Here is a 72,089-nt window from a genome sequence, read left to right as displayed (position 1 = left end):
GGTACTTAAGGTACAGCCAAGTACTTAAGATAGTCACACAGGTAAATACAGGAAAAGTTCCTGGTTGCGCAACGGAAGATCACAGTTGAAATAAAGGTGAATCATTACACTACATTATTTCCGATCAGTAGTACACTCTGATTAAAAAGACTTTGTGATTAACAGACTGCAGTGGCATGAGACAATATTGCCAGCACACAGCCATCAATCAGATAGTAATTTTAAATGGAGTACAATGGCGGCAAAGAGTATTTCTATGCAAAATCTGCCAATGGTTAGGAACAGTGCTAATGATTTTATGCACAAATTTGGGACCGCCAATGAGACTTGTATCCACTGTTACACTCCTGAGACCAAACAACATTAGGAACAAGGATAAAGAAATCTACAGTTCTTCAAAGATGGCAAAGATAATTCTTTCTTGGTGGAAACCCCAGGTCTCTGAGATTCCCAAGTGAAGCCCTGAAAGATTTCTCAGGCAAAGACAGAAACATAACTGGCTCTCACTGTATATATCGTTAACAGATCATCTGCAAGAACAATGTTCACTCATCACAATAAAGCTACAGCAAAAAATTCAGCAGTTACAATGATAAAAATCTATCAGTTGCATTTGAAAATTATTCAATGTATTCTGTACATGACAGCAAGTGGTATGTGAGCAGCATGAAAGATGTAGTTTTGTCAAGGGTGACTAAGAGACATAAATAAAAAGAAAGTGATATCTGAGATTATTACAGCTTAGGGGTATAGCAGGACATAGCAGGACTCTCCAGGAAGGATGGAGTTTCACTGTATGCCAATCTCATAACAACAGTGTTGGGTGGCCCAAGGAAAAAGATATTTCAAGTAATAGTGATATTTCAGGGGCAAATGTGGAATAACAGGGAGAGGCGGAGATGGCGCAAGTTACAAGAGAGAGTGGGGCAGACAACAATTTACAAGAGAGACAGAGAAAGATGCAAGTTATAAGAATGACAGAGCCTAAACTTGATTTAGTGGGAAGAAATCTTCAAACAAGGAATTGATTGCCTCTATATTGAAGCACTTTTACAGAAGCTGATAAACCGTACAGTTCGGTTACTTTGCTCCTGCAGGGGTAACTTTGCTACAACTTTTAAAAAAGTGTCAATCCCAGCTAGCACCTATTCTAATAAACATTTCAGAACATTTTTCACTCTGTCCAGCTGTTGACAGCTTCCATTAGCTCATATGTTTGAGTTATTCTGGATATTTTGATAATATACACTGTCATTTGTGAAAAGTGCAACACCGAGAAGGAATTAATCAAATAGCGCCACACTTGGTGGAAGTGGTGACGGGTGTGCAAGCAATACATGATACATTTTGCAGTGAGACAGGGTATACGAAGGCCGCGCAGTGACCTCTTGTGTTGGTCCAACAGGGTTGCTGTTGCACCTAGTGTAGTTGAAGCAGAGTTGTCACACAAGGTCTAAACAATACAGCAAGTGACAGTATGCCTCGTCGAAGTCAAAAGGAGCAGTATTGGCATGTGAGCGAGTTTGAATGGGGCAGAATGATCGGTCTCCGGGAAACAGAGTTGCATGCATGGAAGCAGTGGATAGGGGAAGGTCGTACGCAGCAACGAGCGGGAACTGGACCACGGAACATGACCACAGCAAGGGATGACCGTCATCTTGTCCACATGGCCATTACAGACCATACAGCATCAGCCACTGTGTTGGCTCGTTGGTTAGGAACAGTGCTAATGATTTTATGCACACATTTGGGACCATCAATGAGACTTGTATCCACTGTTACACTCCTGAGACCAAACAACATTAGGAACAAGGATAAAGAAATCTACAGTTCTTCAAAGATGGCAAAGATAATTCTTTTTTGGTGGAAACCCCAGGTCTCTGAGATTCCCAAGTGCAGCCCTGAAAGATTTCTCAGGCAAAGACAGGAACATAACTGGCTCTCACTGTATATATCATTAACAGATCATCAGCAAGAACAATGTTCACTCATCACAATAAAACTACAGCAAAAAATTTAGCAGTTACAATGATAAAAATCTATCAGTTCCATTTGAAAATTATTCAATGTATTCTGTACATGACAGCAAGTGGTATGATTCCCAAGTGCAGCCCTGAAAGATTTCTCAGGCAAAGACAGAAACATAACTGGCTCTCACTGTATATATCGTTAACAGATCATCTGCAAGAACAATGTTCACTCATCACAATAAAGCTACAGCAAAAAATTCAGCAGTTACAATGATAAAAATCTATCAGTTGCATTTGAAAATTATTCAATGTATTCTGTACATGACAGCAAGTGGTATGTGAGCAGCATGAGAGACGTAGTTTTGTCAAGGGTGACTGAGAGACATAAATAAAAAGAAAGTGATATCTGAGATTATTACAGCTTAGGGGTATAGCAGGACATAGCAGGACTCTCCAGGAAGGATGGAGTTTCACTGTATGCCAATCTCATAACAACAGTGTTGGGTGGCCCAAGGAAAAAGATATTTCAAGTAATAGTGATATTTCAGGGGCAAATGTGGAATAACAGGGAGAGGCGGAGATGGCGCAAGTTACAAGAGAGAGTGGGGCAGACAACAATTTACAAGAGAGACAGAGAAAGATGCAAGTTATAAGAATGACACAGCCTAGACTTGATTTAGTGGGATGAAATCTTCAAACAAGGAATTGATTGCCTCTATATTGAAGCACTTTTACAGAAGCTGATAAACCGTACAGTTCGGTTACTTTGCTCCTGCAGGAGTAACTTTGCTACAACTTTAAAAAAAGTGTCAATCCTAGCTAGCACCTATTCTAATAAACATTTCAGAACATTTTTCACTCTGTCCAGCAGTTGACAGCTTCCATTAGCTCATATGTTTGAGTTATTCTGGATATTTTGATAATATACACTGTCGTTTGTGAAAAGTGCAACACCGAGAAGGAATTAATCAAATAGCGCCACACTTGGTGGAAGTGGTGACGGGTGTGCAAGCAATACATGATACATTTTGCAGTGTGACGGGGTATACGAAGGCCGAGCAGTGACCTCTTGTGTCGGTCCAACAGGGTTGCTGTTGCACCTAGTGTAGTCAATGCAGAGTTGTCACACAAGGTCTAAACAATACAGCGAGTGTCAGTATGCCTCGTCGACGTCAAAGGGAGCAGTATTGGCATGTGAGCGAGTTTGAATGGGGCAGAATGATCGGTCTCCAGGAAACAGAGTTGGATGCATGGAAGCAGTGGATAGAGGAAGGTCGTACGCAGCAACGAGCGGGAACTGGACCACGGAACATGACCACAGCAAGGGATGACCGCCATCTTGTCCACATGGCCATTATGGACCATACAGCATCAGCCACTGTGTTGGCTCATTGCTGGAGCACTGCAACAGGTGTGAACTTGTCTGCATCGACGATTTGTCGCCGTCTGCTTCAGGTTGGACTGGTTGCACGCATGACATTATGTCATTATGTCAGCTTCCATTTATCAAACCACAAGATCCTCTGACTGCAATGGGCATGTGAACACCATCACTGGGGTGCTCAGTGGCAACATGTAATCTTTACGAGTGAGTCCCACTTCAATGCGTCCTACAGTGATGGCCGCATATGTGTCTGGCAGTACGGTATAGCGGGCATACACCAGATGTGATGGTTTGTGGCATCACTGGTTACAACAACCTATCCCGCCTCGTATGTATTGTGGGAACTTTGAACAGCAACCGGTACCTAATGGAAGTTGTGGAGCCTGAGGTACTCCCCCTGCTTCTGGCATTTCCACAGGTCACATTTCAACACGACAAAGCCCAGCCAAATATTGTGAGGAATGTACAGGCTTTCTTCAAAGAGCGACGGGTACCATTGCTTCCCTGGTCTGCACGTTCACCAGACATGTCACCCATCGAACATGTCTTGGATATGATTGGTAGGCACCTGGTGCGTTGTGGTCCTCCGGTAACTGGTGTCAGAGATTTGTGGGCTCGGATACAAACTGCATGGAGGGAAATCCCTCAGGAACATATTCGGAACCTTATCAATTTAATGCCACAATGAATAGCAGCTCTAGTTGCAGTGCATGGTGGCCACATGACATACTGAATAGTAGGGCTCAAAGGACATGTACAGATTTGAAAACATAATCATTTGTTGCTTGTCATTTACCTAACCTGTGGTATTAAATTAATTGAATTCATGCATTGCCTTCTTGGTGTTGCAATTTCCACAAACAGTAGTGTATATTTTCTGCTAACCATATCTGTACTACTGTATTTCTGAGATAATTTTGTCAAAAAAATAGTGGTATTCTGCTTGGATTAGATTAGATTAGTTTTTCGTCAAATTATTGAAGATGAGTGTTCCTGAGTAGTGGACCCCTTTTTGAACTAAAGTAAGTGCTTTTAAGTCTTTGTGCAGATCATTTTTGTTCCTGGTATTGCATGTATGAACTGAGCTGTTTGTTGGAAAAAGAGATATATTATTAAGGGCAAATTTCATTAAGGAGTAAATATACTGTGAGGCAGTGGTTAGTATACCCAGTTCTTTGAAGAGGTTTCTACATGACGTCCGTGAATTTACTCCACAAATAATACGTATTACACGCTTTTGGACTCTGAAAACTTTTGTTTGACTTGAAGAGTTACCCCAAAATATTATACTATATGACATTATCGAATGAAAGTAGGCAAAGTATGCAAGCTTTTTCATTTTTATGTCGCCTATGTCTGCTAACGCTCGAATTGCAAATACAGATTTGTTAAGGCATTTCTGCAGTTCTGTGGTGTGCTCCTCCCAACTGAATTTATTATCAAGTTGTAATCCCAGGAATTTAAGACTGTCAACCCATTCTATCTGCTCTTCTTCATACTTTATGCATATGCTGGGTGGAAACCTCTTACAGGTTCTGAATTCCACATAGTGAGTCTTTTCAAAGTTTAATGTCAATGAGTTGGCTTTAAACCAGTTATTAATATCCATGAAAATATCATTAGCAGATCTTTCTATAACTACACTCGACATACTATTTATTGCAATACTTGTGTCATCTGCAGCCGGCCGAAGTGGCCGTGCGATTAAAGGCGCTGCAGTCTGGAACCGCAAGACCGCTACGGTCGCAGGTTCGAATCCTGCCTCGGGCATGGATGTTTGTGATGTCCTTAGGTTAGTTAGGTTTAACTAGTTCTAAGTTCTAGGGGACTAATGACCTCAGCAGTTGAGTCCCATAGTGCTCAGAGCCATTTGAACCATTTTTTTTTTTGTCATCTGCAAACAAAACGAACTCTGCTTCTGGCAGTGTAACTGATGAGAGATCATTAATGTATACAAGAAAAAGCAATGGCCCTAAGATGGATCCTTGTGGGACACCACATGTAATTTCTTCCCATTCTGATGATGACTGATGACTTAATTCACTAGTCCCTTGTACTAACACCCTTTGTTTCCTGTTAGCTAGGTATGACTTGAACCATTTTACTACCAGAAAACTTCTTAAACAAAATTCAAATGACATTCATTTATGTGTGGAAATTAGTTATTGTCTAAATTATACCTAAAAAGTTGTAATCAACATAATGTATGATCTAAAGGAGCCATGAAGGTAATTTTCTGGAAAAAGGAGAGCAACTTTGCAAAAAATTTAAAAGAAATTAATAAATAAATAAAATAAAAAATGGTCAAGTAGTTGCATATTTTCATTGCTTTGTTTTAGACCTGATGAATCCTATTACTTGAAAACTAGTATTGCTAAGAGATGAATGTTGCTACTGTATGGTGAAAGTGTAAATGGAATCTAGGACATCACCAATATGCAGATTACAGCACTAAAAATCTGAAAGAATGCTTTGAATCCATAAGGATTGGAACCCTTTTTTTAAATGGCACAAAATTCTTCTAAACCAGTGCCAGGTACTAGCAAAAAACCAAAGAAATGAAAAATAATATTATGAAAAGGATAGTTGCTACTCACCATATAGCAGAGATGCTGAGTTGCATGTAGGCACAACAAAAAGCCTGTCTCAAAATAAGCTTTCCACCTACAGACACACGCACACGCGCACACACACACACACACACCCACACACACAAATGCAACACACACACATGATAACAGTCTCTGGCAGCCGAAGCCAGACTACGAGCAGCAGTGCATGATGGGAGAAGCAACAAGGTGAGGGTAAGGAGGAGACTGGGATGGGGAGAGGGAGGGATATCAGGGTAGGGGGTGGGGAACAGTAAAGTGCTGGTAGTGGGAGTGTACAGTGATGAGGTGAAGAAATGGTAGGTGCAATAGGGAGGTTAGATGGAGGCGGGGGAGGGAGGGGGGTAGCAGAAAAGTAGAGGAGTAAAAAGACCAAATGCATTGGTGGAACAAAGGGCTGTTTAGTTCTGGAAAGTGAACAGGGAAGAGGCTAGTTGAGTAAGAGCAATAAATAACAAAATTTGAGGCCATGAGGGTTTTGGGAACATCGGATATATATATATATATATATATATATATATATATATATATATATATATATATATATATATATATATATATATATATATACTTTACACGTGGCTAAGGCCTTATCGACCATACACCTGCTATACAAGCCTCTTCCAATTATTTCTATCCAGGGAAATTGTTGTCCAATCAGAGTTGATGCCCATCCTATCTGCATCTTCCCGGATATTCTCCATCCACCTAATTCGAGGTCTTCCTCTTCTTCTCTTTCCTTCTAATTTCTTAGTGGATGCTATTTTGGGTAGTCTGTTCTCCGGCATCCTTGCTACATGACCAGCCCAGTTCAGTCTTCTCTTCTTTAACATTTCCACAATGGTACTATGTTTGTACAGCTCCCGTAGTTCTTCATTTTTCCTTATCGTCACCTCCATGACATTTTCATCGAAGATTGGTCCAAATATTTTTCTTAGTATTTTTCTTTCAAATATCAACAGTTTTTCTTCATCTTTTTTCCTGAATGTAATAGCTTCACATTATATATATATATATATATATATATATATATATATATATATATATATATATATATATATATATATATACCAGGGAGAGTTCCTACCTGGGCAGAAAATCTGGAGTTGGTGGGAAGGGTCCAGAAGGCACAGGATGTGAAGCAGTTATTGAAATGAAGAGCATCATGTCAGGTGGCATGCTCAGCAACTGGGTGGTCCAGCTGTTTCTTGGTCACAGTTTGTCAGTTGCCATTCATGTGGACAGACAGCTTGTTGGTTGCCATGCCCACATTGAATGCAGCACAATGATTCCAGCTTAGCTTGTAGATCACATGACTGGTGTCACAGGCAGCGCTGCCTTTGATGGGATAAGTGACGTTTGTGGCCAGACTAGAGTACATGGTGGTGGGAGGTTCTATGGGACATCTAGGTCTATTGTAGGGATATGGGTCTCTCGTCATTGTGACCTGACATGAGAAATATCTTACCCATTATGCCCCCCCCCCCCCAAACACACACACACTGCAGTACCCTGCCACCCACCAAACTTACACAATATCCTCGTCCATCCCTACACAACCCCTGCTACCAACCCCACGCCTCACAGCTCATATCCCTGTCATAGACCTAGATGCAAGACCTGTCCCATACAACCTCCCACCTCCATCTACTCCAGTCAGGTCACAAACATCACCTGTTCCATCAAAGGCAGGGCTACCTGTAAAACCAGTCCTGTTATCTACAAGCTCAGCTGAAACCACTGCGCTGCATTCTATGTGGGCATGACAGCCAATAAGCTGTCTGTCCACATGAATGGCCACCGACAAACTGTGGCCAAGAAACAACTGGACCACCGTGTTGCTGAGCATGCTGCCCAACACAATGTTCTTCACTTCAATGACTGCTTCACAGCCTGTGTCATCTGGATCCTTCCCACCGACACCAGCTTTTCTGAAATGCGCAGGTGGGAACTGTCCCTGTAATATATCCTACATTCCCATAACCCTCCTGAACTCCGTTAGTCATTGTCCTTACCTGTCTAGCCCTTCCGCTGTTCCCACTCCAGCACCACACAGCCCTGTATTCCACCAATGCACCTAGTGTTTTTACTTCTCTCCCTTTCTGCTAACCCCCCCCCCCCCCCCACCCTCCATCTAACCTCTCAACTGCATCTACCCTCTCACCACTTAGACCCTGCACAATCCCACTAGCAGCACTTTACTGTTCCACAACCCCTACTCTGCTATCCCCTCCCTCCCCTCCCCAACCTCATTACCCCCACCCAGTTGTCTCTCCCATCATGCGCTGCTGCTTGTAGTCTGACTTTAACTGACAGAGACTGTGGTCATATGTGTGTGTGTGTGTGTGTGTGTGTGTGTGTGTGTGTGTGTGTGTGCGTGTGTGTGTGTCTGTTGTCTAGTTCTGACAAAAGCCTTGTTGGCTGAAAGTTTATTTTGTGACAGTCTTTCTGTTGTGTTGTTGTGCCTATCTGCGACTCAGTAACTCCACTATATGGTGGTAGCAAAGATCCTTTTCACCATATTGTTACATTTCATCCTGGATTTTTATCTGTAATAAATGAAAAATCTGGACAACCAGCAAGCATTTTTTGTGGTTATACTGGACGAAAATTTACATTAATTACCCTTGTGTTATTGAAACTTTTAAAGAAATTAGTGCAAGTGTAAATACCGTGACGCTATCACTTGATAACTGGAAAAGGCCTCCAAAAGGCCATTTTAACAAATGGAACGAGGCAGCTGAACTTACAAATCCTTCAAAATTTTTCAGCTAAAGAGGCATTTTCTCAGTGTCAGAGTTGGTTGATGGTTATAAATTGATGCAAAACATTTTCCTGGTCTATTCACTGCCAGTTTTACATACCAGAATATCTAATTAAACACTGGTCTTTTTCTTTGATAACGAAACAACACTAAATTATTCTCATGTTTCATCCTAAATTTAAAGAAAATATTTAAATTTTATTATTTTTCGCCCTTTAATATCAAAAAGTACATAAAAGTTGGTTTATTGGTGGTCCTATAAGGTGACACAACATATATGAGACGATAACATTGTCCTAAGCTGTTATCCTGTCTTAAAATAATGTTTATATTAAGTTGACCTTCTCCAGGGTCTACTTTTCTCCAATTTTCAGTACATTATAAAATTAAAGCAAATCTTAGAAGCCTTTTATGTTACTAAATGGTTTTTACATTGTTTTAGAGTAGACTAACTTCATTTCCAAAAGTCATTTTATGGAACAATTATGCATTACATGAATTTGTTTGAAAACCTGTCCGAAAGTGAAGCAAAGTAACTCCACTTTTTGTGATACCAGTGATCTACTTCCATGGTGGACTGAAAAAGTTAAATTATGAGGGGGAGTTGGAAAATAAGTTTCCGCTGTCGACTGTGGGCAGAGTTGGGTGAAAGGCAACACAGCAGGTGAACCCGCACGTGCAAGACACCGATACACGATTGGGTAGAGGTCGACCGGGATTTAGCAGATTGCGCTGTCGCAGTGACTGCACGAAGCGGAGGCCAGCCACTCAGTCTTTTCCCGGAGCTCTGGAGAGAAGGTGCGTTTTGGAGTCATGGTCAAAGGCGGAAGTGAGAGCTGTTACCCGCTGTGAATGGGCACGTGTAGTATCACGCACAGAAATCATGACCGCCTTGTTGAGATGTATGGGTGAGGTGTGGTGTTGAGGCAAATGGCGCAGAGATGGTGTCAGCAGTTCAGTGATTGGCGTCAGCAAGTGCAGACCTAGACTGACGCACACAGCCACTAGAGATGCACATGCCAGGAAGGTGCATGATTAAAGTGAACCGGCGTATCACCACTGATGGAGTAGCGGCAGACCTTGGAATCGGACATGAGCGAGTTCGCAAGATCATCCACGACATTCTTCGATACAGGAATTGCCAACTGACCCCGACACAAATGGAACAATGCATGGCATTCAGCCTGGAACAGCTCGTGCATTGCCATGAATCTGGCAATGACGTTCTGTTTCGGACTGTGACGGGAGATGAAACGTGAGTCCACCATTACACGCCCGAATCGAAGGGCGCATCCATGGAGTGAAAACATCCGTCATCACCTGTCCAAAAGAAGTTAAAAAGCACTCCACCTGCAAGTAAAGTGCTACTCACCATTTTCTGGGACGCCACAGGAGTTTTGCTGCTGGACATTCTGGAGGATGCAACCATCAGTGCTGCGCGGTACTGTGCCACTCTGTCGAAATTGAAAGAGGTGATTCAGAAAAAGCGGACTTGCCTTCTCGACAATGTGAGACCACACACGGCAACAGCAACGCAAGACCATATTGCAACTCTTGTTAGAGAGCGCCTACACCATCCGCCTTACAGTTCGGATCTCGCACCAAGTAACTTCCGTCTGTTTCCTGTTTTGAAGAGGACTCTCGGTGGAAGGTGCTTTGGCAGCAACGCTGATGTCAAACAAGCTGTTCAATGCTTCTTTTGTATGCAACGCCCAGATTTTTTCCTGGAAGGCTTTTTGACACTTATAAAGTGGTATGACAAATGTCTCAATGTACTTGGAAATTATGTAGAAAAATAAAGATATGTCTTATCTTTAATGTCTCATTCTCCTTTTTTTCCTTTCACACACAACTCTGACCACAGTCGACAGGGGAAACTTATTTTCCAACTCCCCCACGTATAAACTTGCAGAGACATGTTTGGAGTTGGCTCTGTTGAAAACTAATTTCACTATTCTTCAATAAACTAGCCAGTTTCCTATCATATCTGTAGGCGGTGCATTTTTGATTCTCTGAAATATTTCCAGTAGAGGTAGATTATCAGATATTGGCATCAGTGACAATAAGAACTAACGTAGTTATCAGTTGGAGAAGCCAATGAATGTAAAAGCAAAAAACTTGATTGTGGTTTCAGAGTGATTTGTAGCTTAGCCCAAGGTCTAAATTCAGTTTAGAGTTCGTTAAGCCAACGAATTTTAAAACAAAAAATCTGGCTGTGGTGACAGACTGATCAGTAGCATAGTCTGAGGTCTAGAATGTGACCTGTTTTGTAATTAACTGTCAGCAACAGATCGAGCAGCTGCCATCTTGATTTCAGTGCATGTTGTATTTGGTGCATTTCCAATTTATACTTGGGTATTACAAAAATATGCAGCTTCAGTAACAGGCCATATTAAAGATCTTTCCAAAACACATCATTTTTAGTACAGTTTGTAGTGCTATAGTGGCAGAAAGTGCGATTTTTCTATTGCTCTTCTGTGTGTTTCATTAAAATTCTATCAGTAATACTGAATGGAGTCACAAATTCTCTCAAACTTGAGATTCGATGTAAGTAATAGCAGTGCAATGTGTTATGTAAATATTGTAGGATAGGTGTGCTAGGCCAGCCGAAGTGGCCGTGCGGTTCTAGGCGCTGCAGTCTGGAACCACGAAACCGCTACGGTCACAGGTTCGAATCCTGCCTCGGGCATGGATGTATGTGATGTCCTTAGGTTAGTTAGGTTTAACTAGTTCTAAGTTCTAGGGGACTAATGACCTAAGAAGTTGAGTCCCATAGTGCTCAGAGCCATTTGAACCATAGGTGTGGTAGAATGTAAATACTTTTGGATTAAAGAAGCACTGAGTCGTTGATGGGAAAACGCAATGAGAAAGGAAACTTGCCAACTTTCGGAATTATCCTATTTCGAGCACACACACACACACACACACACACACTAGTGCGCGCATGCATACACAAGCCTATGCCTCTACGTGGACACATAGTTAACATATGTCGTGGGTACGTTGCCCAATTTCAGAAGGGTGTATCGGCGAACGGAGGAAACAGGCCCGGCTAACTGAAAACACATGGCAAACGGCTGGAGCATTACGTCTTCTACCAGCTTCTACTGGTTCAAATGGCTCTGAGCACTATGGGACTCAACTGCTGTGGTCATAAGTCCCCTAGAACTTAGAACTACTTAAACCTAACTAACCTAAGGACAGCACACAACACCCAGCCATCACGAGGCAGAGAAAATCCCTGACCCCGCCGGGAATCGAACCCGGGAACCCGGGCGTGGGAAGCGAGAACGCTACCGCACGACCACGAGATGCGGGCTCAGCTTCTACTGACTCAGGACTAGGGAGCAATTTTGGCAACTTAGAAGTTAACAGACTGTATGCCTCTTTTGCATAAACAGTGAAGATTGCCTAGTTATTAGTATTATATGATGTATTCATTTAATCGAGTACGCCTAATACAAGTAATTGTTTTGGCCGAAAAGTAGAAAGTTGAAAATAGACACACATCTGATTCACACGTGCTTATAAAAGTACTCTGCAATACTCGTGTCTTAGAATTAGCCGCACCGCGTTGCAAACACGTCTTCCTAAGCCGCATGCGTGTGCAACCATTAGCATATAGCCACAGTCTAACTTATTAATTAGACGGTGATATAGCCGTCTCACTCGCAGCTGCTTGAAGTACCGCAGTGGTAGGGGTAGCTGGAGCGCTCAGCAGACTCAATTACGCTCGTCTGGGAGTAAAAAGAGCAAATTTTGTCGTCGTGACACAAAAGTTTCCGTCACTGTTCACGTCACGTCATCAAAGTAACGTCCGCTCACAAAGGATGACAGCCACTGTACTTTTTCTCAAATCCAACCGTCATTCGTCGATACGAATTTTTTGAGGAGACGGTCATTATTTGCGAATTTATGAGATTTAAAAGAAAACAGCATAAAAAAGAACTGACGGGAAAAGGGGGGGGGGCACCCCCTATACAGTGGTGGTGGTGATGGTGGGTAGTGTTTAACGTCCCGTCGACAACGAGGTCATTAGAGATGGAGCGCAAGCTCGGGTTAGGAAAGGATTGGGAAGGAAATCGGCCGTGCCCTTTCAAAGGAACCATCCCGACATTTGCCTGAAACGACTTAGGGAAATCACGGAAAACCTAAATCAGGATGGCCGGAGACGGGATTGAACCGAATGCGAGTCCAGTGTGCCCCTATACAGTCGCAGGCATTAGTGGAACATTGTATACAGTGCTTCATAAACTTCAACAACATCCAAGGAATTTTTTTCAGTGTTTTAGAATGAGTGCTGATGGTTTGATGAATTACTTCGCATTTTACCTACATTATCATTCAAAAATCCCCATAAGTGGTAGTGTGAATCACGAACTGAGGGTTTCGTACATACTAATTATGCATAAAGATAGTATCGACAATACCGAATTTTGCCTGTTATCGATATCGATAGTGCCAAGATACCTGTCATGAGAATTCCAGGGCTCTCTAGAACGAAAAAAATTATGTTTCTTGTGTGATATAATTAAATATTATTAATTATCACGTTTTTTTCCTTTACTTGTACTGTGAAACCTTCCTTCTTGGCAAATTTCAGGATTCTGGGTCAACGCTATAGTTTTTATTGAGTGAGTTTGCGAGTATCAAAATATGTGACATCAATGGCTGTATATTTTGACTGCACTGACTTAGAAGCTTTGTTTTACATCGTCAGGGGACCATAGACGTAGGGGATATAAATTTTAACTTGATACGTCCACCCGTTCCTTAGAAAAACGGCTCATAGCATACGGACAGACAGACTGACGGGCAACGAACTAATCCTATATCGGTTCCGTTTTTACCCACTAGTTTACAGAACTCAAAAAATAAGAATCTGTCCCAACTGAACACATGTTGTTCCAAGAAAATATTACTCGATGGATTTCTTTCCATTCTTTAATTTTCGTGTTTATCTTCGAATAATCCTGCAAATTTTTATTGAAAAGTGTTTCTGTTCCTTCCACTCCTACATGAACATTATTATCAATATAGTTTTCGTAAACAGTCATGTGCAAAGACGTTGGTGCCATGTTTGCGTGCGACATACTGGAAGCAAATGGCGTGACAATGCACAGAAAACGACAATTTTGTCACCATTGCGCGCGCTGCTATCAAAACTCGGCAGCGCAGATACGATTTCGTCACCAGCTCATTCAGGGGTCGTCAGACTGTCAGGTCATAACATGAGCGTCCGTAGCGTGAAGTGGTAAGTGTGAAAGTGGTCCGATCTTAAAACTTATTTTATATCCAAACGGTATATTTCCGGGCATGCGTTTCTTATCAAAACGTCGTCTAGTAAGTCCCCGCTACACTCGCGAGAAGCCTGTAATACGGAGTTTGAATCACCCTGCACACCGACAGAGACAGAAGTGGCGTACCAGTCACGATGATAAAAATCAACCCTACTCACTTGCCCTATTTCTAATAAATAGTGAAGAAATCAAGATTCTGTCATACGTTGAAGAGTATCTAAAGGCTATAGTATAACTACAACCTAGTTACGTTTTGAAAACTGAAAATACTTCGCCTTGCACTATTAATACAGTGGAGTATGACAATATAAAATAGCACAGTAACAAACATGTGAATAGTGAATAATACTGTGTACCAATTGGAAACATTAAGAATCAACCCATAAAAAATTAATTTCTCGATAAACACTTTAAAACGAACGGGCGTAGTAATAAGGCCGTATGTATATGACGCCTAAAGCCTGCATATAATTTGCAATGGCTCACACTACGCAACAGAACGATGATTCTTTCATTGCCTAGTTTTTAAGAAACCTCGCTCGTGGACATAGTAAATGTAGTCGTGACTGGGAAGAACAAAATAATAATAATTATGCATTACATTTACAGTTGTTTTCAAACTGATATGCTCCATAAAAAGGGGGATGTCGACATAAGTGAGCCATATTTCAGCAAAAGAAAGCTCATTCAATAGTTGTACACAAAAATTCAAATTAATTCAAGCACTGTACCGGTAACTGTTGATTTTGATTTGGCAAGTAAATCACCAATACGGTCAGACTTTCATTTAAAACTACAGCAGCTAATTGTTGAATCGCAAGGTAATTAAGGTTTACTAATGTTTTAGCCTCCAAGATACTGAAGCCAATTAACACGTTCAAATTATTCTGATGTACGCTGGCTCACATATCGATCGGTGTGTGCTATTCGACCTCCAGCCCTTAAATCTTGGTAGTGGTGACATACAGGTCTGTAGCGTAGCCCGAAGTCTAGGTTAGGTTTAAAGATGACTATTTGTTTTTGAGTTGTCGAAGCCAATTGTGAATCCCAAATAACGGTTGTAGTTTCACTAAACAGACTGACCTGTAGCATATCGTAATCTTAACGTTCGTGTCATTTTTAAACGCATTTTGCCGTAATCAACGCACTTTTCATCGTAAAACTAAAAATGCAACGTAAATTCAGATTACGTGTATTATATATTGAAAAGTTCCTGACAAGTATTTTGTTGAATATTACGCAAATATATCATACATTAATTGCGAAAACTGGAAGGGGGTTATATTGCGTAACTTTCATCCAAAACTACTTTACTAGACATTATTCGTGCCGTCAATAATTTCCATCACAGTCTATGACATTTTTTAAGTTGAAAAAGTTGCTTAATAACCGCAGACAAAGACTGCAATTCGCAGTCTTCATTGATAAATACCTTCATCATTTTTCTTCGTATTCCAATTAAAACTCCTCCACGTCATGATAGTTCTTCATCGGTCAGTAGTACCGGTACTACAATGTTTAATTATTTTCTTTAGATCGCCTGTTATGCACACCGCTTTCGATATCTCCATACTTTCCTGCTACGCCTCAACAATACCATACTTACAGTCTCAATAATTACTTTGGCTTCCGCATCTACAGACCATACAAACTTCATTTACATTTAAATTATAATCTTACATTTCAGAAATTGAATTTTTGTTCAGTTCTTAACACTAGATCACGAAACGTAAATACAAAACATGTCGTTTTAATAATAATTACCAGTAAATACTCATTTGGGTCGTCACTATCGATATTAAATATAATCTATCGATGATTTTAAATGAATTCCTTTCTGCTCAATTTTTCATGTCTACACTAATTGTAAGAAAGAAAACAAACAAAATCACAGTATTTAATGACCTGTCACACACGACAGCTTCTACGTACGCGACGATAGTGTATTAGCCGTACGTTGGTGTAGCACTGCTCAGTGACGACTATCATGTTATACATCTTTTTAAAATTTGGGGGGGGGGGGGGGGGGGGAAATCTTATATTTTACTGACGCCACTTGGCTATATGTCAACGTACCTCCGCTACGACATATAACCTACTTGCCACCACTTTTCTTCTGAAAAAGACTTTTTTATAAGCTTTGAAACCATGGCCAAGGAGTTTAAATAAACCTCCGTTTTTGCAACGGATTGGCTGTTTATTTTTTCACGAAGATTTTATCCTTCAGCGTTCAGACATGAACAAAATTTTAAAATATAACTGCCAAAGTACATAATTTCTAAGAAGGAGTCGTCAACTACGTTATTATTGCATAGACAGGACAAAGTTTATTCAGTATGTGATTAAAATACAACATCAAGCCAAACCTAAACCACAACTATATTGCAGTGCTTTTGTTGTTCAGAAGAACGATGGAATGTTCATTCGGGCATGGATACATAAAATGAATTCGCAGTTGTGAATATGAACTACAAGGGAATGATGACAATGAAGATTTGTGCCAAACCGGGACTGGATTCGCTATTTCCCGCTTTACGCGAGTTCTCCCGTTACCTGCTCTGGTTGTCCGTGCACGACGTACGGTCAGACCCAAAAATTCATATGACGTCGTTCCTACGTGACAATCTGTACTCGTGCACACTTTATATAATTCCCGTACAAGACACTTTAACTGAAAGTTGCTGCCTGGTATCGGCGGATAAATTCGATACTGCAGTGCGTGTGTTGTTAAGAACTATGTCATGTTTCTTCGGAGATGAAGACACTTGTACAGGATATTGTAGCTGCATCAAACTAGTCTTCGGACTGAAGATCATAACAAATACTACATATTCAATCAGTGTTCAATGAATTAAAAAACCTATTTAGCACGATAACATTACAAAAAGTCTTTTTTGATAAATCATAGTATTCTAAATTGTCACGAATTAGCAAGAAACGGTCTAAGATCATGCGACGGATTTTTTCTATGTGCTTGCATGCGATGCACCAATTGCGACGGATTATACGTTGCTGCTGCAATGCAATTTCTTTTATAATTTTTGTTCACCTATCTCTTTACAGTGGTAGACTTTCGCATGTAAACTCCTGACTCTAGCTACTTACGAGATCACAGAAAAGCAGTGTTGAGGAAACTGTAACCTCATAGCTACACGCCGGAGGCCGCTATAAGTAAAATTTGCTGAAAATTTTCTATGTACTTTAAAGAAATGATTCGGAAAGGGGATTAACTCGTACTTTAAACAAGAACTTCAAACTTAAACCTTCAATAGATCTTTATTGCCGTTAAGCAAGATCATCAGCCCACATTTACGAAAATTACTAAAGTTTCTGCTCACACTTATCACCATACCTAAAACAGCCAGAACTTTTAACTTCCCAAATTCCGAAACCAATTACTTGTAACACAGTCAATGATCGGCCAATTACTTCTACACACGATAGTCCGTGGTTGTCTTTAGTAAAAGTTTATGCTCGCCATAAAATACTCAGTAAGAATATACTCAGTACCGCCACGCTATATAATTCAAAGTTCACTCGCGAGTTTCGTCGGAACGAATTATCACAACACTCTAAAGTTTTCATAAACAGTTTGTGGTCACTACCAGATACCATTAACACTGGACCATAACGCGGAAGTCATCCCAAGACCATCTTACACATAATGCGAAAAGTCACATCCAGCATAACGGCCTCCAATCAAAGCTAGCTCGCGACTCCCCTCTCACTCTCCCACACTCAAAACTATATCTCATTGGCTGTCAGCACTTACGACCAATGAGAACTCACTTCTAGGGCGCGGCTCGCGCCAAAATCTAGCAAGCACCAACCACTTCTCTAGGCTCATTGACGTCATCAAATTAAGTGACACAAAACTCTCTAATTAAATAAACAAAACAAAATTAATTATAAGCTTTACTCTACATCTGGAAATTTATTATGTAGTCGCGAATGTTCTGGCTGTCTTATACATAAGCATACATACTTGGACATCCGACATTCACTAGTAGGGGAACCACTAGTAGATTCGTTCCCTCGTTACAGAGTTGGAACACTTGCCAGTAGAGATGGGCAAACTGAAACATATAACTGTTTCGAAACAAATGAAACAGTACGATGTAATGTTTCGATACGATATTTCGAAACAGTGAAACAGTTTGTGTTTTGTAAGGCACAGTGGCTATAGACTCACAAATAACACCAAATAATTCGAACAAATAACAAAAAATTTTGTCTTTCAAGGTGTTTCGACCCGTTACTATAAATTCACCATGCTTCCCAGCCCTTCCCGTTCACCATTACACTATCAGTGATATGTCAAACAGATTGCTTGCAATTATACCTACATAAAATTTATGTATATGTCTAATAACGGTCACTCTGCGCCTTTTTTTTATTCAAAATTTTGTAGGCTTACTTGCGTTTCTTAATATGGTTACTGTACATGAACAGAGAAGCGTATGTTATAAAAAAAGTGTAATTTAACTGAATGATTTTCACATATTTATTATTTTGATTGTGAATAGTATGCGTTGTTTTATTGTTTGGTTAGTGTTTATAAAGCAGATGTTACGCCATTTCGGAATAGGGCAGTCAGCTAGAAACGAAGCTTTATTTTCTGAAATCTTAAGCTTCATGCTATTGCTTATCAAAAAGATTTCGACACTCTTGAAAGAGTTTCATGAAGTGGTATGTTGTGTTTCAGTGCCTGTGCCGAGCCCGAATCTCGTCCGACACAGAGCGGAATGAAACATCACTGTTTCGATACAATTAGTCCGTTCCAAGCACAGGTGGACTGAAACAGCCTTATTTTGAAACAACGATACAGTTTCTGTGTGTGGCTCGAGATCGAATCGGGTCCTGTTACCCGAGACAGGGCCGGAATGAAACACCACTGTTTCGAAACAGTGAACCACAGCCGTTCCGAAACACTGAAACAGTTCCACGTATCGATACACTGTATCGAAACATAGAAACAGTGGCCAAGTATACTTGCCAGTTCCTGCAGAGAATTACATGAATGATTTTTAATAACGCCGAACGTCACACACACTCTCACCCACGCATTCTCATTCACACGCACCCTAACACACAATACACATATTTACTTAGAATTCTTGAAATTATTATTATAGAAAAGTCACAGAGGTTTTCTGAAACTAAAAACTTTCCAAATTTATATATGAACACTGAAAGTGTTATCAGATCATCGTACATAGTCATGAAAGTGAACTATTACATCACTGTATTTATTTAAATTCTTGACTGTCGGAAAATTACGTTTTTTTATGGAATTTTACTAACTTCCAAAATACAACTATTTTTGATCTCAGACTTTGACATATTGTTTGTTTTCACAACAGAAGGATGTACATCAAATATGACGTTCCTCAGGTTATTCCTTTATTAGTTATTAATATTTTTAGTTTCGTATAATGTAAGCGGCCTGCCAGCGCTACTCCACTGCTTTCACACGCGCAGCTGCAACAGATGGTCGTGATGTCAGTCTGCAGGACACAACTCGTCCGTTACTGACCGTATAATACTCTACCGGCTTACATTGCAACCCACATACATTCTGAAGTAAAGCTTTTAATAGACAAATGGGCGATCACGCACTAGTTGCGACGCCACACACCTCCTGAGGAACTAAAATTTTTAATTTCTTAACAAATTTTTGTTTCTTAATATTTTTCTATTAAAGATTTACTTTAACCATTATTATTTGTCATTTCAGGTTCTGTATATATTTCATTCATCAATATCTAGGGCTGATGACCTACAATCAGTTAACTCTAGACATATTTGTTAAATCATCAATCCTAAAATAAAAACGAGTTACAATCTTCATATATATATATATATATATATATATATATATATATATATATATATATATATATATATAACGAGTTGCTGAAAAAGAAACAAACCTACAATACACTCTTTTTACATCACATGCACACTAACAACATAATCGCTTTGGTGTGCGTCACCTCTGAACACTTACACTTCTGCGATTCTTGAGTTTCTCCCGGCGTATTTGATAATCAAAATATCCACGGGTGTGCTGCCGGTCTATAGTGTCCAACGGGCACAATATTTCGGCGATCATACATGTCGCCATCATCAGGTGAACTGACGGACTGAGCTCCTGTGAACGTGCCGGCACGGAGATCCGTACGCTATGGCTGCTCAGAGGGAACTGGGTTCCGTCGCTCGCTCGCTAGTAAATCACGGACCTCCTCAGTCCGGAGATGGTGGAGGCTAAGCAGCGGTGCTGCTGTTCCTCCTGTAACATCTGGGTTGTCGTAAGTGTGGCCTCTCGTTCGAATGGGCCTCTGGCTACCCCGCTAATTATAGATTAGCGAAGTAGTCTGTTGCTGCTATGTCCTCTGGGGCAGGCTGACGCCTGCCGGAGCGAAACTCCTCCATCACCCACTTCTGTGTGGTCCGGCAGATGTGTTGCCAGTCCGAAGGGGTGAAGATGGGGCGTCTATTGAGCAGAATCAGCTCCTTCTTCGTTACTGCCTCACGCAACATGTCACGCATGAGCGTGAGGTCGCACGGTACGTGAGGCAGTGGTGGCTTCGCGTGCGCCGGCGTGAAGGGGTATGGGTTGTCCCCGTGAGGGTACGACCCGTCCTTCAGCGACGCCACGATCTTCTTGAGGAAGGGCTGCACGCTCCGCTCGTCTGGGAGCGGGAGGGGCAGCTCTTCGTCTGTTACCGCTTCTTCAGCTTGCGAAGAAGCGGGCTTCGTCCTGAGGGGTGGAGTGGCTGGACAGGCGTTGTCCAGGTCCGGTTGTGCCCAGCCATTAATAGTCCGGAACATCTGCATCGCCTGGTCCGCAGTGATCGCAGAGAGCGACCGGTGTTCCGCCGCCGTCACGGTAACTGTGGGTGTCTCCGTGTGCGTCTCCACGTCGTGTGCCCGCGGCTCGACCTCCCCGTCAGGAGGGAAAGCAGGCTGCACCACTTCGATCTCCATGGGTGCCTCCGCGCCGCCCGTCACATCAACTGGCGGCTCGGGTGGCACCGTCTGGGTGGAGGCGTCGACCCCCGTTCCGTCGCGGCGGCGGCCGATTTAAATACCCTCCGCCCGCGGCGCGCTCCCTCCGCCGTCCGCGCCCCGCGCCACGGTCGCGCGGTGGAACAGATTGCGACGGCGTCTGAGATGACGTCGGTGTGATGGCTCTGTCCGCCGTGGTCGTCACAACTATACGTTTGCTCGATTTACTCTTGATTAACCCAATCGCTGGTTCCCAAGCCTTGCTAAGATTATAGCCACAGTCACGGTATATGAGGTCGTCATTGGTGCGAATTTCGATGGCCTCTCTAACAACGCTGTCCCAGTATCTCGACGTCTGTACCAGAATCCTCGTGCGGTCATACTCCATGGCGTGATTTTCCGACAAACAATGTTCAGCGACCGCTGACTTGCTCGGATACATCAGTCGAGTGTGCCTCTGGTGTTCACGGCATCGATCCTCGACGGTACGCATCGTCTGACCAATATACGACTTGCCACATTGACACGGAATCTGGTACACGCCGGCCTTCCTCAAACCGAGGTCATCTTTGGCGCTCCCCACCAGTGCACGAGTTTTATTTGGAGGACAAAACACAGTTCCGACCCGGTGTCGGTTCTGCTAGCACTCGATGTCCGACTTGGTCCTGCTTTGGAGGTCCATATGAGTCTCGTGCTACTACAATCTTACGCCAGCGTACCTGAAAAATTCAGCTGGCCTCAGTTTCCATCCTTAATTGCTACGTCTTAACCTAACACAATAACTCAAAATTATTTTAATCATAGTTTTCATGACTCTTACTGAATAACTCTACGTTTCCAAGTCATCATGCAAAATTGTCTTTCCTATATTTCCATTTACAAATACCCTTTTTTAGTTAAAAGTGAACTAACTTTCCTACCAGCATTACTAAAGTGGCACATTTACTATTAATTTTTCTTCATTTTTTTTCATCGCAATGAATCAAACAAGTTACTGTTACATATAAATATATACAAATTATTTCTAACAAATAGTACACAAATACACTTCAAATTTCAGCCAGTGCATATGTCTCTCCAAATCCGGTACACCACGTAACCTTACAAAACACAAAATTATTCATATATACACAATTTTTCTCCAGGCAATCTCCCGCAGTCCTGTACAAGAAAAACAACATCTGAAAACATATATAAACACTACACATTCCTTAAAACTACTAATCTTAAAGTTGTTCTATTGACTTCTGGGGCACTTGAATGGTTCAGATTCATATATGGGTTCCTCTTGACTAAAGTCAACTTAGGGTTTCTCAAGCCAGCCTTTTGCTGCTCTGTTACAATAATCTCCAACTCAGGTTTCACAAAATTCAACATCAGGTTTTTCTAGTCACATTCAGTATTTGTTACATAGTCATATCCATACTACACCCACTCAGGTTAGTAATGGTTAATAACGTCTCAATTTATTCTGGGTTACATCAGATTCCTTCTCACTTCTCTCATTTGTACATCCATCTGTTTTTAAGCTTTGATCCCGTTTTACTCTGTTTACAAACATAACCTCTCCTTCTTTTACCAACATTGAGCAGGCAACACCTTGCCTCTCACTACTTTGTTTATTATTATTTAACAGGCAACACTTTTACTGCTCTGTCACACATTACCATCGTTTTACAGCCAGCCTTGCTGCTCTGTAATTATTTCCTCACACACGTTCTTATTGAAACATTTTCTCATTATCTTACACAAATATTCTTCTTACAATATATTACCATTATTTTACAGACAGCCTTGCTGCTCTGTATCATACCTTAACCTCCCTTACCAAAACAACCTCCCGAGGTTCTCACGCCATTTATTCACATACTTAATACTACGATTGAGCAGGTAAAACCTAACCTCACACCCCTTTACTGACGTTATGCAGGCCACACCCTGCCTCTCTTCCCAAAACAACCTCCTGGTACTCTCTCTAACGCTAGATAGTGAAGAAAGAAAGAAGATAGTAAAAAGTTCTGAAAGAAATAAGGGGAAGGTTGACAATACAAAATGAAAGGAAATAGTATTGTCATACGACTCGAGACCTAGTGTTCGTCACGCACTTAGCTCTGCAAGGAGTGCAAAGCCCTCTGAGGTATTTTCGTCTCTGACGCTATCCAGCTCAGACGGATCCACTTCTTTACCTCCTCCATACTCATTGTAGCCTTCCATCAGTTTTGTGGTCTTGCAAATACGGATTGGAAAGTCATTCAGTTCTGTATCGTCACATGGTCTCTTACCTATGAAGGATATTGTTACAAGGTTACCATCAGTTCTAAGCGCTACATCATTTGCTCCCATCAGCATGTCTACGTTTAGTCCACTTATTACTAAGAAGTTCTGCTTAATTACTACCCCCTTTACAACTATGGATAGGAATACTTCTTGCTTTACCACCTTCTTGTTTCTTCCTGTTGCTACAATTATCTTTAAGCCACTTACTGCCATCTTTACTACTTGTTTATTATCTGGGAGTCCATTCACAAAATTTTTTGACACAGCACACACCTCTGATCCTGTATCTATTAAACACTTTACCTTTTCATTTAATACACTTAACTCTATTATTGGCTGTCCTAAGTACTCTTTTTTGATTTCAGGTTTTACTTCGTCTGATAAATCCTGCACCGTTTCCCTTCTGTCAAAACCTATCTTCTGGGTGGATATCACATTCACGCTTACAGGGTCTCCCTCATGCTTAATATCATCCCTATTACTAGTGGTAGCTCCTACCAGTCAGTCCACTAGTGATAAATCAAAACATCTCTCTAGTGTTTCTCTTCCTTTATTCACCTCTGTTTCTGCGACCCTAACCCAGGTGCCGTCAGCAATATATATATCCTCCACTTCTTCCTTCTTCTTCACGTTTCTCAACTACTTCAAATAACCTATTAAGCACATCTTTGACCTCTGCTTCATTTCTGTTTCCACCACTGTCAGACTGATCCTCATCTGTTTCGCTGTGCAGATTTACCTTCACCTCCTGATTCAAAACCTTATTTTCAGTACTTACTACTTCGACAAGAGTGTTCTTTTTCTTATTGTTAATATTACTGTGCCCCATTAACTCTACTTTAATTAATTCTGCTGTCTCTTGTTGCTCCCCGTTATTCTTCCTTTCTTTCGTAGCGACTATATTAATGCTAGGTGGTTTTACTGGCGCCTTTCTTACGGATGGTTTTGTCAGCGGGTTTAACTGGGAATGCCGTTGTCTACGAACGCCAGCATAATCGTAGACAGCTACATGTTTTCCGAGCGCGGTGCGTCACCGCTAACTGACGTCCTTCGCCAGCTGGGAATGCCGTTGTCTACGAACGCCAGCATAATCGTAGACAGCTACATGTTTTCCGAGTGCGGTGCCTTAACTGACGTCCTTCGCCAGCTGGTTGTGTCACCTCCTGACATCTGTCGGCCATCTCCGTACTGCCCCCGGTCACTGACCCGATTATCATATGCCCTTCCTCTCCCTTGTGACCTACCTCGATATCCGCCTCTCTCGTACACTCATTCTGTTTATGTTTACATCAGTGCGATTGTCATTCTGCCTAACAGGAGGGCGATACTCTCTTCTCGCGCTTCCCTCCTCTTTGAGTACTGATTCAACATGTTCTAGATATTGTACAAATTTATCTACATTGTCTCTAGGTGCAGATATTATTTTATTCTTCCAATTCCAAGGTAACTTATTCTCTACCCCCAAATTGATTTGCTCCGTTTCTACTTTATTACTAAGATAGGATAGAGTAGTTACCCACCTTCGTACAAATCTTTTTATTCCTTCTTTCTTGGGGTCGTATTTTTCCCCAGACCAGAAACGGTTAAGTACATCCATTTGCTTTCGCTTACCCCAGAACTCCTCAAAGAAAGCGTGTTTAAATTCCTGTAATTTAGTATGTTTTTCTGAGGACAAGTTCCCCCAGGTTCTTGCCTCCCCCTTTAAGTTTGAAGTAATAAATCCGACTTTTTCTGCTTATCACCCCACACTTTAGGCAAGATATCCTCAAAGTCATTCCAAAACGCACGTGGATGTACACTTTTATTGGGATCAAACTTGAGAAACTGTCGATCGGTGACATAAGCAATCTCAGTGGCTTCTACTATTCCACTAGACATAATGCTACCACTATTGTTAGTAACACACTGTTCTACTTTTGTTAGCCGACAGTCATGCTCACACAATTGCTCATTCATACTTTCACTGAATTGATTAATATGAGTTTCCAATCCTGTAACTTTTTTCCTTCAATTTACATTCTAATGCAGTGTGATTTATTTCACTATAATTTTCTACCCCTTTGCTATATTCACGAGCCTTCACTATTTCTGTATTTACATGCACTTTAAATTGCTGGTGGTCATCAGTAACTTGTTCGATTTGTGTAGTTAATTCACTTTTTATTTGAACAACAGTTTGCATACATTCCTGTTTAACCTGATTTATTTCAATTTTTACATTATTACTAAGCACTGCCATGTCGTGCTTCCAACAATCTCTTAGATCTGAAATTTTTGAATCCAGCTTATATTCTATTTCCTCACCCATATTATTCATTTTTGACTCTAACCCACTCATTTTTGAATCTTTCTCAGAACCCATTTTTGTCATATCAGAACCTAATTTGGTCATATTAGCTTCCAACACCTCACTTAATGAGGTACCCATTTTCGTCATTTTAGCTTCCATCTCATCACTTAATGAGGTACCCATTTTGGTCATATTAGAATCCATTTTCGTCATATTAGCATCTAAACCATTCAATTTTCCAATAGACTCATTAACATACCTGCCACACTACCTTTTGCCCCATCATTTACTGATACAATGTCTCCATTAATATTAGCTACTGCCACAAGTAGATCTGAAACACTGGGATCTGATACATTCTGTTCCACCTCTGATCCCTAATTAACACTTAATGACTCTGTCCAACTACTACTGAAATTGGGTTGGGACACATCCAAGCTAAAGTTCATGTGATCAAAAATCTCTTCCCCTTGTTCTTTCCCCCTATCTACCGTCAGTTCGTCTTCTACACTTGTTTGCTTACACTCAGCCATTTTATTCAGTTTTTCTCACACACACACACACACACACAAAGTTTTAAAAAGCACACTACTTAACTTTGCACTTCTGATGTCTCCAACACGGCTAGCTGAGGCTGCAGGTCCGATCACCAAGCACTGGGCCGCCGTACCAGTTTACGGGCCACCACTCCGGTCAGCGCTGCCAACTGCTTCCGCTGCCGCCATCACGTCATCTCGTAGCTCGTAGTCTGCCAGATTACATTGCATCCCACATACATTCTGAAGTAAAGCTTTTAATAGATCGCGCACTAGTTGCGACGCCACAATCAGTCCACAATCATATTGCAGTGATTCAGGACTACAATTTAAGTCAGCAAACATAGCAGTAGGTGTGGATACAAGACAAAATACAGTTAACAGATCATTTAGTGCTACAATGGTGCCAATACAGGTGACAGAAGTAGAGAAAGCAGGCACTAACAAGTGTGCAATTCAGCAGTTTTTCACCTTTAGATCTGCAGGGCACAGAATCGAGGTAGCGAAGAAATTTTGAGGGAGAAGTTGCCTTGGGATTTCTTTTCTGATGGTCAATCTATCTGCTAGTGGCTGTTGCACAGAAGATGGCAAAAATGTTACCTACAGCCAAGTTAGGCCGGCCGAAGTGGCCGTGCGGTTAAAGGCGCTGCAGTCTGGAACCGCAAGACCGCTACGGTCGCAGGTTCGAATCCTGCCTCGGGCATGGATGTTTGTGATGTCCTTAGGTTAGTTAGGTTTAACTAGTTCTAAGTTCTAGGGGACTAATGACCTCAGCAGTTGAGTCCCATAGTGCTCAGAGCCATTTGAACAGCCAAGTTAGAACCGAAAACTAGCACTCTCTTCTGCCTGAATAGCGAGAGCTTTATCGCTAAGCTCCATACATCTACATCAAACAGTGCTTCATTGTTGTCCCAACCACGGCCAAGTCACAGGATTCAAGACGTAAATGGCAAAGTAAACAGCAGTTTTTGTTGGAAATAGCTTCTTGGGCTCAAAACCATAAATTTTCAGGGTGGTGAGCACCAACCTGGAATAAGTGAAACTGAGGTAGTAAGTTACTAAGAGAGAAGGAAATCGGCGACTTAAGTCGATAGTACTGAAAATAGGCGGGGGCAGGGGGGGGGGGGGGCGGCTATGGGACTATAGCCGCCCCCCCCCCCCCAATGGAGTATCATATTACACTGGATAAAATTTCAGAAATCAGCGAATATATGACTCCAACGGATTCAATCTTTTTTTATAATTGTGTAGCAATATAGATTGCAATCTATTTCAAACACATTTTAACAAAGGAATAAGAGCGACAAATAGCTTACTATCCAAACCAATAAATATCATTGAACTTAAAGTGGGCATCTTATTTTTTATTAATACAAATTTTTTATCCTGAACTCCAAAACAGTTACCAAAAACCACTTTAAGCAACACCAAACTTTACCAATTTGTCGGTGGAGGACCCCAACTCTCCTTTTGTTAAGCGATATTCCATTCCCCCAAACCTCCTCCCCCCATTAGCCCCCCCCCCCCCCTTGACCGACTTCTAAAATCGCCCCTGGTACTGAACTATATGAGTAAATTGCTCCAGTAGCAAATTTTTCTTTCATTTACTTCCGAAGTAAATCTATTTAGTCCATTACTCGTGGAGAGCACCACTGAAGAGTACGTTAGTACGTTAGTAAGTTATGGGGGAAATAAGGCCAAAATTTAATCCTAGGCAGTAGTAGGAGTAAAGTAACAGAGTAAGGTGCGGTCTTTGAGGTCTGTGTCAAATTCTGTGGATTACCAGGACTACAAAGAATATATGGAGATGGAGGAAGAGTCAACATATCAAGAATGAGGGTTGTAATAGAGATAAAAAATGAAATAAAAAATTTACGTCCGTGAAATAAATCTTTGGTACTCTTCCAAGTTCTCGACATCGTAAAAAAATTACTTTGTCGACGAAAAAGTTTAGGGGTACGCATCCCCCAGCGTTCCCCCAGGAAAACAGTACTGAATGTAAGGCTGAATCATTTAGTCCAGTGCCACCACGCCATCGTTCAGTAATCCTTTAATTTAAAAATTCCCGCACTTCCAGATGCCAGTGTGGCGATGCCCCATCATGTTCGTAAATGAAGTCGTTCGAATCTGTTTCCAACTGTGGGAAAAGAAAGTTCTTAAGCATACCGAGATATGTGCTTCGTGTAACAGTCTTCTCGGCAAAGAAAAATGGACCATTCACCTTTTCCATGAAATTTCACAAAGTACATTAAGTTCCTCTCATGTTGTATAAGTTCTTGTGGTTGTTCTGTATCCCATATCCCCACATTATGACGGTTCACCTTTCTATTTAAATGGAATGTTGCCTCGTCACTAAACACTAAGCGTGGAAGACTACTGTCGTCCTCCATCTTTCAAAGAACGAAATCATAGAACTCCATACGTTGCTGTTTGTCACCTTCATGAAGAGCTTTTAGTAGCTGAATTTGATATGATTTCATGTGTAATGGTCGAAGCAACACGCAACAAACGAACATCGGGAGCATGTTGAGCTGTCGAGCTGCACGGCGAACGGATTTCTGCGGATTCATTGTGAGATCAATCATAGCGGATGCGTTCGACGTATGTGTCAGACACTCGAGGATGGCCCTGCGATTTGCCTTTACACGAACAACCTGTTTCTCGGAATTGTTCATGCCATCGTTTAATGCTTTGTGCTTAGGAAGATCCACACCATACCTACTACGAAAGTAACGCTGAACAGTTATTACTGACCTGCACTGCGCTAAACGTAGAACACGAAGCGCTTTCTGTTGTGCCGACACCATTTTTACTAGAAGTGAAGTGGGCGCACACTGCTGCTACCTTACGGGTACCATGCAAAACTCGAGAGTTTGCTCTTTCCAACATTATGTTGTTCATGCACGTATCTCAAATGACATATTATGATTTTTTTTAAAAAATCTGATTATTCCTTTTGATACACCCTGTATATTTTTTGAAATGTTTCTCTTGTAAGACGTGAACTAGCATGTGTGAAACAGCTTCAAAAGTCTTATTATTTTACAAATGAGGTAACATGTTAAATATTTGAATTGAAGCATGTAAGAGAGAAAAAGCTAAGTAAATGTTTGAAATTATGCTTAAAGTTTATTGCAAGTCTCTAAGTGCTCTCGTTGTGAAACACTGGATGAATATGTTGTTTTTTTGGTTCTGATTTTCAGGTTTGATGCAGCTCGCCATGCTACTATAACCTGTGCAAGCTTCTTCATCTCCATATAACTGCTGCAACCTACATCCTACTGAGACTGCTTACTGTATCCATCTCTTGATCTCCCTCTGCGATCCCCCCCTTCCCCTAAACTTCCCTCCAATACTAAATTGCTGATTCCTTGATGTCTCAGAATGTGTCCTGTCAACTGATTCCTTCTTTTAGTCAATTTGTGACACACATTTCTTGTCTCCCCAGTTCTGTTCAGTACAATCTCATTAGTTACATGATCTACCCATCAAATCTTCAGCATTCTTCTCTAGCAACAAATTTCAAAAGCTGCTGTTCACTTCTTGTGCAAACGGTTCCTCGTTCATGTTTCACTTCCATACAAGGCTACACTCCATACAGCTACTCTCGGCAAATACTTCCTACCACGTAAGTCTACATTCGATGTTAACATATTTCTCTTTTTCAGAAATGTTTTTCTAGGCATTGCCAGTCTACATTTTATGTCCTCTCTAATAAGGCTATCATTAGCTATTCTGCTGCCTAAATAAAAAAAACTCATCTACTACTTTAAGTGTCTCGTTTTGTAATTTAATTCCCATAGCATCACCTGATTCAACTTGACTACATTCCCACATCCTTGTTTTGCTTTTGTTGATGTTTCAACACACTGTCCATTCCGTTCAACTGCTCTTCCAAGTCCTTTGCTCTCTCTGATATAATTACGATATAATTAGCAAACCTAGAGGTTTTATTTCTTCTCCCTGAGCTTTAATTCCTACTCAAAATATTTCTTTGATTTCCTTTACTCCCTGATCCATGTGCAGACTGAATAACATCGCCGGCCGTTGTGACCGAGCGATTCTAGGCGCTTCAGTCTGGAACCACGCTGCTGCTACGGTTGTAGCTTCGAATCCTGCCTCGGGCATGGATGTGTGTGATGTCCTTAGGTTAATAAGGCTTAAATAGTTCTAAGTCTAGGGGACTGATGATCAGATAAGTCCCATAGTGCTCAGAGCCATTTGAACCATTTTGAATAACATCGAGGATGGACTACAATCCCGTCTCACTCACTTCTCAACCACCGCTTCCCTTTCACAACCCCAACTATTATAACAGCTGTCTGGTTTCTGTACGAGTTGTAAATAGCCTCTGCTCCCTGTAATTTGCCCCTCCTACCTTCATGAAATTTGAAAGACAGTGTTCGAGTCAACGTTATCAAAAGCTTCCTCTAAGTCTACAAATTCTATAAATGTAGGTTTGCCTTTCCTTAACCTGTCTTCTAAGATAAGTCATTGTGTCAGTATTACCTGCATTTCTCTGGAATCCAGACTGGTCTTTCCTGAGGTCGGCTTCTACTAGTTTTTCCATTCTTTTGTAAACAATTCGTGATGTATATCTCCTGAACCATGTGTCGTACAGTGATATAACATTGCAGGTATATTCAGTGATAGTGTATGTATTGCCTGCAAATAGTTAGTAGGAGATAACTAATAAATTAAAGCGCCATGTCTGACGCTGAAATTTGGCTGCATGAACAGTGAAAATGTTGTCAGCGATAAACTTGTTTCTTTTCATCATTTTGTGGGAGGAGTCATCGAGAAAAAGATTACTAAAGGTGTGAAGCTACATGCGGAGATTGTTGGAAGTTGCTAAATGCTCTCATTCTCAAATGCTGTATGAATATAATATGAGTATTTGCACACTGCCATTACGCTGCTATTTGCGCCCTGTCATTACACTGCCTCAAGACAGACACCCAGTTTAGGATTGCAGTACATGTTTTGTTGTGTTAAACTTTTATGTAAGTTTATAGCTCCTAAGGGGTAGCCCTCTTTCAATACACTTGATTTTTCTCACAAGTAAAATAAAAGTTAATGCTAAATCTGATGATATTAGTTCATTCCTTACACGTTTGTCTTTAAGAAATCATTTTGTGTACACATCAGAAGCTCCCTGTAACCTCTGCACCACGTGGAAGTACTCCTTATAGCCAGAACAGTGGGCATCAGTGGCAGCTACTGACAGTGTTGCCAACTCTAAAAAGCCCGAGTCGCTAGATTCAATATCAAAAGTCGCTAGAAAGTCGCTAAAACTGATTTTACTAGGGGTGTACTGAAAATTTCGTGCTATGAAATGGTGCAATAAGCCAGTGGAGGGGGGGGGGGGTAATATAATATTAATAAAAATTGTCTCATACGTAATTGCTATAGTCTTAAATTACGCATCGCTCGCAACAACATACATATAAAATACGCTAACGTTTAATTGAACATGTTATCATAACTGACGCAAACACATAAATTGTTTCAGTCACAGTAGTCAAATATACTAGAAATTTACAACTATATTTGTAACAAAAGAAAGCAAGAACTCAAATTAGGTTACAAAATATATACATACCGGTATGTGAGCTATTCATCGTCGTCACTCAGAAGATCGAATAACTCTTCTGTTTCATGCTCTGACAGAACTGTAGTTGATGTAGAGGGTTGAACGTCGCCCAAAAGATGATGTTGCAGTTCGACTGGTTTTGTCGCAAAAGAATAACTTTTGTTCGTTCCAATAAGCTCCAATACGTCTGACGGTATGTCAAAAGATTCACTGTCTTAATTTTGTTTCTTCAGCTGGTCTCCCAATATGATCAAAGCATTAATTGTCTTTAGCGATGATCTGTTACGTTGTTTAGTTTTTATAAGTTTCATAGAACTGAATATTCTTTCCTCTTCTGCATTTGAATGCGGTAGGCATAGAAAAGTTACTGATAGCTGTGAAATCAAAGAAAAAGGATTCTCCCCTGCGGCATTTTTATGCTGCAAAACCTCACTCCAAAATCGAACAGTGTTAGTAGTTTTATTCCACCTAATGAAGTTGATATTATGCCATTCTTGCAGCATACCGTCTATGAAATCGCCACTAAAACCCAATTCTTTGGCTACATGCGCTACAGCATCATTTTTATTCACTTTTAGTGTTTCTTCAACATTCAGCATTGACATTTTTTTCAGGATCGTAACGTTACTTGGCAGTCTGTTGAATTTCTTTTATGAGTTTCAGACTAAACTGAATGCATCTCTTCTTCAAATAAACTTTATTTTCTTCAGGCAAACTTGACTCAGACAATTTCTGTTCAAACATAAAGCCAAGGTTCGGATTTGCGTACATACATTCGCTTGGAACTGGTGTTATCAACAAATCAACAGTTGGAAAAATTGTTTTGTCCGAGTGACTGCATGAGAAATATAAGTGTATCTAGTAATTTAGTGGGGTCATTGTCTTCTCCTTCAAAAGCTTTTATTGCTATTTGTACGTCTTTTAAAGCATGTTTAAGGTAAAACATGTAAAGATGATTTGAGTCGTCACAATACATATTGTACAAAAGATCGGCAGTGTAACAATTGTCTTGAACCTGACCAAGGGAAAGATATAGCATTAGTTCTTCCCACTGCTCCAGAATTCTTCATATTGCTGGTTCAATTGAAAGCCAACGTGTTGCACAGACCTTCAAAAATTTTAGTGGCTGTTTTCCACAATTTATTGTCTCATAAACCTTTTTATATTTCTCTTGTCTTTTGCATGAAATGGAGAACGAATTGTAGGTTTCCCGTAGAAGAAACTCTGTTTCTAGGTATGGTATTCACTGAGGCGTGCGAAACTGCAAGCTGAAGAGAGTGACAAATGCAACGGATTAATACCAAATGCTTCAAACCATTGAGTTGTTCGAAAAGCCCATTGCTCATTCCAACCATTGCAGAAGCGTTATCTGTGCCAATTCCTACCATATTAGCGATTGGAAGTTTGAGATTTTTCAAAGAATTCACAAGAACAGCAGCCAGATTTCTTGCATCTGCAGTTTCTACTACAGCGAGTTTGAGAAATGCTGATCTAATGGTTTGGTTGTTTACACTATAGTACCGTGTAACGATACCTAGCATTTTAGATATTGACACGTCTGTGGATTCACTATTAGTACACTGTATTTTTGGTTACCTATATCCGCAACCAACGATTGTGTAAAATATGGAGCCAAAACTTCAGTTATAATGTTAGTGCACTTTGTACGATGTAATTGCATGTTTTTAGCGCCCTCATCACCGGAAAACACCTTCTTCCACAGTATTTCTAAATGATCTACAGCTAAAATAGAACAATGTTCAGCAATAAATAAAGGAAGGGCGCCTTGCGCTCTGCTTGCTATTCTAACTGTAGTTTTCGGAACAATTTTCACAGGTAAGGTGGTTTGTGTTTTTTTAAATCAATTTTTGTTTATGCGTAATAGTTTTCGAATGCTTTCTAATATCACACAATTTAGCATAGAACTCTGTTGCACATACTTGACATCTTGCCTTGGATAAGTCTTCAGTGACTGGTTTCAGCCACCGATTGAATTCAGGTTCTGCTTCCCACGCATCCCGATATTTTTGAGCGTAATGCTTCTTGCTCTGCGGTAAATCCATTATGTAAGCCACCACAACAGAAGCTTCACCAATTTATAATCACTGAAAATACATTAAAACTCAGGCGAACTACAGGTCATGAAACAATGTACTCACTCGGTAGCTCGATGTCAGTCCTATTGTTCATTGTTTAAAGCGTAATAATGTCCGAGATAACCCCACCGAATTGTTCTTGCGTTACCACTGTGCATGTGGTAATAATTTGACTGCGAGTTAACATTTCGAAAAATTAGAGGTTGCTGGACAGAAATGTATTTTATTATACTTAATATTACGTGTTGTTTGTCAATTCGAAAAATAAAGGGAGTTCAAAAGTTGAAGAATTATAGATCGATTCGCTAACGACGATAACAGGCTAGTGGGTAATGAATAATGAATTGTTCTATAGTCAAGGTTTTCTTACTCTGTAGGCAATTCCCACATTCAGGTTTACTAAATGCTGAACAATGCTACATGATCTGCTAAGAACTTAATTTAACTTCGTAAATCTAGAACTAAGTGTAGTACCCATTCTATAGTTAAAATTTTAGTTTTGTTAATGAAAATACTCGCCCAAAAAGTTTTGATTTGTACTTCAAAAGTCGTCAGTACTCCAAAAGTCGCCAGATAAGTCGCTAAATAATATTTGTCGCTAAAAAGTTTTTTTTGTCGCTAAGACGAAAGTAAAAGTCGCCATTTCTAGCGACAAAGTCGCTAAATTGACAACACTGGCTACTGAAAGTAGTGTAACTGCCTTTGTGATGGCACAGTCTGCATTGTTGCGAAATTTATCCAAGATGGCGACTCTTCTTGGGTGATCTCCCCATCTCTTCTCCCAGGGTCATAGAAGTGGCAACATCGTAAATAAATTGATATGCAGATTAATTCAAGTAATTATGGAAATTAATTAAATCCAATATGGCGGGAAATTAAAAAATGGCACGAATTTTAAAAAATGGCGGGAATTTCAAATTTGGGAGCTCTAGATGACGATACTACCACCACCACAGGGTGTAGTTTTCATCCCCCCTCTCCCCTCCCCCACTTTCACACTTGTGAGTTGGCAGGAAAGACTCAACCTGTGCTGAGCTGCTGGAGAGGAAGGTACAGTCTGTATTTATTTATTTTGGTGGGAAATGTGTTTATGGTGGTGTTATCCTGCTGCTGGATTGTCCTACAGCTGACTTCATACTCCACTGCGCCACACTCCCACTGTGTGTGACCCTCCCCCCACTTTCTGCTGCCTCCTGCGCCCTTTTTCCGATCGTGTATGTAGATTTTCATTTGAAGTTCGAAGACTGCCCGCCCTAGTTTACAATACAGCCACCAGAGTGAGTTCACTTAACAATCCCCATACTTCACCACACTTCATCATCCCCCCCCCTCTACTTTCTGCTGTCCCCGCCCTCACTTTTTGCCGATCGCGTGTGTGACTAAGGCAGCAATACCACTCGAAACTGTTCTACGGCTGCCGCACTAAGGTAAACAGCTCAGCTGTTGGTGCACGTGTTACAACAGGTCCTAATAATGTAATCACAGTGCTGTAGATCGGTGGGAAACGCTCTGAATGTGCTCGCCTGCAATTCACCTCCAAAATTTTCTCTCTCAGTTCATGTATTTCCAGTACTGTACCACATCCCTTGCACTCGTACATCGGTCAGGGCACTTAGTATGAAACGATGGGACAGCAAACTATCACAGAGTTGTCTCCTGCCAATCTACATATGAATACCTACTGGGGTGGGACATATTCATAATTTCACATAAAGCAACACACTCATATATCTTTCAGAGCACTTGGCATGAAAGGAAGGGGCAGCATTTGACTGGAAACTCACTTGGAATAAAGCTCTGCCAGATAAAAGTTAGCAATCATAGTTTGAGCAGCAGAAGCGCCAAGGATTTTCCCTGGCTTGTCTACATGCCATTGAGAAAAGAAACCCTAACAGATCCACTAAATAACACACATAAAAGTTAGGAGCCATAGTTTTAGCAGCAGAACCACCAGAGTGTTGCACAGGATTGTCTACTTGCCACTGAGAAAGGAAAGCCTAACAGACCAACAAGAAGAACAATTTTTTAAAAAAATCATGTAATCCAACAACTGAGCTCCATTCGAAACAAAACAGCCTTGATGCTTCAAATACATACATATACAGGTGCTCACACACACATATAATGATAAATGCTTCACTGCTCTCGTAAGAAAAAAACATCGAAATTAATGTGAGAAACTACCACCCCTCATCTCCCACTTACAAACAACGAACCATAATGCAACATCCATCGGAAATTTACGAAAACCCATTGTAAACGTCACACAGCTATCGAAAAAGAATCCCTCGCCACCTTAACGATGTGCCGACCTCAGCATGTGACAGCGCACTAAGAACGCCAGAACCACCCCTACCTCCCTCCACAGACCCTCACCCCACCTCCATCCCTCCCCTCCCCTAATCCTCACAGAGGTAGAAGCGTTTTTCTGGTCTGTTCCAGAATCTGTTGCTGGTGGTGTCAGAGGGAAACTTTGTTCTGTGAATGTATTTTTCAGCCCCTGAAACAACAACGAAATTCTGGAGAGCTCTTCAGATCGCTTTTCCTATGTCCGTTGGTCGAGACAACAGACCACTGCCTCCACCTGCCGCTGGGTGCTGTAGCTGTGGCCAGCTGCAGCCGGAAGCAACGTCTTTGGCTGAGCACGTGACCTGGGCGGTCAAAAACTACACATACACAATAGATCGCGACTCCAGTGGGCTACAGAAAAAAGCGGGATAAATGACGGCTCTCCCGAATAAAGATGTTTGCCTAAAACTGCAGCTGTGGCCATCTAAGACACACGCTCTACACTGCCAGCAGTCGCCCCACAGGCACTCGACGATCTGGGAGAAACATTTCAGTGCAATAGTTGTTTTCTTTTAACCCAATGCACCACTTATAACCGAGCACCTATTAAAAAACACAATCGTGACGCACAAAATCGGTATGGTTTGAGAGCATTCCGCGTGCACAAGGGTATTACACTCATTTCAGACGATTGAATTATCAATATAGAACAGCATCCACATAGTTATTTTTACATTCGACTGCAGGGTACAATTCACATCTCTGTCTCTCTCTCTCTCTCCCCAATTCCTATTATTTTGTGACATCCAATGAAGTGAAAAAAAAAACTATACCACTGCTGCTGATTACAGATGAGCAAATTGTATAGGTCGGAGTTCTATGGCGATACATCCGACAGACGTATTAACTTATCTCACATCTCCTATACATGTGCACCCTGCACAAAATAAAAAAAAAATCTTCCACTATTTTGCTGTGAAAACTGCCAATGACTGCAGAATGTCCTGGTTATTTCGAAACTTTCATCAGAGTAAGGAAAAAGTGTTAACTTTAAACTCTGAAGAAAAAGAAACATACTAATGAATCATCTATGTTAACCGATTTCTTTCAGTTTTATGGACAACATTACATGTTTTGAGAGCGTCTCTGGCGTTCAAATCAGTGTATGTAAATAAAATGTCATGCATGTGGGTATGAGTGATATTTCATACACATGAAATAACATTACAGAAAAAACCCAATCATTTTGCGTTCAGCAACAACAAGCTATAATTCAAGAAGACGTTGTTTGTACACTATGGCAGGTCCCGTTTTACCAGTGCAATGTTATATCGTGCAGACGTTTTCGAAATGTGATAAACAAGTCGTCAGAGCCTGCCTTGGAACAGAATCTCCTAATGTCACCTAGTAGAGAACCCTATTAGATTTTACCGATACAACGAAACCAGATACCGTCTGCTTGCTGACATCGGATATACACTCCTGGAAATGGAAAAAAGAACACATTGACACCGGTGTGTCAGACCCACCATACTTGCTCCGGACACTGCGAGAGGGCTGTACAAGCAATGATCACACGCACGGCACAGCGGACACACCAGGAACCGCGGTGTTGGCCGTCGAATGGCGCTAGCTGCGCAGCATTTGTGCACCGCCGCCGTCAGTGTCAGCCAGTTTAACGTGGCATACGGAGCTCCATCGCAGTCTTTAACACAGGTAGCATGCCGCGACAGCGTGGACGTGAACCGTATGTGCAGTTGACGGACTTTGAGCGAGGGCGTATAGTGGGCATGCGGGAGGCCGGGTGGACGTACCGCCGCATTGCTCAACACGTGGGGCGTGAGGTCTCCACAGTACATCGATGTTGTCGCCAGTGGTCGGCGGAAGGTGCACGTGGCCGTCGACCTGGGACCGGACCGCAGCGACGCACGGATGCACGCCAAGACCGTAGGATCCTACGCAGTGCCGTAGGGGACCGCACCGCCACTTCCCAGCAAATTAGGGACACTGTTGCTCCTGGGGTATCGGCGAGGACCATTCGCAACCGTCTCCATGAAGCTGGGCTACGGTCCCGCACACCGTTAGGCCGTCTTCCGCTCACGCCCCAACATCGTGCAGCCCGCCTCCAGTGGTGTCGCGACAGGCGTGAATGGAGGGACGTATGGAGACGTGTCGTCTTCAGCGATGAGAGTCGCTTCTGCCTTGGTGCCAATGATGGTCGTATGCGTGTTTGGCGCCGTGCAGGTGAGCGCCACAATCAGGACTGCATACGACCGAGGCACACAGGGCCAACACCCGGCATCATGGTGTGGGGAGCGATCTCCTACACTGGCCGTACACCACTGGTGATCGTCGAGGGGACACTGAATAGTGCACGGTACATCCAAACCGTCATCGAACCCATCGTTCTACCATTCCTAGACCGGCAAGGGAACTTGCTGTTCCAACAGGACAATGCACGTCCGCATGTATCCCGTGCCACCCAACGTGCTCTAGAAGGTGTAAGTCAACTACCCTGGCCAGCAAGATCTCCGGATCTGTCCCCCATTGAGTATGTTTGGGACTGGATGAAGCGTCGTCTCACGCGGTCTGCACGTCCAGCACGAACGCTGGTCCAACTGAGGCGCCAGGTGGAAATGGCATGGCAAGCCGTTCCACAGGACTACATCCAGCATCTCTACGATCGTCTCCATGGGAGAATAGCAGCCTGCATTGCTGCGAAAGGTGGATATACACTGTACTAGTGCCGATATTGTGCATGCTCTGTTGCCTGTGTCTATGTGCCTGTGGTTCTGTCAGTGTGATCATGTGATGTATCTGACCCCAGGAATGTGTCAATAAAGTTTCCCCTTCCTGGGACAATGAATTCACGGTGTTCTTATTTCAATTTCCAGGAGTGTATTTCCTTGATAACTCGCCTCCACCGACGTGTGTGTAAAGCTTCTGTCACCCATACTTGAAGAAGAAGACCATATCCAACGGACCATCATTTGCAATATAGCAGCAGATTCTTGTGTTGTAGTTTCGTAAGCAATTTGGTCATCACAGAAGAGCCTGTTACACGCAATCTACTCATGTTAAAAAAACACTATCATTTTTAGATTCTACAACAAACTATAATTCATGAGGACATTGTTTATACATTGTGGCAGCTCCCACTTCTCCATTGCAATGGCATATTGTGCTGGCGATTACGAAACGTAAAGAAAAACAGACTGTAAGAAACGGTCACGGTCATACCCGATGCAAGCAACATACCAGCAACCGAAGGCCATGATCCCTTGCCAGGATACCATGGCAGACCGATGGACCACAGAATCAAGTGAGATACCTGGTCACTCTACAGAACAAAGAAGAGACACATGTATTATCTTTCCTAAAATGTGCACCTGTGAGTGCTGCATCCCCTGCTGACCCCAGACACCTCCGTTTGCGTTAACGGTTCTGCGGTAGAAAACTAATTAGAGCAGTTTATTTAACCCCAACTTACCTCTGATAAGTGCCATTCTATTAAAAATCCAATTTATCCCTTAATACCAGACATAGTCCCACCCATGTCGTTTTCTTTGCACATGTCGGAACACTAACCACAGTAACTTTACATTCCAACAGCATACCATTTCCGATTATCATTTATAGGTGCACAGCGTCTGAAAAATTGTGGTATGTACAAACTCACAATGGCTGAGTATCGTTTCACACTTCCCAGTAATAAAACCCTCCCACTACATCACATATCTGTCGAGGAATAAAGGGTGTAATTAAAACTCCCTCGCATCTTTTATTTATGTTGTGTACATTCCTGCAAAACAGTTAGCATATACCAAAGCTGGTAGAACTGCCATGCCTGTAATAGAAAGAGTAACCTTGGAGGGTGAACCTAACTTCTACGAAAACATCACATCAGCCCCATACATCTCACCCCCACAAGGTTTCTCGACTTCGCCACTTCATGGAAATGATTTAACATACACGTCCTCCAGTCAATCAGAATCGAGGACAGACTGCTACTTATCAAACCCGACACACTGAACGACTGAGATTGGACGTCCTTTTTTCGTAGTTTTGATACTTCCATAGTATTTTTTAAATCCAGCGAACACAGTGGCATGTCATATTTGGACAGCCATGTTCGAGCTCGTCGTATGGGTTTGTGTAAGGACATTCGAGCCTAATGCTACACATTTCCAACGTATGTTTACATGTATAACTATCATAAACTTAACACCGAGATCATACGAATTTACTGACTACGGCATCATTGCTGTATACTGGAGTATGAGAGTTGACAGATAACTGTGCAGCACGTTTAGATTAATTCTCGGACATACACGTCTGCACCAAAGTGTACCAGACAGCCTCCTATCGCCGTGTGGTTAAGCTATCTATATATTTCAGCACATCGATAAGTGGTCACAAGCAGTGTGCCAGCCTGTTTTCACAAGTCCTACACTGCATTCTGACATGTTAAATACTTCACTACGCATTGTCGTTAAATACGTGTTCAAAAATGTAAGCTCTCCATTAGTTTTTTATTGACGACAGATGCATAGCATCCTAATTCCCCCACTCAGTTTGACAGTGCTATCACGACCAATAACACAGATGCAGCAAACTCCACTCTTCACTCCTACTATATTTTGTAAGACACCCGTCATGTTGGAAGATTTTTTTTAAATGTTACTCAGAGCCTCCACAACTGAGAGAGGTTTCCTATCCTACAGGCGGAGGACACTTAACACACAGTTGTGGGCAGAACACGAATGGGGCTGACTATAAACTACCGTCCACTATACAAGATTACCGTTGATCACAACGGGGATATATGGTAGAAAGGCTATATCCAACATTTTTCTCCTCTGACATGGCACTTCTTGAACAGTGGGTGGAGTACCCATTGCCCATCAGTAAACCGTCTAGGTGTTTTAGTGTACTGATCATTTCTCCTTTTGATGATTTAACGGTTTATTCATTTATAGCTCCATGTGTGTGTTGTTCACTGCGGTACTAGGTTCCTCCCCTTTTCCTGCAACCGGCACATCTAGAAAGTATAGTTGTCGGTGCTTGTTTTGCCTGCGTCGTGAATTTATTGTTGGCATGGAAACTATTCTGGTGTGCTGGGAAGTAAATGAACTCTTCCTTACTATGAAGGCATCGTCGATGTACACTTGACAGCAAAAAAAGTGGGTCACTGCCGAATACAACCAACATAACGTAGCTGTGTTGCAGGTCCTCTAAACACCAAAACCCCGTGGGGTACAGTCACTAGACTACACACAATGGGTACCGCAAGAGACTACTAAGAGACCAAAGGTCTTTATGGCAGTCAGTCTAAGCGTCAACTAATATCGTCATACAAAACATATTAGAAAACACCTCCTTAGCGATGAGACACCCCATAACACTCATAAACTAACCTTAATTACAACAAGAGACATTCCAAAAGTTCTGAGAAAATGGATTATTTTACATATATCGTACAGTAATCCTTAGTCAAAATTAAATACTTGAGACAATATATGGAGTTACAAAGCTGTATGGCAATTGGAAAAAAGTTTTTCGCTCTCTAAAAGGTTTTCCATCCACTTGCTGAAGGTCGCTCAGCGGTGAGTGGCTCTGGAAACAGGATATGGGACGAACCAGTAGAAAAACACGATTAACGGCAACAAGCACTCTAAGGAAATCTCAACATTAACAGTGAATCACCAGTAATATCATTGTCCTCGTAACACATCGACAGCTACGTGTACACAAATTTGAACTTTAAATGACATGACCAACGTCGTCGTTCTGGAGCTGGATTCAAACCCAGCATCTATAGCCATTCTAACTAAGCTAAGCTTTGTTTGTGCCTTATTGAGACCGGATCACTAGGCATAAAGAGACATGAAGTATAGACGTTTGCACCATTATCAGTTATCAATTCAGATCCTGAAAATAAATGACGAAAATGTTTGTACTGAACTGGGAATCCTGTCATAACAGTTACCGTCCTGGGAACTACCCCCAACAATGTTTAATATGGTGTCATTCACAAGGAACAAGGTATGCTCATGTTTAAAATTGAAATGCCATCATATAAAGCTTGTGACAGGGATGCGAACCCAGCACCTAATCGGATTATTAACGAAGTACAGTCATGCTCAAAAGTATCCGGACGACCTGGATTGCATTTCGCCTGATTCCCATGCAACCCACATAACGCAGCTGTCTAGCAGGTCCTCTAATCACTCCTTGATACAGTCGTTTGACTATTCAAAATTGTTCCAACAAGTCACCACTAGAAAACACTGCTCTGTATCGCAATAACTCAGGATGTAAAGTAATACCACGATACTAAAAATATCAGGGAACGCCTCATCACAGATAAGACTGTTCTTAAGATTTGTAAGCTCGCATTTATTGCAATAACTGACATACCTGAAATGTTAGCACTCTCATTATTACGTCAGATAGGTAATGCACGTAGTACGTTCATCGTATTCATGCTTTCCTCTTCAAAGTAACATACCATACTAGTTGAGAATATCTATGAACTTCAAATGACACAACGAACCGACTCGTTCTGCATATGGATTCACACCCAGTTCATGCAAACTAAGATGTCGTGACTGACGGAAATTAACAATCATTCCTGACTAGGCATAAAGAGAGTGATATACCTCGATTTTAGACAGTATCAGTTAACAAATATCAACTTTAAATTACATAATGTAAACATTTTTAACGGACGCGAATTCCTACCCAGCATCTATTGTCCCTGTTAATGAACTACGAGAGATGTTAAATACTGCTTCTTCACAAGTAACTTACTTGAAATGCAGTGAGGTAAAGCTTTGTGTTGGACAGGGATTCGAACCCAGAACCTAATCGGATTGTTATCGAAGCACAATCAACTTTGATATATCGGATTTTCTAGGCAGTAGCTAGATGTATTAAATGAAATGACGAGAGGAAACATTAATTTTTTCCTTCCCAGGACTCCAACCCGGCACGTATCGCTGTTATATTCTAGAGAAAATGAACGTTAAGTATGGGTTTGTTACACCAGCAGCGACATGTGCGCATGTTTGAACTAAAAATAATATGACGTAGTGTTCAGTGCTGACTGAGAATCGAACCCCAAACATATTGTTGTTGACTACACACGAAGAGACGACAATTACCGAATTTTTCTCCACCAGCAGCTCGGAATAACATCCGTGAACTTACAGTAATCTCGCAAATAGTTCTGTGTCTCACTGGGAGTCAAAAACGTCAGATATCGTTAGTGTTTGCAACGAATGAAAATGCATTAAAAATAAAAATTACTATCCACCAGCAGATAGGTGTCCTCATGCTAGAGTTTGATAATAGATAGTGAAAAGTTTAGTGCTGGACCAGGATTCCAACCCATTCATGCGCAATATGTGGAGATGTTGAGGAATCTGCAATTTTGAACAAACAACAAGTTGTAGTCGAGCTGTATTGTCACGAAGGGATCAAATTCGGCGTTAAGGGCGGTCTGAGTTGCATTCCCAGTTCAGAACCAAGTTTATCGACAGAAGCTCAGATAAAAGATGGAATAAGTGTCCTGTGACCAGACACAGGGTTTGTTTCGTCACTAGAAATAAACAACTAGTATAAGAAAGGTTACTGGTGATAGAGTTTCTACATGTCGCCACTCCTTACTTTATTGTGGTTCCACCTAACGTCTACTTGGTAGAGAAGGAATATCATGTTTAATGTGATTTTCACACCACAATGCCATTATACCTTCTTCACTTGGCGCAGCCAGAAGAGAATAGAATCTGCCTCTCCCTATCAACAAACATCGGCAGAAGTTGGAATCGAACCGAGACCAACATCACATGAAACTATCATCAGTTCAACAGACCAACAAAGCCTCTTCTCTACGACTCATTTCTCTATCATAACACCGTTCCGGTACACAAGATGAGAATTCTGACACACAGGCTCCCTGTAGTGGTTTGCAGGATGTTCAGTACATTCATTTACTTGGTTGACCGAATCGCCACGAACTAGCTGCCTTGGCTACCCAGTGCATACATTCGACACTATTTTGTAATCACTGAAAAAAAAAACGTAACTGCCACCTACACAGAACTGCCAACAGCGTAGGATGCAGAAATTCAAATAGGAAGTGTTCCTTTCCATTTGAGCTACTCTATTGCGCTATCTGTTTGTTGAAACCATCGTGCAGTGCAAAAGAAATGCTGTAACTGTCTGTCTCTCAGAAGTCTATATCCGGCCATAGGTATTATCTCACAGCACTGTGGAATGCCGAAGTTCTGGAGGAACTGTTGTTCACTTCCAGATGTGCTGTAGCTACGTCACAGCTAGTAGCGTAACGATAAGCGTCGCGCACTGTTGATAAGACGTTGCGTGTTCTATTACATTCGCTACTACATTTTTTTAAAACGCAATTCTGCTGTCTGGTGAAGTTAACAATTTAATGGCACTTTGAACATAATTCTCTTCACTTCTCAACCCAAAAAAGGCGCATATGGAAAAAAGGCTAACTTCTGCGTCATTTTGTTCTTTTCAGGTTTAGTAGACGGCCAGGCAGCAGATGCGCCTCGAAGCTTTTGTATTGTGTATCGGGAGAGAGCATCATGCCAACATAGTCAGAAAAGTATTTTTTACATTAGCTGTCGTGTGGTAGTGGCATTTTATTCTTCTTCAAACTTGTTTGACAGCTTTAACTCAGAACAAGTTTTCTACATGCATGTAATCAATAAACTGCGTGTGCATTGTCATACTGTTATAGATAACATCAGAGAATTCGCATATATCGTTGATGATTAATTTCTCTCTCATGTTTAGTATTGTTTTAACAACGCTAAAAGAAACCTTACGAAAACTGTGCACTGTATTGTAACAAATGAAATAAAACTACCCACAATAACCTTACGACGAAAGTCTGTTTTAACAAAACTGAGTATCTGTACACAAGCGTGCCTCTATCTGCACGAATTAGTAAAACACTATTCACTTAGATTTCGTTTGGGTCTGTGTTTAAATGGTATGATGTGTCATACTCAACAGGTATGCAAAATTGGCATTTCATAAATATACACTCCTGGAAATTGAAATAAGAACACCGTGAATTCATTGTCCCAGGAAGGGGAAACTTTATTGACACATTCCTGGGGTCAGATACATCACATGATCACACTGACAGAACCACAGGCACATAGACACACGCAACAGAGCGTGCACAATGTCGGCACTAGTACAGTGTATATCCACCTTTCGCAGCAATGCAGGCTGCTATTCTCCCATGGAGACGATCGTAGAGATGCTGGATGTAGTCCTGTGGAACGGCTTGCCATGCCATTTCCACCTGGCGCCTCAGTTGGACCAGCGTTCGTGCTGGACGTGCAGACCGCGTGAGACGACGCTTCATCCAGTCCCAAACATGCTCAATGGGGGACAGATCCGGAGATCTTGCTGGCCAGGGTAGTTGACTTACACCTTCTAGAGCACGTTGGGTGGCACGGGATACATGCGGACGTGCATTGTCCTGTTGGAACAGCAAGTTCCCTTGCCGGTCTAGGAATGGTAGAACGATGGGTTCGATGACGGTTTGGATGTACCGTGCACTATTCAGTGTCCCCTCGACGATCACCAGTGGTGTACGGCCAGTGTAGGAGATCGCTCCCCACACCATGATGCCGGGTGTTGGCCCTGTGTGCCTCGGTCGTATGCAGTCCTGATTGTGGCGCTCACCTGCACGGCGCCAAACACGCATACGACCATCATTGGCACCAAGGCAGAAGCGACTCACATCGCTGAAGACGACACGTCTCCATTCGTCCCTCCATTCACGCCTGTCGCGACACCACTGGAGGCGGGCTGCACGATGTTGGGGCGTGAGCGGAAGACGGCCTAACGGTGTGCGGGACCGTAGCCCAGCTTCATGGAGACGGTTGCGAATGGTCCTCGCCGATACCCCAGGAGCAACAGTGTCCCTAATTTGCTGGGAAGTGGCGGTGCGGTCCCCTACGGCACTGCGTAGGATCCTACGGTCTTGGCGTGCATCCGTGCGTCGCTGCGGTCCGGTCCCAGGTCGACGGGCACGTGCACCTTCCGCCGACCACTGGCGATAACATCGATGTACTGTGGAGACCTCACGCCCCACGTGTTGAGCAATTCGGCGGTACGTCCACCCGGCCTCCCGCATGCCCACTATACGCCCTCGCTCAAAGTCCGTCGACTGCACATACGGTTCACGTCCACGCTGTCGCGGCATGCTACCAGTGTTAAAGACTGCGATGGAGCTCCGTATGCCACGTTAAACTGGCTGACACTGACGGCGGCGGTGCACAAATGCTGCGCAGCTAGCGCCATTCGACGGCCAACACCGCGGTTCCTGGTGTGTCCGCTGTGCCGTGCGTGTGATTATTGCTTGTACAGCCCTCTCGCAGTGTCCGGAGCAAGTATGGTGGGTCTGACACACCGGTGTCAATGTGTTCTTTTTTCCATTTCCAGGAGTGTAGTTACGTATTCATAGAAACCCAAAATTTGCTTGTCAGCAGCGGAAAGAGGCGTTACCTGTTGTGCTGCATTGTAAGTTTTTCACCATTGCACTTTGAGCTGGAAGTATTTTCTTACGATTTGCTTATCGATGTTTGATCTGACTGCTTGCAGCTCTTAGACAGAAGGGATAAAAACGTTACATTCAGCGAGGCTGGAACCGCGTTTACAGAGGTCAGCACGTCAACACAGAGCTAGCGGATAGATATGGTTTGCGACTTCCTCTTACGAGATCAATAGTGGTTAGAACTCGTAAACCGCTATTTACAGGACGAGATTAGTTGCGATTGCCACGTTCAATGACTTTGCTGGGCTGAAAATCGCAAATTTACAATCTTCTGTTACACCTCAAGCGATAACAACTCAGATTATTCAATGGAAATAACACGAGAAATCAAGTGAACTTTGAGGCTTAATTCCATGCACACCAGGAAGTAACTCCTCGATTACAGAGTTGTCAAACATACCTTGCGTTGTTGCCAAATCTCAGTTACATTACCAGCAGGAAGAAGGCGAACCGATGTGACCGTACAGCGGACTGGGAAGTGACCATAGCTGGCGTCTCAAAGACGCGGCTGCTATGGGCTGGAATACGTAATGCGTCTGATTCGCATTTCTGTAACTAGGTTTAGGGACTGGAGCTTAGTTGCTAATAATACTCAGAACTGACTGCTACTAAGCATCATAGTTGTTTTTGTATTTATTTCGTAACTGTACTCAAAACTAAGAAACTCATTCACGGACGTTTTCGTGCCTCGCCAATAGTCGAGCACAGCAAACAAATAAAAATAAAAAGAAAATGTGTGTGTGTGTGTGTGTGAGAGAGAGAGAGGGGGGGGGGGGGGGAGGGAGGGAGAGAGAGAGAGAGAGAGAGAGAGAGAGAGAGAGAGAGAGAGGGTAAAAAATTGTTGTAAAGAAACTGAATACTGGTGTGTAAAGAAATCTTTCATTAAAATAACTCGTTCCATATCTTTACGAAATGAGTACCGAAATTTTCGCCTATATCAGTAACCAAATCTAAACTTGAAAATAAAAGATGACAGTTTTTGTAATAAACCGGGACTCCTTTCATCCCTGTTAACTAACCATGAAAGATGTCTGATATACCTCAATTCAAAACTAACGAAGTGTGTATGAATTTAAAGATGAAGCGCATGATGTGAAGTTCTGCGACGGAGATACGAACCCAAGACGTAATCGCATTGTTAACTAAGTAAAATCAAATGTTACGTATCGGTTTTTCTTGCCAGCTGCTAGGTGTTTAAAATAAGGACACAAATTTTTGTGCCTGAGCGACAATCGAACCACACTCCTATCGTTCTTCTTTATTGTCCACGAATATTGCTTAAGTATCAATTGCTTACTCACCAAAAGTAAGATGTGTGCGTGTTTGTCCAGAAATTGTTGGCTACATGAACAGACATTAAAAATGCACGTTCATCTTCACTAGCAGGCCAGTGTGCACGTGATAGGGCTTGAAATGAAATTATGAATATTTTTTTACTGTATCAGGATTCGGAGCCACATATTTACCTTTGGAGGAGACCTAGAGAAGACTGCAGTCTTGGGAAAAGGAATTAAATGATTGAACTATACTGATCCGAGAGATTCAGATCCTCGAAAGAGGAGATACGAATTCGAATCACAGTCCAGCACCAAATTTTTCACTGTCTCTTGTTCAATCAAGTACAAGTAAAATAAGAGCCCGGTTCCTTTAGACAGCTATCAGTTCATCAAATAAAATAAAATTTTCTAATGTAAGTAAGTTTACTGGTGACAGTATTTTTGTTTACCCTGACCTTCACGTATGTCATTTTCCAACGTAAACCGGCTCTGCCCAGTTTGGAATGAAGGAACGTGATGTTTAATGCTGATTCTGGATTATAACAGCTTTCTCTTGATGTTACCAGAAGTAAAGTAAAACTGTTTGTGCCTCTTAAAAGTAAATGCCTGAACCCACGCATTGCACCTGTGATAGTTCGTTCCACCAGACCATTGTGGCCACATTTCCCAGCCCCAGGAGTGTGCTGTAATGGATGATGTGCTTAGCTTACTAAACTAGTCACGATGGAAAAAACGCGAGTCTATTAAATGGTTAAGTAGAAGCAAGCTTCTGACGTGGAGATTGTGCTATTCTCATGTCAGCAGGATGTAAAGACTCTTCTAGGCGTCATAGCCTCGATTTGAAGCCATTTTGAAATTTTCACTAATTCAGGAAATTTTTTAGTTACAGAAAATCCACTGTGAAGTGTGAAGTTACCGGATAATTCGATTATCACCGTCATTATTACTATGATTTTCTTCATACCGCTGCTGGAACACATGTGCTTGAAGATCATCTAAGTCCTTTTGGTCATTATATAAGTAGTTGCCCAAGAACAAGTTCTTTCCCTGTCTACGGAATCCTTTTCATGTTAATATCAACCGTCAGCAATTACTCGTAGATCACATTAAAACTAAAGTAATTCATGAAGACATTACTTGATAACGAAAACGCGCTGCCTTTCTTCATTTACTTGCGCCTAGAAATGGCTGTCGAATACTGCCAAAACAAAAGCCAAGGGGTCTTACTGCTTTCCAATATACGTCGCTGTCAGTTCTTCCATATGATTTGGTCGACGTGACCTGTTTCAAGTTGTGTATGACACAGAATGTTTTAGAAAATCAATTGTTTTCCTTTGCAATAAACAGGAAGATTTTAATTCTAAGCAATTCAAGTCCAAAATTTTCGCAAACTTAGTTCAAATTTAATATTCGCTTCCATAATGTAAGGAAAGTATTTTACAGTTGCAAAACCCGCATCCGACTCACTGTCCTTACACTTAGTCGCTGGCCATAAATTCTAGCTCAAAGTGACGCCAGTTTAAGTAACCTAATGTAGCGAAGACTGTTTGCCAGTACTCTTTCTCACCGGAAAATATGCAATTCACTAATTGGGCTCCGTAACTACACGGTAACAGTAATTGCTGTGTGTATGCAATGCATACGGATTGTAGAATTTAGTGCACAATATGCCTGACCTAAACGGGCCCTTTATCATTACAGGCCCTGGGCGGTGCAACATCATATTGACAACAGTAATGTGCTTATACTGACAACCTCATTGTTCGTCTTACCCGATATTGTAATCATTTCAGTAAAACAACATGACCTTCGAGTGGCAGACATTTCGTCCCCCTTTTCCTTCTGTGAAATTTGTCAATAAGCTTTTAGCCTTCGAACCAGCGAAATGCGGCAGAATACGGCTGGTAAATGATTTACAAACCACGATTTAGTGCCGTTAACACGATTTCTATAAACATTGGCGTAGCTGAAGGAATTTAGTCTCTTCTTAAATCGTCTTATGCAGCAACGTTCACAAATATCTCAAATAGGAAAAACTCTTTATCCTGGTACGAAGGTTGTAAAACAAACTTCCCACCGTTTGTGTCAGGTTGATCTTTTCGTCTGATAGCACTGCGAAAGTATTTTGTGTAAGAGGTATTAAAGTAGTGTTCCTGTAGCTGTGGGAAGCATTGGTAGAAAACGAGTTTCACACCAGTGGATACAGTACTGATAAATATTCAAAATGATTATCAACGTAAGTCTGTGTTCATCCACAAACAGAGCCGTATTTGTAATATTGAAGCTAGACTAGGTATCCTTGTCTTCCATGAGTGGCGATTGGAAGGCGTTTACACACACGTATACAAGGGTAACCCCAAAGGTAAGTTCTCCTAAGGGACACGCAAGTGCCAACGCAGGCACAAACGAGAGATCCTTAATTTTAATGGCAAGCAGAAACCACAGTATTGGCTGCATGGTGGCAAGGTGATAAACAGCAAGACTATGGATACGAAGGTCTCAGGTTCGATCCCTCACCAGTCCCACGATTTTTATGTGCCGTTTTACACATATTTCCCCTGGGGCAGTGTTTGTTGATGTGAAAAATGCCGAGTTGCACTGTGGTCCGAAAGCCACGTAAAACTGTAGGTTCCCCTATTAACTGGCTAGGTAAGTCAACTCAAAGGTCCGATGAAAGCAACAGCATACCACCTCCAACAAGTCCGTGCCTATTAAAGAACTGTGGTGTTCAAACCACTCTTGCGACTGATGATTTTTGGGTTTCTATGAATACGTAACTATATTTATGAAATGCCAATTTCGCATACCTGTTGAGTATGACACATCATACCATTTAAACACAGACCCAATCGAAATCTAAGTGAATAGTGTTTTACTAATTCGTGCAGATAGAGGCACGCTTGTGTACAGATACTCAGTTTTGTTAAAACAGACTTTCGTCGTAAGGTTATTGTGGGTAGTTTTATTTCATTTGTTACAATACAGTGCACAGTTTTCGTAAGGTTTCTTTTAGCGTTGTTAAAACAATACTAAACATGAGAGAGAAATTAATCATCAACGATATATGCGAATTCTCTGATGTTATCTATAACAGTATGACAATGCACACGCAGTTTATTGATTACATGCATGTAGAAAACTTGTTCTGAGTTAAAGCTGTCAAACAAGTTTGAAGAAGAATAAAATGCCACTACCAGACGACAGCTAATGTAAAAAATACTTTTCTGACTATGTTGGCATGATGCTCTCTCCCGATACACAATACAAAAGCTTCGAGGCGCATCTGCTGCCTGGCCGTCTACTAAACCTGAAAAGAACAAAATGACGCAGAAGTTGGCCTTTTTTCCATATGCGACTTTTTTGGGTTGAGAAGTGAAGAGAATTATGTTCAAAGTGCCATTAAATTGTTAACTTCACCAGACAGCAGAATTGCGTTTTAAAAAAATGTAGTAGCGAATGTAATAGAACACGCAACGTCTTATCAACAGTGCGCGACGCTTATCGTTACGCTACTAGCTGTGACGTAGCTACAGCACCTCTGGAAGTGAACAACAGTTCCTCCAGAACTTCGGCATTCCACAGTGCTGTGAGATAATACCCATGGACGGATATAGACTTCTGAGAGACAGACAGTTACAGCATTTCTTTTGCACTGCACGATGGTTTCAACAAACAGATAGCGCAATAGAGTAGCTCAAATGGAAAGGAACACTTCCTATTTGAATTTCCGCATCCTACGCTGTTGGCAGTTCTGTGTAGGTGGCAGTTACGTTATTTTTTTTTTCAGTGATTACAAAATAGTGTCGAATGTATGCACTGGGTAGCCAAGGCAGCTAGTTCGTGGCGATTCGGTCAACCAAGTAAATGAATGTACTGAACATCCTGCAAACCACTACAGGGAGCCTGTGTGTCAGAATTCTCATCTTGTGTACCGGAACGGTGTTATGATAGAGAAATGAGTCGTAGAGAAGAGGCTTTGTTGGTCTGTTGAACTGATGATAGTTTCATGTGATGTTGGTCTCGGTTCGATTCCAACTTCTGCCGATGTTTGTTGATAGGGAGAGGCAGATTCTATTCTCTTCTGGCTGCGCCAAGTGAAGAAGGTATAATGGCATTGTGGTGTGAAAATCACATTAAACATGATATTCCTTCTCTACCAAGTAGACGTTAGGTGGAACCACAATAAAGTAAGGAGTGGCGACATGTAGAAACTCTATCACCAGTAACCTTTCTTATACTAGTTGTTTATTTCTAGTGACGAAACAAACCCTGTGTCTGGTCACAGGACACTTATTCCATCTTTTATCTGAGCTTTTGTCGATAAACTTGGTTCTGAACTGGGAATGCAACTCAGACCGCCCTTAACGCCGAATTTGATCCCTTCGTGACAATACAGCTCGACTACAACTTGTTTGTTCAAAACTGCAGATTCCTCAACATCTCCACATATTGCGCATGAATGGGTTGGAATCCTGGCCCAGCACTAAACTTTTCACTATCTATTATCAAACTCTAGCATGAGGACACCTATCTGCTGGTGGATAATAATTTTTATTTTTAATGCATTTTCATTCGTTGCAAACACTAACGATATCTGACGTTTTTGACTCCCAGTGAGACACAGAACTATTTGCGAGATTACTGTAAGTTCACGGATGTTATTCCGAGCTGCTGGTGGAGAAAAATTCGGTAAGTGTCGTCTCTTCGTGCGTAGTCAACAACAATATGTTTGGGGTTCGATTCTCAGTCAGCACTGAACACTACGTCATATTATTTCTAGTTCAAACATGCTCACATGTCGCTGCTGGTGTAACAAACCCATACTTAACGTTCCTTTTCTCTAGAATATAACAGCGATACGTGCCGGGTTGGAGTCCTGGGAAGGAAAAAATTAATGTTTCGTCTCGTCATTTCATTTAATACATCTAGCTACTGCCTAGAAAATCCGATATATCAAAGTTGATTGTGCTCCGATAACAATCCGATTAGGTTCTGGGTTCGAATCCCTGTCCAACACAAAGCTTTACCTCACTGCATTTCAAGTAAGTTACTTGTGAAGAAGCAGTATTTAACATCTCTCGTAGTTCATTAACAGGGACAATAGATGCTGGGTAGGAATTCGCGACCGTTAAAAATGTTTACATTATGTAATTTAAAGTTGATATTTGTTAACTGATACTGTCTAAAATCGAGGTATATCACTCTCTTTATGCCTAGTCAGGAATGACTGTTAATTTCCGTCAGTCACGAAATCTTAGCCTGCATGATTGGTTCAAATGGCTCTGAGCACTATGGGACTCAACATCTGAGGTCATCAGTCCCCTAGAACCTAGAACTACTTTAAGCTAACTAGCCTAAGGACATCACACACATCCATGCCCGAGGCAGGATTCGAACCTGCGACCGTAGCAGTCACGCGGTTCCGGACTGAAGCGCCTAGAACCGCAAGGCCACCCCGGCCTGGCCTGCATGACCTGGCTTTGAATCCATATGCAGAACGAGGCGGTTTGACGTGTCATTTGAAGTTCATACATATTCTCAACTAGCTGCTCGTGAATAACATAAATTTTTAATGAAATTGTGTGTTAAATAATAAGTATGGTTTGATACTTTGAAGAGGAAATCATGAATACGACGAACTTACTACGTGCATTACCTATCTGACGTAATAATGAGAGTGCTAACATTTCAGGTATGTCATTTACTGCAATAAATGTGAGCTTACAAGCCATAAGGACAGTCTTATCTGTGATGAGGTGTTCCCTGATATTTGTAGTATCGTGGTATTACTTTACATCTTGAATTATTGCGATACAAAGTAGTGTTTTCTAGTGGTGATTCGTTGGAACCATTTTCAATAGTCGAACGACTGTACCAAGGATCGATTAGAGGACATGCTAGACAGCTGCGTTATGAAGGTCGCATGGGAATCAGGTGAAATGCAATTCAGGTCGTTCGGATACTTTTGAGCACGACTGTACATAAAATAGAAGTTAAATATCAAATGTTTTCACCAATAGCGAAATGCTGGAACCTTTGTTGACGATAGAACTGTTTTTGCCTGACTGGAATTCGAACCCAGCATCTAGCACCGTCGTTTTCTAGCCAGGAACAGACGATAAATAGCTATGGTTGATTCACCAGTAGCGAGATGGGCGCATGTTTAGCTAGACATCAGGAGACGAAAAGTTCTGTGCTGAATGGAATTCAAACCCCGCACACGTGGTCATGAAGAATAACTATCAAATTCTTTTCCAATAATAGCTAGGAATGGCATGTTTGTACTTTCAATGATGTGATGGAAAATACTCTGCTGGCTAGAAGTTGACTTCACAACATGTCGTCGTTGGTGATCACAACGAACACAACGTCAAACCCAAATCCGTTTTCACCAGTAGTATGGAGAGGAATGTTTGAACTTGAAAAGATGTAAGGAAACGTTTGGTCTTGTAATGTTGTGATAAAAAGCTCATCATGTGGCTGTGAGTTGAAACGAACACGTTACAGCTGACAACGCACGAAGAGACGTTGAAAATGCAAGTATTTGTCACCAGTAGTTCGGAGTGCACATGCTAGGGCTTGAAATGAAATAATGAATATTTTGTGCTGATCAGGATTCGAAACCGGATCGGTGCCTTTCGAGGACGCCTAGAAGAGTTTGCAATCTTCGGGAACACAGTGAAATCGAGTTCTAATCCCAGTCCAGCACCACAATTTTCAACGTCTCAGTTTCAATTAAAGTAAGAGCCTTGTGAACTTACATGGCCATTGGTTCATTAAATGAAATACGTTTTCTAGTTTACGACGGCTTGCTGGTGACGGAGTCTCTGCCTTACGGGGTTTCTCCATCTGTCACAGCTCAAACGAATGCCCAGTCGGCAGCGAAGAGATGTTATCTTTACTGTGGATATTGAGCTACGGAGCTTACTGGCGTTCTGTACTTGGCGTTACTGGGGGTCAAGGAGAGCTACTTGTGTGTGTTAAAAATCTAAGCCTGACGTGAGATGTGAACCTACACACAATACAAGATTAATCCACCAGACTACACAACCCCCTGCCAAGCACATAATTATGAATTGCAGAGTATTCATTTAGATGTAGATGCAGATGTCAAGGGACGCGTAACAGGAAGGAGGGCGGGATCTGGGAATAGATAGAAGTGCAGAAGTGCAAAATATAAGCGTGAAATGCTTGCAAAGTATTGCTTACTTAGATGTGTGCCACAGTTCGTTTTATCTTAGGACCGAGAGATAAGGAAGGACTGTTCTCAGAACGAAGAATGGATTATAGGGAAGGGGAGATCAAAGAATACGGTTTCATAGGTGGTGAGAGGAATGATAGAGAGTAAAGACAGCAGCAATTAAAAGAGAAAATGTAGCGTCATTGGAAACCAGTAGATTTGTTTACAAAGTTTTGGGGGAGTGTAATAGAAGGGCACTTGCGGCGATTGTGTCAGAGAGAGAGAGTGTGTGAGAGAGAATAGAAGAGATATTAACAACGAATAAACATAAATGTTCAAATGTGTGTGAAATCTTATGGGACTTAACTGCTAAGGTCATCAGTCCCTAATCTTACACACTACTTAACCTAAATTATTCTAAGGACAAACATACACACCCATGCCCGAGGGAGGTCTCGAACATCCGCCGGGACCAGCCGCACAGTCCATGACTGCAGCGCCCCAGACCGCTCGGCTAATCCCGCGCGGCGAGTAAACATAATATGAAATCGTTGGCGTATTGTGTGGAGGACGGAGGGTGTATTCATGGATGGAGGGGAAGAGAGAGACGTATTTGAAATAACAAAAACTACTGTGACAGAGTCCATCTACGCTGATTAGTTTGTAAGTATTTAGACAGGGTATAAGTGAAATCAAAATAGAATACTTAACAAACTGTATATTCAAAAGAAGCCCACTTGAATTAAAAGGGCAACTCAAAGGAAAGCTAACCCATATTGTATCTTTTCTGTTGCCACGCGATCTTCCACTAGCTCCCAATGAGGAAAAATGACGACATAACGAAACATTTTAAGAACTCTAATATTTTATCCAGAATCCTTCATTATTTTGTGCTTGTATCGCGCGTCTTGGCATAGAATGTATAAGCCGTCGGACGTAACAGCCTGAAGAAGCAACTTTCTCCCAGACTTCCAGTACGCAGTCCCAAAGAGCGTCCGCAGTAGTTGGTTGGTTTCGTGGCCAGTTCTCTGTTAATGTTCTAGCGACCTCAGCCCACGTGTTTTCCATGGAGTTCATATCATCCGCCCGTGGCGGCCATTCCATGACGTTGACGCCAATCGTGGAGAGCCGCTGCTGAACAAATGCAGACTTGCGAATGGGAGAATGGTCCTCTTCCAATGTGACGTCCCCTTCTGCGTACAGTATTCGCACTGACGGAAGCTTCACATTTTCCAATATGTGGGCATACTGCGCGCTGTCCAGAGTTCCTTCTATCCTGTGAAGAATTCCCGCCCCTCTCGCAGAATTCCAACCACAGTAGGTAACAGATAGCCGGCCACTTCTTCTCGTTGTGGTTACATATTCGCATCGATGGCGAGTCCCTTGCGGCCTGTAAACGATTCGTGGACCGACGTTATTGGTGGAAAACACCTTCTCATCAGTGAAAATGACGTTGTCCCACGACGCCCTCAGATGGAGCTCCGCAAATGCTAGCCGGTATAAAACCGCTGAGCTCTTCTTTCACGGCGGATCGTCGTGCATGCAGTCCAGCGTCCCTCAGCCTTCGGCGAATCGTGTCACTGGAGCCGGGGAAATTGGTCTCCCGCCGCAACTGCTTCGCGTTCAGAAAGGGATTTTCTCTGCTCCTAGACACTAGGTCCATGTCTTCCTGCTGTGAGATCACTCTCATCCTGCCTGAGCCAGGAGCCCTGTTGGTGGTGCCTCTTTCAAGGCAGATCCTCCACCATCTCGTTGCAGTGGTATGTGGTACGCTATGCCGTCTGCCAGCTTCTCTGAAGGAACATCCTCCTTCCTCAATGAGAGCGACGCCTCTATCTCGGCCGGCCGGAGTGGCCGATCGGTTCTAGGCGCTTTAGTCTGGAACCGCGCGCCATTTGAACCATTTTTTGACCCTACCTCGAATAGACCTCTCCCAGTGAGCCATTACGGCAGACAGCCTGATGTGTATTTCTGCTTGCCGCTCTTATACTGATTCCAGGAGAGGAGGTAAACATAATTACGTCAAACGGAGCGGCAGAGGCAGAGGCAGAGGCAGAGGCAGAGGCATGCGGCTCAGCCGTGCTGGTTCATCCCAGGTTGTTGGCCCATCAACGCCACCGCCAGCTCGCTCACTTGCGTCTCGCCTTGGCCAGCCTGGCTGGTAGCTCGCGAGCCACGGGTAGTACAGACCCGGGCCGCATGGCCATGATCATCCCTTGAAGGATCAAACGTTACACCTAACCTACCCAAGTCTGTAGTACAAACTAACGCAGCTACACCTGTTATGCTATAACATGTGCAGGCACATCTACAGTTGACGATTTATTCAAATATTTGACGAACAATACTTTCAAAAATACGTTCATTTTAAACATAGCTACCACAAAATATTTCACCTAGCTAGCAATATCATGATGCAGGAAACTATACTTTCTTGTAAGCGCTTTGCATTAGATGTAGCCTTAAGAAAACCTGTATTCAACCACGACAACTAAGCGGAATGTAAAAGTAAACAGGTTCCGCGGCAGCTTCTCCAAATAATAGTATATACTTAGTATATAATACACGTTTTGTGCATTTATAACATGTACTCAGTGTCTCTGAAACAATACGTGCTGCACGACGGAAATTACTTTCTGCTGAGGCACTTCATTTACATCTCAATGATACACGACTACTAGAGAACATTGCTCTTTAGGGCAGTCAATCCACTTGTAAATTAACATCATGATATCGCAGATATTAGGCAACACGTTACTACGGATGAGTAAGGCCTTAAGGTTTGCAACTAACCTAGCTAATACTGAATATGAAGTTGATTATTAACGTGTCTTCATAACCATGTGCGCGGCGTTCGACTCTGAGTCAGCATAGACGTTTTCGTCACCTTATTTCTAGTTAAACGTCTGCACATCTCGCTGATGGTGGACCAACATTGGACATTTCTCGTCTGTTCCTGGTTAGACAACGACGGCGGTAGGCACCAGGTTCGAATCCCGGTCAGGCAATACAACTTCAGTCGTCATTTAAGGTTCCAACCCCACTACTGGTGACAAACTGTGATATCTACATTCTGATTTTACGTACTTATTCAACAATCCGATTAGGTGCTGGGTTCGCATCATTGTCCCCAGCATTACATGATGGCATTTCAGTTTTAAAAAATGCATCCTTTATTCCTTGACAATTCAACACTATACAACGTCTTTCGAGGTTAATTACCAAGAAGGTAATTGTCGTGTTAGGGTTCCTGCTTTCGTACTAACATTATCGTCATTTACGTCCAAGTTGAGAACTGATAACTGATACTGGTGCAAACGTCAATATTTGACGTCTCTTTCTGCCTAGTGATCGAGTCTCGATAAGGTACAAAGCTTTGCTTGGTTAACAATGGCTTTATGTTGGTCATGTCATTTAAAGTACAACTTTGAGTACAAGTAACTGTTGATGAGTAATGTGAACAATGATATTACTTGTGATTCGCTGTTAATTCTTTTAACTGCATAGTATTACATAAAGTTGATGTGAAACCACTCCCCGTTGAAAGTTGAACGACGTTCAGCATGTGTTGGGTAAACCTTTTAGACAGCAAAGAACTTGTTTCGAATTGCCATACAACTTCATAAATCCATATACTGTCTCAAATATTTAATTGTGCCTAAGGATTACTGAACGATTTATGTGACAAAACTAGTTGTCCCATAACATTTGAAATGTCACTTATTGTAATTAAGTTTAGTTTACAAACGTTAAGGACTGTCTGATCTCTTCTGTACTATCATGGTGTTACTTTACATCTGGACGGACTCTCATAAAGACTGGTGTTCTCTAGTAGTATCTAGCGGTACCCATTGTGTATCTTACGACGACTGTACTGTGGAGGGTTGCGACTATGTGCAACACAGATATGTTATGTTGGTTGCATACATTCAGGTGCAGCCTACACATTGGAATTCAGGGGTGACCCACTTTTTTTGCTGTCGATTGTACATCTGCCGCTCGAACTGCTTATAAACCAGCCAAGTCGGGAGGCTGCTGTTCTGTCTATTAGGAAATTGATTGATGTTATACGTCTTTTAAGTCAGAAACGTACGCGACCTGAATAGATTTTCTATGTCAGTCACGCTTATTTGTAGTATTAGCGGTTTTGACTCAGTGGCTATGTCTCACTAGGGAACAGAGTGAGGAAAAACGACATGAATATTTTTGTTGTTGATACACTGAGTTACCATCTGTGTCCTGCTCCACGAAACTGCAGACGGAGAAACAGCAACATCTTATGAGGGAGTAAACATCATGATCAGTAGCGAAAAGAGATGTTATTGTGGTTTACAGTAGCATCAACACAGTCCTAGTAGCTTTCCTCTCGCACGTAGAAGTCATGTTCTGATGTTAGGTAGTTTTGCTCATGTGTAGGATAATATGTCAATTTCGTCCTAACACCACATCTCTAGAGTACCTCCTCCTCACACTATTAAGGCAAATATACATACCATCAGTCCACTCTCCTACAGAACAACCTACAGAAAGGATTACGTCTGTTCAATACATTCTTTCTTCTACGTAATACTTGTGGATTAACATTGCTTGTGAAAGTCAACCCTATGTTCAACTATCCTTCCCCGGTAGCTGAGTGCTCAGTCCGGGTGCGATTCCTGGCTGGGTCGGAGATTTTCTCTGCTCATGGACTGCGTGTTGTGTTGTCCTAATCATTATCATTTCATCGCCATCGATGCGCAAGTCGCGGAAGTGGCGTCAAATCGAAAGACTTGCATCCGGCGAACGGTCTACCTGACAGGAGGCCCTAGTTACACGACATTTATATTTTTTTATGTTCGACTGCATGTGTGGGAACACTGTCCAGGATTGGGAGAGATGTTTCGCCTGCTTTAATATAGCACTTCTGTGTAATACTTACATCGTCTTTGTTGAAGGATATGTTACGAACTTCCACGTAGTTTACCGGGGGTGGGAGGGGGAATTAAAACCGAATGCAGGCAGAGAATAATTTTTAAGCTTTTCTCGGTCTTGAGTGTCCGGGTACCCTCAACCCACCTCACTTCCCTGCATTTCGTAGTATTTTTCTCTAATTTGATGTATTCACACTCAATTTATGTAAACTTATATGGGCAACTAATTTCCTTTCTGCAACTTCACCAAAGTACGACGATGGTCCACACCCTGCTTTCTTGAAATTGTGCGTAGCAAGTCTTCTGGTATATTTTTCATTCGAGCTGTTTTCCTTTTAGCATAACCTTCCTCTTTGACTAGTTTCACTGCCTCTAATAGATCTTCTGCAGTCTATTTTCCCCTGTTTGTTGTCCTAATGCGTTTCCTCGGCATTTTTCTGTAAAACAGAAACGTATGGTCTCCTGTTAGCATTGAAGTACTGAGGCATCTGTCCCACAGTAATGGTGCGTCATCTGCCTGTTTTCGTAGGGACAGATGCCGCACCCCCATTTTCACCAAAGATGTTATCGGAAGAAGCCATTACTCGACCGACGTAACCGACAATGTTTCTACGGCACAATCGAAATACAAGTTATAAGCTACTAGGCGCGTATTTACTAGTACATACTATTAAAAAGGAATCGTGAAAAATTTCCTTGACGTACCTTCGTCTCGAAATGCTATTTTTTTAAATTTCTCCTCTATTTTCCGCTCCTGGAGTAAAAAAAAAAAAAAAAAAAAAACACCTTGAGACTAAACTGACCTCACCAGCGGTTACAACAACAATGAGCGTCGCGCGCACAACAATGTCCGCTGACGAATTTCTTGGAAGTGCGGTGTCTGTCCTCCCGCGTTGACTGTCCCGCTTTTACCTTAATTTTGCTAGGTTTTCGTTTCGTAGCTAGATGAGGCTCAATGAGTGGTGCGGATGATGGATATATTGGAAAATCGAAGTGTGGAAACAATCCGCATACTGCTCTCACGCACCATAGAGATTGTCTGCAGACTCCTGTAGTGCTGCACTTGATGAAAACTCAAAGTCTGCAAACAGTTCTAAATGTTGATGTGACTTCCACTCCATCGTGTAGGGATCTGCAATAGAGAATTGACATTCCTGTTGCAGCTCATATACACTCCTGGAAATTGAAATAAGAACGCCGTGAATTCATTGTCCCAGGAAGGGGAAACTTTATTGACACATTCCTGGGGTCAGATACATCACATGATCACACTGACAGAACCACAGGCACATAGACACAGGCAACAGAGCATGCACAATGTCGGCACTAGTACAGTGTATATCCACCTTTCGCAGCAATGCAGGCTGCTATTCTCCCATGGAGACGATTGTAGAGATGCTGGATGTAGTCCTGTGGAGCGGCTTGCCATGCCATTTCAACCTGGCGCCTCAGTTGGACCAGCGTTCGTGCTGGACGTCCAGACCGCGTGAGACAACGCTTCATCCAGTCCCAAACATGCTCAATGGGGGACAGATCCGGAGATCTTGCTGGCCAGGGTAGTTGACTTACACCTTCTAGAGCACGTTGGGTGGCACGGGATACATGCGGACGTGCATTGTCCTGTTGGAACAGCAAGTTCCCTTGCCGGTCTAGGAATGGTAGAACGATGGGTTCGATGATGGTTTGGATGTACCGTGCACTATTCAGTGTCCCCTCGACGATCACCAGTGGTGTACGGCCAGTGTAGGAGATCGCTCCCCACACCATGATGCCGGGTGTTGGCCCTGTGTGCCTCGGTCGTATGCAGTCCTGATTGTGGAGCTCACCTGCACGGCGCCAAACACGCATACGACCATCATTGGCACCAAGGCAGAAGCGACTCTCATCGCTGAAGACGACACGTCTCCATTCGTCCCTCCATTCACGCCTGTCGCGACACCACTGGAGGCGGGCTGCACGATGTTGGGGCTTGAGCGGAAGACGGCCTAACGGTGTGCGGGACCGTAGCCCAGCTTCATGGAGACGGTTGCGAATGGTCCTCGCCGATACCCCAGGAGCAACAGTGTCCCTAATTTGCTGGGAAGTGGCGGTGCGGTCCCCTACGGCACTGCGTAGGATCCTACGGTCTTGGCGTGCATCCGTGCGTCGCTGCGGTCCGGTCCCAGGTCGACGGGCACGTGCACCTTCCGCCGACCACTGGCGGCAACATCGATGTACTGTGGAGACCTCACGCCCCACGTGTTGAGCAATTCGGCGGTACGTCCACCCGGCCTCCCGCATGCCCACTATACGCCCTCGCTCAAAGTCCGTCAACTGCACATACGGTTCACGTCCACGCTGTCGCGGCATGCTACCAGTGTTAAAGACTGCGATGGAGCTCCGTATGCCACGGCAAACTGACGGCGGCGGTGCACAAATTCTGCGCAGCTAGCGCCATTCGACGGCCAACACCGCGGTTCCTGGTGTGTCCGCTGTGCCGTGCGTGTGATCATTGCTTGTACAGCCCTCTCGCAGTGTCCGGAGCAAGTATGGTGCGTCTGACACACCGGTGTCAATGTGTTCTTTTTTCCATTTCCAGGAGTGTATTTTTTCCATAAGTATGTGCTCTTATTGCTTACCAGATGAGCTTCGCTACTTCTGTTTATACCTTCAACTCTGATACGTACCCATAATCCTGCCAGGACATCTACAATCTGGAGGTTTCAGGTATTTTCTTATCCTAGTAATAAGTTATTCGAAGTTGACAGTGTGCCGACTGCACTTAGCATCCTGTACTGTAAGAGATCCCCTTCTTCCTACCTACGGAGTGTTTCTCGCCGGCAACGTCGTTTGCAGACGAACAGTTAGCAAGTTACACTTTAGAATCATAGACCTCCACCGCTGACAGCTCTACACACATACACATAGAGACTCTGCATGCATATTACCAATCGCGAAGTGTAGATTTCTACCACTTGTAAGTCATTTTGGACGTGCTACAGCCCTGCAAATAGTGAAATAATCTTCGCAAAACGGTTCTGTTAGGGGTGTAACCACATTTAAATTCCTCCTGCTAAAGAGCCTAACAAAATGGTTCAAATGGCTCTGAGCACTATGGGACTCAACTGCTGAGGTCATTAGTCCCCTAGAACTTAGAACTAGTTAAACCTAACTAACCTAAGGACATCACAAACATCCATGCCCGAGGCAGGGTTCGAACTTGCGACCGTAGCGGTCTTGCGGTTCCAGACTGCAGCGCCTTTAACCGCACGGCCACTTCGGCCGGCTAGAGCCTAACATCTTCGACAGAATTTGTATTACCAATATTTATAAGAAGACTCTTAAAGATCCACGATTACGACACATGATCATCCTAATTCCGCTATTTCATGTGCAAGGTGTCCATTGGATGGAGGAAGACAGTCCTTCGTGAGTATTATTCTTATGTACGAGATAGAACAGCACAACAATCAGACGGTGTAGTATGGCACTGTACTCCAATGCATCCAGTCGCTTCCAACCACATATTATAACAGTACTCAAGAAGTACGGCTTTCATTCTTATACCTTGTCTGTACCATAGTAAGCACATAACTACAATTACTCAGACTGTACTAGATTCAGGTACCACATGTCCTATCTGATCTAAGTTGTATGAGGAAGAGAATGTTTCTTGAGAAATACAAATAACAGTCAGTACAAAAAATACAATTACGTGGTAACTATTTCAATGGTTGTAATTTTCAGTACTTAACTGGTAAAAGAACCCCTTGTCCAAGTTAGAAGTGCTCCGCCATTAGTAAAAATTTACCTATAATGATCATTAGCTTCCTACTGTAGTGTACAAATAGTAGGTGCTATTGAGAGCCAGCTGTCGCCTAACGTGTTGATACTCATCTTGTGCAGTTAATGTCAAATCATTACTTTCTACATTGCACTACTCTCTTGTATCTTATCAGCAAAAAGGAATTTCAGTATCATGCAAATCTCAATTGTTAACTTCCTTTACTAACCATGCTAATACTTGGTACAATTTTGCCTAATTGGGCTGGCGACCGTTTCCTCTTAAGTTATTACAATTTACTTGATTACTAAGAAACGTTCGTTCGGTTCCCGTTTATTCTGCTACTGCTTCCTTTCTGTAGAAATCCGTAGAGAAACAAAAATAGTCCGATATCTTTCCATTACTCAATCAAAGTCAAATAAGTATCCTTCCAGACGTGTGACATTATCGAAACATTGGTAATTTAGTTGTTGCCGGTAGTGTCATAAGGTTAACACTATGACGTTCTCAGGGACAAACAAAGGTGGTTTAACCACATTCCAATAAGAGATAGTCCTTATTCATTTTCCACTACATTCCTGAAGTTGAAGCATGTTCCGGGATCGTGTTGGGTGAATAAACTAATCGTCTTCGGATGTTGTTGTATGAAAATACTTACAGTGCAGTATAGATGATCTATAGGTTTGTATGAGGGAGCAGTGTTCACACAGATGTTTAAACAACCACAACCTCATTGAATCACTAATATGAGAGTTTAACTTACGCTCATCCACCGAGTTATCATGATTATTACCGCTTCTACAGAATAACACAACTGAACGGATTATTGACACGTCGCAGTCAGAAGTAGTAGGCAAAAAGTAGCTCTAATGGACTACTATGCATGAAATACATAAACAGAATGACAGTTGCTTATCCACAATGCATCCGAGACTACCTCACATATTGAAATATGAATTATAAATTCATGGTCATGAAAGAACATCGACATAGAAATTTGTTGCTATATACGGTAATTCATGAAAATTAAGTAGTCTCGGTGGTGCCATTTACTGTGCGGGGTATCTCACTTCGACGTCTCAATTAGAACGTTAGCTTCTGATATTTGTGACGGAAAACCGCGTATAGCAAACAATGAGATAACATAAATAATAATAAGCAATCAATCACTACGTTACACAGCCTCAATGCATTTAGAATGCAGATCACATCATATCCTTATTCACAGGGATGACTTTCCAACTGATCTACTATGTAATTGAGAATGAGTTCACCTGTAATAATCATCGAACGTCTAGAAACTTCTCATATCGTTCAATGAATCGTCACACACTTAAAGAGGACGATTCAAATCAAGCTATTGGGTATGTATAAGGTTGAGCTACAATGCAAGTCTAGGGAGATAATATAATAGTGGGCATAAGGACCTCTGGCACTCCAGATATTCGAACAACTCTCCAAGGAGAGAGACTGTTAGTTTATAGCCGAAATAAAAACAACACGGATAATTGCTCGAGCTGGGGGTTGTTGACGAAAGACAGAGTCATGAACAGCCGGTCAGTGGAGTTAAGGTTTGTAGAGTGGGGGTGTCTGGTCTACTGGAATAGGTCCTGGGTGGTTGTAGCTTTATTATACAACTGGGATCCCTTTGCAATAAAAAAAAACAGCGACAATGCAGATTACGAGTCTTGTCTTCATTAACAGGAACACCTGTCTGAAGATATAGGAGCAGATACACAGTTGCTGACTGCAGTGTACCGTATCGTTTGTGCATGCAACAAACACATGCACAACAGACCTTATTCACCAAACCTGGAGTGATAGCACCAAATAGTTATGAGCCTTGAATCTGTAATAGATAATGTTCTGCCCCCTGCTAGTTCAATGACATAATTACAGCAAGAGGGTTTAAAAGCAGGATTTGCAGAATGTTTTCTTATTTAGACGACGAAGACGTTGAATTCGACGAAAATAAAAGTGCGCGATCGGGCTGCTGCCATGTAGAACGAGACTCTGCGGTTAGGGGCCACTACAATCCCTCGTCAATAGCTTGAGAACTACTTGTAATTGACGAGCGTTCCATTATGATTTAATTCGCTTGATCAGAAAGCCGGTAAGTTATAGAAGGAGCGAAAATAGTGTTGATCAACAGTGGAAATTGTATAATTCATTAGCAATGTAGTCTGTTTAGTTATATGCTTCTGCATGTAGGAATCTCAGTGTGACATTTCTGCGGTGAATTTCTTTCAGTGTTGAGAACTTGTATATAAGCGGAGGGGTTTGAGCCGCCTTCAACTCGCTAGCGAATCTTGTGCATGTGTGTGTGTGTGTGTGTGGGGGGGGGGGGGGGGGGCAGTAATCCATTCTTAAGGGCGCGCCCGCACACACACACACACACACACACACACACACACACACACACACGCACACACCGCCCTGCCATCTGTAAATCACCGGAGAAGCTTCACTACTACTCCACTACACGAGAAACAGAAAGCATATAATTTGTAATCAACTGTTGGCGCGGCCACTGCCTCCTTGGGGCTGACAAATAGTCAGCTCACCACTGCTCTAGTCCACCGACAAGGAGACTTCTGCCTCGCTAGAGGAACGCAGCGTTTGTCTTCGTGGCAGGGCCCGCTTTAACATTAACGCCGCCGCGGACGGAAAAGTTAAAATGCCGGTCCTCGACAAGCGCGCATCCAAGGGAGTGGGGGGTTGGAGGTGTCGGAGTCATGATCCACACATTATGATGAAATATTTATATTTCTAATTTATTAATTTCTAGACTTTGTCACTTTATTATTGTTATTATTATTATTATTGCTGTTATTGTTATACTCATTTCACACAAAATGACTATTCCGAATCATGACCCCCTCAAAACCGAAAGCTTGGATGGCGAACTTCTCCATCGCGAAAACCTCCATCCGCGCCTACTCCTTGTAATTAGGTAATTTGAATATTTTATTTATTGAAATAAAATTTAAGTCTTTTAAATAATATAAAAATCATGTATTTAAATGGATATAAGTTACAAAACTACATTATGTGCTAGGAAGAAAGTGACACATCACTAAAATAAATGAGTACAGCATAATGTCATAGTTACACTATTTACGAAAGTTAGGTAAACATACAAATAACACTGAAGACTTTTAAATGGAAACAATTGACGAAGTCACATTTTGTGTAAGAAACTAAATGATGCATTATTAAAATAAACAAGAAGTGTAATCTCATCAATACGTTTCTTAATAACAACATTTCTCGCTTAATAAGTCCTTTTTGGCGACCACCTCATTTTTATTGTTTCCCAATCACCTACACAGAACATCGCAGTTGCACTGATCTGTGCGTGGAAGCAATATGCCCAAAAGCTGCCAAACATGACGGAAGAGTCCAAAATGGCGCGGAAAACTGAACACTGTTGAGTGTGTAATATATTGTTGTATGAAACCAGAAACATAAGCCCTTCGAAGAGTCGGGAACAGTGTTAGGTAGATACTGTAAAATGCTGCAAACAGAACCATTCTTTGCCCTATGAATAGCACTCCATAAACTTTACGCACAGCGGAAGAGAATTTATGGGCTTTACGTGAATCATAAAGACTGAAAGGTTCGAGACTAGAAATGATTTATTGCATCAGTAAAAACTAAACCTTATTCGTAGTGCGTTCAAAATTGTCGGCCGTCGGAAACGTAGTAATGCGATTCCCTATACATAAAGTGCAAAGTAACTTATAGTGTAAGAGATTAGGTAACTAGGTATAATTTTAAGTTTTGATTTCTGGATTTTCAACCCCATAATACACAACGCAAGACAATTTATACCCTACAAAAGAATATAAGCTGTGAAGTCACGAAAATCTTTTTCCTCACTTTTAATTTTGCGAACTGTTACATTACCTCTTTTAAATTTACTTCATCCGCTATTTCATGTTCAATCGACAACATGGCCAAACTATTCAATCAATTTTGCTTAGCTGTTGGGCGCAAAAAGTTCTTTATTAGTTTTAATTTGGAAAAACTCCTTTCCCCACTTGCAACGTTTACAAGCAATATTCTTAGCAAAATGTTAAGGTTTGGAGCAAAATTTAGGTTTTCTTTTTTAACCAAAAGCGCAGAAACAGCAGATATTTCTTGTGCTAATTCTAAGCCATTTATATTAGCTGATTCGCCATCAGTTAAAATAATTTCCAGATTTTTGCAGAAAATTATCATCTCTTCTTTAGACATATTTTTTGACTCATGTATGTCATACAAAAAGTGAAAATAGTTGTTGTGTTGATTCAGTTGCTCAAATGTAAGTTCTAATGCAGTTAATGCCTGATCAAGCGTGAAGAAGAAGAAACCTGTTTTGTAGTTTAATTTTACATCTTCGATCGATTCGTCTCTGTTGTTCATACGAGAAACTTAACTTTTTACTTCTTACTCTATGTCGTGGTGTTGTTGTCTCAATATTGCTTTCAATGTCGATTTCGTTAGCCAGTTCTCCTACATCTACATCGAAACTCTTACAGTTTTCAAGAAGGTCGAGTGCAGTTGATAACTAGAAATCTTTAATCTGCAGAAGCTTACTTATTGGATGTAGTATATTATGTCATGTGACTAATGAACATAAGAACTTAAACTGTTTATTACAAGTTAATAAACCTGAAGCTTCTTCTCTTAGTGAATTATCAGTATTATCATTTTCAAAAATGCTTAACAAAGTTTCGTACACATTTTCAATCTAAATATTAGAGGCTATAAGCCTCCATTATACTATCCCGTCTAGTATCACTTAAATCTTACAGAGTTAATTCTTGAACATGTTTCAAAAGTATTGTCCAGCGAAAAGTAGATGCCGAAAAAATAAATATGTTTTCTGGACAATATTAAAGGAACTGACTGCTTCCAAGGATGCCTTTGGCATATTGTTAACCACTAGCTTGTGCAAGTGGTTCGCACAAGGTTCGATTTAAGTTCCTAATCCTAGTTTGCACTCCTGCTTTACCACCCCTCATATTAGTTTCCTTGTCACACCCTTGTCCTCTGATATCTTGTACATCTAATCCCAGTTCACGAAGCTCTTCAGTTAAAATTTCTGAAAGTTCTTCACCCATAGATCGTCCAACTGGAAGAAACCCTAAAAAGTTTTCATTCATTTTGACCACCTCATCAGAATCGGCTTTGATTATTGAAACATACCTGTTTATAAGAGTCATTTGTTGTACTTTATTTACATCTGAAGGGCAATCCGAAATTACTGAACAGTATTTGGCCTTTTTAATGTTATCAGTAATGTGAGATTTAATAGTATGATGAGGGTAGTCTATTATTTCATTTTGTATATTTTTCCAAGCTTTGTTTTCCTTCTTGCTAAGTATTCTCCGAACGTGTTCCTCCATCACAGCATCAAATTCAGACAGTAACTCAACAATTTTTAAACAAATTCCATTGTTGTACTGAAAGGGCTTGTCGCTTGTGCTTTGAATAGCTAAAGAACTTTTACCATGTAATTTCATGACTGATATTATGCATAGCAGCACTTGGTACCAGTCATTTATTTCTGCACTAGTGACTCTTTAAGCAGCTGAGTCTATAGTTTGACTGATTTTTAACCTTTGACTGAATTCTAACCAAGATTTTTGAGACTGAATATGATTTTTAGAAGTTTCGTGCTCTTTTAAAGTTACAGCGATGTGCTTCCAACTCATAAAACGTTCTTTTGAAAGAGAACTAGAGGTGCAGCCGAAAAGTTTGCAACAGAAACAATACTTACAGTTTTTTGAAATAGAATAAATTAACGAATCTCTTGGTACTTGCTCCCCATTTCTTAAAAGACGTGGCCGTGCGGTTAAAGGCGCTGCAGTCTGGAACCGCAGGACCGCTACGGTCGCAGGTTCGAATCCTGCCTCGGGCATGGATGTTTGTGATGTCCTTAGGTTAGTTAGGTTTAACTAGTTCTGAGTTCTAGGGGACTAATGACCTCAGCAGTTGAGTCCCATAGTGCTCAGAACCATTTGAACCAACCATCTTAAAAGACGATTATAATACCCCGAACTAAATTTACTACAAGTGACATCATACGGATATCTATAATCATACAAAGGTTTAGGTGGATCAAGTGTCACCAAAAACTTCTCTCTGCATCTCCTAAAATTCTAGGCCACGATGCAGGATCCGAGCTCAAGGATGGCGAATTACTTTCAGTCGGTGACAAAGAGTTGACAGTTGGTTTGGAAATACGCTTCTTTAGTTGATCACCACTACTATCGTGAAGTAATATATCTTCATTTCCTTTCTCTCCGTCCGTCTTCGATGCTTGAGCTTCACACTCCGTTGTTTTGGGTCCACCCGAGCTACCTTGTAAATAACTGGCTGAGCTCCAGCTTGTTTCTGTATATTGCTTTTCCAACCTTATCGTTTTGTACTGACAGCCAGACAGCCTTTTACGTCCATCAGTCATTCTGAAGTAATAATATCCTGGTAACAACGTGTACTAATAAAATAATAGACGATGAAGCAGAAATAAACTGATAATTGAATGGTCTTTTGTTAACAGGGTAAATGTGATATTTTTGCCAAATTCGTTTTAATCAACTATGCATATACTGGGAAAATTGCGTGTGTTTGTGTTCTGCTTCATATGAAATCTCCTGACATAACAGATCCTGCCAAAAAATTCCGCAGGTTTGTAAAGCTGCAAATCAGGAAATCCGAAAGAGTAGTAAATATTTCTGTAAATACGTTGAAGAGGGGATTATAGGTGAAGTATGTGTAAATTATGTGTTTTCGTCACCTTTTGATTTCACGATTAACATACCACTGCCAAAAGTTACTGTAGATTAACTTTTATGTATACATCAGATAATAGTTTTTTTTTTTTTTTTTTTTTGCGTGGATGATGTAAGAAATGTAAATAGTTGCGAAAACACGCTTGACCTCTTAGCCACAAACAATCCAGAGCTAATAGAGAGCATCATGACTGATACAGCGATTAGTGATCACAAGGTCGTTGTAGCTAGGCTCAATACCATTTCTTCCAAATCCACCAGAATCAAACGCAAAATAATTTTATTTAAAAAAGCGGATAAAGTGTCACTAGAAGCCTTCCTAAGAGACAATCTCCATTCCTTCCGAACTGACTTTGCAAATATAGGCAAGATGTGGCTCAAATTCAAAGATACAGTAGCAACAGCAATTGAGAGATTCATACCTCATAAATTGGTAAGAGATGGAACTGATCCCCCATGGTACAGAAAACAGGTCCGAACGCTGTTGCAGAGGCAACGGAAAAAGCATGCGAAGTTCAGAAGAACGCGAAATCTCGAAGATTGGCTAAAATTTACAGACGCGTGAAATTTGGCACGGACTTCAATGCGAGATGCCTTTAATAGGTTCCACAACGAAACATTGTCTCGAAATTTGGTAGAAAATCCGAAGAAATTCTGGTCGTATGTAAAGTACACAAGCGGCAAGACGCAGTCAATACCTTCGCTGCGCAGTGCCGATGGTACTGTTACCGACGACTGTGCCTCTAAAGCGGAGTTATTGAACGCAGTTTTCCGAAATTCCTTCACCAGGGAAGACGAATGGAATATTCCAGAATTTGAAACACGAACAGCTGCTAGCATGAGTTTCTTAGAAGTAGATACCTTAGGGGTTGCGAAGCAACTCAAATCGTTTGTTACGGGCAAGTCTTCAGGTCCAGTTTGTATACCGATTAGGTTCCTTTCAGATTACGCTGATACAATAGCTCCCTACTTAGCAATCATATACAACCGCTCTCTCGCCGATAAATCTGTACCTACAGATTGGAAAATTGCGCAGGTCGCACCAGTGTTTAAGAAGTGTACTAGGAGTAATCTATCGAACTACAGACCTATATCATTGATGTCGCTTTGCAGTAGGGTTTTGGAGCATATACTGTATTCTAAAATTATGTATCACCTCGAAGGGAACGATCTATTGATACGTAATCATCATGGTTTCAGAAAACATCGTTCTTGTGCAACGCAGCTAGCTCTTTATTCGCACGAAGTAATGGCCGCTATCGACAGGGGATCTCAAGTTGATTCCGTATTTCTAGATTTCCGGAAAGCTTTTGACACCGTTCCTCACAAGCGACTTCTAATCAAGCTGCGGGCCTATGGGGTATCGTCTCAGTTGTGCGACTGGATTCGTGATTTCCTGTCAGGAAGGTCGCAGTTCGTAGTAATAGACGGCAAATCATAGAGCAAAACTGA

Source organism: Schistocerca nitens, chromosome 1 (genome assembly GCF_023898315.1).
Source record: "Schistocerca nitens isolate TAMUIC-IGC-003100 chromosome 1, iqSchNite1.1, whole genome shotgun sequence".
NCBI classification, from domain to species: Eukaryota; Metazoa; Arthropoda; class Insecta; order Orthoptera; family Acrididae; genus Schistocerca; species Schistocerca nitens.
The sequence above is the reverse complement of the archived record's forward strand: the minus strand, read 5'-3'. Positions refer to the sequence as shown.